The sequence below is a fragment of the Haliotis rufescens genome, unplaced genomic scaffold (assembly GCF_023055435.1).
Source record: "Haliotis rufescens isolate VD_foot unplaced genomic scaffold, xgHalRufe1.0.p SCAF_6, whole genome shotgun sequence".
NCBI lineage: Eukaryota > Metazoa > Mollusca > Gastropoda > Lepetellida > Haliotidae > Haliotis > Haliotis rufescens.
The window spans coordinates 1,834,250-1,893,194 of record NW_025964334.1 but is presented as its reverse complement, the minus strand read 5'-3'; the positions used below and the strand labels follow the sequence as shown (position 1 = coordinate 1,893,194).

Here is a 58,945-nt window from a genome sequence, read left to right as displayed (position 1 = left end):
CCAAGTCAGCGAGCCTGACCACCCGATCCCGTTAGTCGCCTCTTACGACAAGTATACAGTCGCCTTTTATGCCAAGCCACCATGGGTTGCTGAAGACCTATTCTACCCCGGATCTTCATTGGTCCAAAAGAAAAATGTTAATCTATACTATATGCATTATCAAGCTGTTTTATGAGGGGATGGAGGTGCTTCAACTACAACAATGGCCGAGTATATAATACTGGTGTACCCATTTCTGTTTTGTTTGGGTGAGTGAGTGAGTGAGTTGGGTTTCACGCCGCTTTTAACAGTAGTCCAGTTATATCGCGGCGTGTCAGCTTAATGTGGGAGGAAAGCCCGAAGTGATGCAGGTCTAAGACGTTTACCACTTCGGTGAAACCCACGAGCACGGGTATGGTGCTGACAAACTTAGAAACATAATTGGGGCGAACCGGGATTCGAACCCACAATCTTAGGTTTCTAGCATGCCGAAGGGATGAAAGGATCACTGAAAATCGGTGATGACACCAGGTGTTCTCTAAAAGGGTAAGCATGTCCTGCTCTACTGGTAGCACCCACCATTCACACTTTGCGTTATAAGAATGTGTCTGTTTGCTGCCCAATGTGAGTATACATAATTCCTCCCTCTTACTCCTGTCTTCAGGCGTTTTGAATGAGACATGATGTTTTGTCATCAACAGTAACGCTGCTTTGCGTCACCATCACCTCCACGTGGGCAGCGAACTGCATCAACGACGCCAGCTGTAACGGCCACGGCACCTGTCCCACGGCCTGCACAACTGTCTGCAGCTGCACTGGTGGCTATGGCGGGGACGACTGTGCTGTTCGTAAGTTGGTGTAAATAGTTTATGTTCACTCGAATTGCAAGCTCGCGTGACATGAGAAACTGGATTCAGGTATATCGGCAAATTTCCTACGATGCATTCAATATCTCACAATAGTGACTTTGATATGAAGACGTTTATTGGAGTTAGGTCCCGTACCCGCCAGGATTCGCTGGCAACACACACACACACACACACACACACACACACACACACACACACACAAACAATGAAACAAACACACCCATACCACACACCCACACACAAAACAATAACACACAAAACAATAACACACAAAAACAAAAACACGTGCCCAAGGGACACAATTCTGCACAGCGAATCGCGGCGCCTTAGACGACTGGGCCACCCGTGCCCCCTGTTTTGTTTGGAATGTTCAGAATAGGGCCTAGAAGCCCCCTGCGTAAATATATACACAAAGAAAAAGGTTAGGCACACCCTAATATATTTCATTACTGTTTGGTCCAAATATTTGTTACAATCATGAAAGACATATTTAAGAGGAAAATTATGTTTTCTCGAATGATGTAATCAGTCATGCGTGACGAAAGCTCACGTGCCCTGCATGGTATGCCCGTGCAGCATGCTTCCCTATCTCTAAAAGCAGTATATCCAAACGTGAAAATTGCTTTCTTAAGCTCGGTTTTAAACAGTTATTCCATGACAGTGTATGACCAGGGTACGAGGGCGATTATCAAACGCCACAAGATGGCAAATAATCGGCATGCATGCCCAGACCGCTGATGTACAGGACTGTCCCAGATCCGTCAGACCTCCCGTGACGACACATCACGAAGACAGGGACCTTCTTCGTCTCATACGCCGAGAACTCTTTTTAACAAGGACTCGTCTGGAGCAGCTGTGGTTGCCCAATCGTCGTTTCAGCACCAGAACCGTCAGGAACCGTCTGAAAGCAGCAGGACTGAGGGCTAGACGAGTCATAAAGCGTCCCTTGTTGAGAGATCACCACAAAGCTGCTCGTTTAGCATGGTGTATTGCGTGACAGAACTGGAATCTGAGAACTTAGAGACGAATCCATTGGTCAGACGAAAGTCTCTTTCTGCTCCACGTCACTGATGGAAGAACGAGAGTTTGGAGGCACCGGAACACGGCCTACACCCCCAGGAACATTAAACCGACTGTTGCATACGGCGGGGGCTCGGTAATGGTTAGGGGGTGTGTCGCTCATGATTGCAGGTTGGATTTGGTCACCATAAGGGGCAACTCAACAGTGGCTCAGTACATCCGGGACGTTTTGAGGCCAGTCGTCGTTCATCATTTTGACAACCACCCTCTTCCTACTCGACCTCAGTACATGGATGACAATGCCAGGCCTCATCGTTCGCCTGCAGTCGTGGATTACATGAGGGCCAATGCAATAACGACTTTACCCTGGCCAGCAATGAGCCCAGATTTGAACCCCCTTGAACATGTTTTGTATATTCTGGGGCGGCGCATACAGGCACGAGATCCTCCTGTACAAGATTTACGGAAGTTGGAAGCGGCATTGCATCAGGAGTGGTTGTTGGCCCATCAACAGATCCAACGTCTGACTGGAGGCATGAGACCTAGGGTGGAATGCGTCACCCGGGCACGTGGCGGATATACCCGCTACTGATCTGTTTCACGTGTCATGTTAAGTAGAGATTTTAAGGACCATTTTCACATGAAACATCAAACTTAACTCGTTTACTTAATCTTGCAGCTCCATACTTTGATGAGGTATTGTCTAAGGTAAAAAACAGTACCTGTTACCATGTCACCAATACCTTCTTTATTTGTTGTCAAATGTTTGTTCTATCCCATGACATTGGCATCGTCCAGTTTCTGTGGTTAGTCATCCAATGCCATGATTTTTGCCATTTGTCATGGTTAAGAAATAGGGGTGTGCTTAACATTTTTCTTTGTGTATAGTATTTGTTTGTTAACATCACACTCAGCAATAATACAGCCTTATGACGGCGGTCTGTAAATAATTGAGTCTGGACCGGACAATCCAGGGATTGATGTCATTAGCACCAATCTACAGAATTGGGATATGAAATGCATGAACCCAGTCAGTGAGCCTGACCACCGGATCCAGCCACTATGAGTATGGTTGTGTTCATGTGTATACACCATGTCAGAGAAGTTTAAACAAAGGAATTGATTTTGTGTGTGTGTGTGTGTTGGGTTTAACGCCGCTTTTAACAGTATTCCAGTTATATCCGGTGTGTCAGCTTAATGTGGGCGGAAAGCCCGAAGTGATGCAGGTTTCAGATGTTTACCACTTCGGTGAAACCCACGAGCACGGGTATGGTGCTGACAAACCTAGACACATAATCGGGGCGAACCGGGATTCGAACCCACAATCATAGGTTTCTGGCGTGCCAAAGGGACGCAACTCTTCAAGCGAATCGCGGCGCCTTAGACTGGGCCACCCGTGCCCCCCAAAGGGATCATGAGTTTTATTTACCTGAATATTATTTCCAGTACACCAAGGACAGTTTCCACAAACTTCAATGTTAAAACTTTGTACATTCTGTCAAGATATCACTTGTATACTGAAGAATCCAAAAATACAGTATTCCTGTGATGGTTTTTAGGGATCATCAATATTTTTGGGGATATTTTTTTGTAGTGAATACTCAACACACATTTGAATAAAAAATATCCCCAAAAATGTTCCCATCCCTTTATTAATTTTTGTGTGTGTAGAGTATACATCACAGCCTGGTATCACCAACATATGCTTCAGCCTTGTCATTCCAAGACCACAAAGATGACACAAGTCCTATGGGTTGATCATGTTTATTGCATGTAGACATGAGAGAAGAACATGTACTATAGCACAATCCATATACAAAAGTCCCTCACCATAACACACAGCCAACACAACACTGCCAATACAACACGTCAGACTACCTCAGCCTCAGAGGCAATTTGCAAAATAAGCAATTTTTGACAAACATTTCCAAACACATCATCATCATCACAAATTCCACTGATGAAGGGGCAGTCGGGTAGCTTAGTGGTTAAAGCGTTTGCTCATCATGCCAAAGGTCTGGGTTCCATTCCCCACATGGGTACAATGTGTGAAGCCCATTTTTGGTGTCCCCCGGCTGTGATATAGCTTGAGTATTGCTAAAAGCAGCATAAAACCCAACTCACTCAACTGACAAAGCCCAGAACTTAATGGGCAGGATAACACATCATATTTCCTCAAATGAGCTGGACATATCAATTTGTGAGGTTTAAAAGTACACAGTAAAAACACGTGGGGAGGGTGGGGGAGGTTGTCTTCTACATTTCGTTTTCAAAAAGGGTGATCCGGACTCCCTGGACCCCCTTGGTATCAGCCTATGGGGTCTGAGCTCTTCATAGAGGCAACACAGAAAGTGTGATTTCATTCTGAGAGACAAAAGCTGAATGATTCTGCTCCCCATAAACCTATGATGATTATTTATGTTCAGAGTACAAGAGGCAGGGATGCGGTGTTTTGGCAATGTTTGCGAGTGATCTGACAATTCGTATTTTCTAATATATATTCATGATTTTTACATGTTCATTATGAACAAATCCTATACGTCACCCATAGTATGTGTTAGAGTGAGGGACCACACAATAAACTAAACCTAACACTTGCTTGATATTTGTGAAGAATTTCATTCATCCATCCTACCAAATGTGGTAATTCCTACCCAGCAGACCCAGGGCTCATCAAGCCCAGTGGGTAGAAACCTGTTTTTCACGGTTTTTGTTACTTGTTGTCTTGTATGCCGCGATAAATTTGTACCCCTGGTTGTGGTTCAAGAAGTACAGAGTAGCAGACTTTGTCTCACCATAGAAACAGTTAAATCTCTACAATAAATACTGTCAGACTTTAGAGGCAACAAGCCTGATAAAACCGTCAGAATATGTCCTATTCCAATGCATAGAAACCCACAAGCACAACCTTTTCTCAATATCTCCGACAGGTTTTCTATCCTTTGGTTCGGGAATAATTCTTGATCTGGACATTGCTTGTCTTCATAAAATGGCAAACTGACAACGTACTTACCCTTACACAAATTGATGGAATACCAATGTCTTTTCCTTATGAAGAAAATTAATGTTGTACATGATCTGGGCAAACAACAGACAAGAATTATCCTTGTTTTCTGTTCTACCAAATACGTCGGTAGCTGAGACTGACATAATCCTGTCGCTATATATGCTGTATCAACAAAGACCCACAAAATAATGGTAAATACTTTTAAAAACATTCTATAAATCTGACCGTGAAACACATAAACCTGAACAGAGTAATCAAATGAATAACGTGCTTCACTTAAATTTTTCTGAACGTCATTCTTCACAAACTCAGAAGCAACCTTAAAGACAGGTATAAATGCATTCAAAAATATTTGCACTGTCTCCAATTAAAGTCATGATTTGCGATTTTCAATAGCCATGACAAAAACAATACAGGTTCTTACAAGATCCTTTCAAGGTCAGAATCAAACTGACAGTTGATAATAGACCAGCTATTTCTAACAGCGTTTTAGCATCTTGGTTTATTTAAATGTGAGGGTGAGATAATGAGAGAAGAACACAAACCACAAATGTCTGCTATCTCACATTATGGGGTATTAGCCACCAGCACATTCGTATCAGCCGACGCATTCCCAACTCCACCTTGAAATTATTAGTCCCATACCTTTATTCAATTGAAATTGGTAAAATCTGAACATGTCTCTAAGTTAATGATTATCTTGAAAATGGAATTAAGAATCGCATTACTTTCAAACATCTTAATTCCCATAAATAGATAAATAAGCACTGCTCCACAAGAACCATCATCGATTATGTTTACGTTTTAACACTTTCTAAAAAATATATACGATGATTTTTAAAAAATACACATTTTGAGTTTACTTCCTTGATTGTCCAGAAAGAATCCTTGGACTTTGGCTAATACCCAATAATGTACAATAAGTTACACGCCACAAACCAAGTTTCATCAGGTTATGTGCGCTCCCTAGTCTGCTTCTGTCCACAAAATCCTATCTTGAAAAGACAGCAAAAGCTGAACGTTGTGCAAAGGAATCAGGAACATTTCAGGATATCGTGTTAAAAGACTAGTTCGAATACAATAAAGGTGACTAATATCAATGTTTCATTGTTTAACATCTTATTTATTCATCCCCTGACTTGAGCCTTCCTCTGAGAGGCTGCATTTAGTTTGAACACAACACTTTACTAAGAAAAGAATGCAATATTTGTACAGAACACTTTCTCTACAGCTACACTCCACACCAACTGAGGGCATGTCACTAGAAGCAATCACACACAAAAGCCAGGGAATTAAAGAAAGTCTTGGAAGATTAAACGTCTCAGGAATGGAAGGCATGGGAAGGATGAAGAACTACCTTGGACCATGACGATATACTGGCATGTCTGTCTACTCGTACGTTACTACGAATATAGCTCAAAACAGAATAAATCTCTCACTTTTAACAGACAATTCATAAACAAATGGCAAATGTTTTCACGACTTGATAGGAATTTGTAAAAATGTCAAAACGTATCCAGACTTCATATAGGCCTCAATTTCATAGAGCAATCTTTTACAGTACACCTGTCTTAACTCCCATACTCTAACCCTGACTCCTATGATGACCCTACTGACGGCGCGAGCACCATTGTGTCTACACGTTTAGTGATGGTGAACGAAGGCTGTCTATGTTAGTAAGACTGGAATGATGATAGACCCTGACATGTGGAGTCTATACAATGCAGCGTGACACAAACTCGGTCGTCATCAGACTACGGAAGCCTTCCATTGCATTACATAAGCTGGAAGCATCTGGAACTGATGTGAAGGTTTGGCTGATAAAGCAGAGAGTTTCCTGAGCTGTGAGACTTCAGACACAGTATGGATGACAAGCTTCATATTTTTGTGTATCCCCCATCGATAAATACTTAATCAGTGGGTAATTTCCCTCGTATTAAAAGAAATGTTTAAAATCTGGGCTCTAAAAACCAAATGGGAAAATAAAGCCATGCATCTCATTTGAATGTTTGAAATTTATATCAAATTTTTCAATCATACAACTCACAAAAGACTTCAGGTTGTGATCCATCCTGAAATGTTGGAGTATTTGCCCATGTGACAAATTAATATGGCTGCAGCTGCGGCCATATTTAATTATATCTGTAAAAGCGGCACCGCCCTACAATGTGAAAAATGTGTAGCCAGATGGCCAATTGTTTGTATTTTCAGAAAGGACATATCCTCAATTAATATTCAGGTGAATTTAATGTCAGCTGATAAAAGTATTTGTCATTCAATTCCATGAAATGATAATGAATGATGTTGGTGGATCTGTCAAGGTATCGGACCACCTTCCTCCAGAAACACGGTTACTATGACGACAAGACATGCATATTTAAGTTACGAGCTGCCAGTATATGCAAGGTCCCTTTCAGTCTTCAATTCCCTCTGACCATGATGAAATTGGATGATAAACTTGCTGACTGTGTCATAACCATGAGCTGCCATTTTCACAACACGGCAAAGGATACAAATCTTTTTGTTCGACACCATGGAAAGTGTCAATGGAGACGTCAAAGAGTCCATTAAGTTACACGAGTTCACTTCCTGATGCTACTTACACGTATCAGCTTGCATGATTCAATAAGCGCTGGATGAACATCAGATGGGCATGATTGAAAACTTTTGTAAAAAACTCACACTTAAGTAGAATCCATTCATACATGAGTTGTGATTGCTGATTAGAAACGTGTGTTCAAAATCCCTATTGACCAACTGGCCTGGAATCGTTTAATGAATTACAATTCAGCGAAGAAATATCAATTCAATATTTGCGCTGCTGTTAGATAACTAAGATAAACTGCTAGAGTGAAGCAGATATAACACATCTGATGGGCTAAAAAAAGGATCTTCTTGTATGAAATATATTTTCGAAATGTTCGAAATGTGACTAAAATCAAGTTTCAAATGAAAATCCCAGGCCACTGCTATTTAAATGTTTATCCACTAAGTATGTTGCCACTTCCACAAAGAATGGGATCCTAGCCCCGTGATCATCATACGCCCTTGTTGAAGCATGGGAGTTGGGATCACCTTAGCGCTAAGATCGCTTCGTGGAACGGGACCTGTGGTAGCTAGAGTCAGGATAACTTGAACATGAATAAAGTTGTTGTGCCCAGGAGAAGCAAACAGACAAACTTCATCAACAAACTGATATGTAGCCATGCTTTCATGCCCTGGAAATGGAGGTCACGTGACCCTGCAGGTAACAATGATAGGTGATAAATCTATTTATCTCACATGTCTCACATGGTAACATGCTTTCTATAAAACAACTCCAAGTAATAATATTAACAATGATTGATTATCTAAATGAAATTGCAAGAATGTTTTTGCACAAAACTAACATACTTTCACTCCACAGTTTTCAGTCGGTCTAGTTCCACACTGGATAAAGTCTTAAACCAATCCGTTACCATGGTTACAGGAACTGATGAATTTACACTGCAGTTGTGCTGTACAGTATCTTTCTGGATGAATGGCATCAACATTGATTTATATATATATATATATTTACACACACACAGTTTCACCATGGTATACGATGTGACCAAACAGGCAATAACAGTCCATGATATTGGCAGGTTCCACGGTGACTGCCCAACAGATGCCTGTCACCCCCTCGAATACCATGTAGACTGATCACATCACAGCAATGGACGAGTCCAAGATGTCACATAGGTGAGAGGCAGTCTTATCATATGTCACCGAGCACTCACACATTTATTTGCTACACCAATATATGATACAATAATTTAATGCTATCGAGATGGTTTCCCCTTTAGTCTTTCACCATTTGCTTTTGAATCATCTTTGGATTTCTTCTTTACTTCTTTGTGTGGTTTCCGACCTTTGCGCACTTTGCTAACATATGCATCGACAAGTGCCCTGATCTTTACAGGGTTCACATCTCCACTCTTGCTATGGCACACCTGGAAGGGAAAGATAAAAATTCAACATCTGATAGATATTCTTTGTTTGTTGTTTAACGTCGCACTCAGCAATATTCCAGCTCCATGACGGTGGTCTGTAAATAATCGAGTCTGGACCAGAAAATCCAGTGACTGACATCATGAGCATCGATCCACGTTATTAGGATACAATGACCTGCATCTACCAAGTCAGTGAGTCTAACCAACAGATCCCGATAGTCGCCTCTTACGACAAGCATAGTTGCCTTTTACAGCAAGCATGGGTTGCTGAAGACCTATTCTACCCCGGATCTTTACGGGTCCTGCTGCCTACATGTATGAGGGAGGTTACAGTCCCTGTAAAGGAAGTGGTTACCTTTGGCACAGCCTTCCTGAGAATCTCCTTATATTCGTCCTTATTGATCTTCTTGCTACTGTAGAAGGGTTTAATGGCTAGCTTCACCTCGTCCACCACCCGCTCCTGGAGATGCAGTTTCTTCAAATACTACAACACATGGCAACATTGTAAGTACGAGACACACTCACCAACATCAGTGTGGCTGTACAGCAGGACTTATGTTTCATTTCCTGGTTTACAGGTTGTTTTGTGTGTTGTTTAACGCCGCACTCAGCAATATTCAAGCTATATGACAGCAGTCTGTAAATAATTGAATCTGGACCAGACAATCTAGCGACTGACATCATGAGCACTGATTTACTCAACTGGGATAGGGTGACATGCATCCACCAAGTCAGTGAGCACCTGACCACCCGATCCTGTGAGTTGCCTCTAACAACAAGCATGAGGCCAATTCTTACCCAAATCTTTTTTGTTTCAATAATTTGTGAAAGTTTTCCTTCAGGGTTAAATAACATAGGTAAGCAAAAACATCACAAACATGACAAATGGTTTCTGAAAATGTCCAAGCAGCAGCCGTCAATAATTTTCAGGAACCAACGATAATGGAGAGAACTCATCCCTGCACTGGGCCTAGACAATGCATTGGAATAAAACAGGTAGAACATCAGTCAGGTCAGGTCAAGCTTCACATCATATTTCCCTCAGTTCCACAACAAACATGATTGTATTTACTGTAGCCATGGCAACCTGAACGACCTTAATGACCAATCGTTACACTTTGATAAGTTCATGTTTATCACATTTATAACTTGTCTGAAAACTAAATTATGTTTAGAATAGGTGGGTGGCAATAGATATGTTAATCCAAGGGAGTTAACAGTTATTACCTATCCATGTGGGCAGTAACTTTCTTATGTTTGCACATGATGATTGCTGCATATTGTCTCATAGATCAGTAAATATGGCTGACAGAGATGGCATAACTTAATGAGTACATGTTACCTGAAACATGTTCCAATTATTGACTGGTTTCTGATAGATCACAGAATCTGCGATCCATTCCCACCAACCATTTAATAAATTGTAGCGATAATAAAATTGAGAATAACAATTAGAAAGTCTGAAAAAAGTTTTAAAAGCATTGTTAAAATTGTGCCATGTCAAAGTTTCCTTGTCGTGTTTGTGTTGTAAAATAACATTTAAGAGTATAAGAGAATACAGAGAAAAAATTGCCTAAATTAATGATTTTAAAAATGTGTGTTCATTATTTGATTACTTTTTAAAATCAATGACTTAAATTGTTTTTTTAAGTTATATTATTAAGCATATCCTAACCTCATTCAGTCGTACCTTGTCCTTGTTTGTGAGGTCCGCAGCTGACGACGGTTGGTCATCCTGAGTTGAAGACAGCTCCTGGACGGTTTTCTTAAAAGTTTTCAAGTCAACTGTCCTTTTCTTGGGTTTTTCATCTGGGTCGGTGTTCATGCAGTCGGGCGGGGTGGGCAGCTCCAGCTCACAGTCGTCATCTAGCGGGGACATGTCCATGTCCACAACCTCCGTGGTCTCCACCGACTCCTGCGCCTTCAGTAAAGCCCCTTTGCCAAACAGCTGTGGGGGGAGTGGCACCTTAAAGATGCCGTTCCCCTTCCCACTGGGGGAATTAAGGCCAGATTTGTCCTTTTCAAGAGCAGCAAGCTGGGCTTGAGCACTTAGTAATTTTGAGATCTCTTCCAACTGTTCCAGCTGTGATTTTGGAGCCTGTGGTCCGGGGGGTGGTCTGAGTGGGTTCGGCAGTAGAGGACGAATTTGGTTCATTTTCATCTGCACTGGAGGTGGGTGATTGTGATCTGGTGGGAGGTGCATGTTAGGTGGGAAGGGAGGACGCGAGTGGTCAGGACCCATGGGGTCGAAGCCACCGTTCATCACATTACCCCCTGGGGGCATTCCGCCAGGGCCAGGAGGCATACGAGCACCAAATCTGTTCTGCTGTAGCGGCAACATGCCGCCAGGAGGGTTCACCTGCCAGCCAAACCGAGGCATCGCCCCAGTCGGGAGACGAGGAAATCTACCTGGCTGGGTTTGTGTGAACGGAGGTGGCTGATTTAACATAACAGGGTTCATGAGAATCTGTCTTTGGGGCAAGCCTGGTTGGAGTCGGGGATGAAGCATCCCAAACGTCACAGCAGGCAGAGGAATATTTTGTGGCTGCATAACCCCTGGCTCACTTGTCAAAATAAATGCATTCTCACTTATGAAAGGTCCCTGTCCGTGAGCATTTTGCATGAGCTGTGGCGGAAGGTCGGGTGACGCACTGTTGGGCACAGCACCTTGAAAGTCCACTGAGATTCCCTTCTCGGTCTCCTGTTCCTCATCGGTCGGGTGAGCGGGGTCGTACACAGACGGCTCCTTCCCGAATATACCACCCTGCTTAATCAAATGCTCCGACACTTTCTTAGTGGCAAACGACTTCAACTGAAGACGGACATGTTTTTCACTCTCTGATTTAGGCTTTTCATTCTTACTTGCTGATTTGTCACTCTTAGCCCTTTCACTTTTGCTGTCTGACTTATCACTTTTAGCATCAGGCTTATCACCTTTGATGTCCAGATTTTCACTTTTCTTTGCCAAATCGGACTTTGCACTTCCACTTGGCCCGAAGGATGGCAGAGGTATATTTTCATGGTCCTGCTCCTCCTCATCATCACTAAGAACTATTGGGTCATCCGTGAAAGAAACAGGCACTAATTTGGGTGCACTGTGATTAACTTTCACTGAGGAATACTTGGTAGTTTCCTTTTCAGCCTCATCTCCAGATCGAATCTTCTTGTACTCACTCCTTGAATCTTCCCTGTCACTCTTTCTTTTATACGATCTTTCACTATCACGATTTTGTTTAGAATAACTGTCTCTTTCAGAATATTTTCTAGGACTGTGAGATCGAGAACGACTTCTACGACCTCTATGTTCAATGCTACGATCCCGGCTACGATCACGATCACGCCTCTTTTTCTTGTGCGATTTTTCTCTTTCATAAGATCTTTCACGAGAATATGACCGTTCTCTACGCTTTTTGCGAGATGACCTTTCACGTGATCTTGACCTTCTACGGTCATGTGACCCAGAGCTATCCTTTCTCTCTCGGGACCTACTTCTAGATCTAGTGTCTTTCCTTCGTTTATGCCGAGACGAACTTTCATATTCACCTCGTGACAGTTCTTTTCTGCTATGCTTATCACGTGATCGTTCTTCTCGATCATCACGTCTATCTTTATCCCTTCTTTCATAGTCTCTTTCCCTCTTATCATACTTAGAAGTCCTATCTTTGGAGTCAGAGTCTCTTTTACTCTTATGAACAGATTCCTTCTTTTCATATGCCCGGTGACCATGGCCTTTTTCATCTAACCGTTGCAACACTGTCCTTAAATCATCAGCAGCATCCTTATTCCTGTAACTCCTCTTCTTAGGAATACGTGGAAACTCTGAAATGGGCACCTTGTTTTCCTGTTCTCGGGTAATTTCATAGTCAGAATCATCTGTGTCCCATCCCCCTAGATGTGACCCCATTGTCCGAGCTTGAACCTCTTCCTCAATCTCACCTTCTTCATCACCCCCTGCCTCTTGCTCCTCTTCCTCCTGTTCTTCTTCTTCTTCCTCCTCCTCCTCCTCCACTTCAACCTCCTCCTCCTCCTCCACTTCTTCTTCCTCACCATCCTCGTCCTCCACCTCTTCTCCTTCCTCATTTTCAGCAACTTCCTCATTTTCAGCAACTTCCTCATTCTCAGCAACTTCTTCATTCTCAGTAACTTCTTCATTCTCGGCAACTTCCTCATTCTCGGCAACTTCTTCCTCGACTTCTTCCTCAACCTCTTCCTCCTGTCCCTCATTGGCATCTTGAGAATTTGTTTCCGTTTCTTCTACTTCCTCTTCTGCAAGAGTCTCTTCAGCTCCATCCTCTGCCTTCTGACTGTCTTCGTCTTCTCCACCTTCATCAATCTGCAGAGGTTTTTCAGAGTCCATGGAGGTATCGTCCAGGGCGTACTCCATCACTTCACTCGGAGACCCAACATCACATTCGCCCCCCTTTGCTTCAGTACACACCTTGGAATCTTCAGATGTAATCTCACTACTGGCCTCAAAAATATCACTTTGGCTCTTGATGCCTGGAATGGAGTCCGGTTCTGATGCATCTTCTTTCACACAATCGTCATCTGTTTTCTCCGACTCCTGCACCTCTTCCCCGTCCAGATTAGAACATTCATCATCTTGCTCAGTCTTATCCTCAATATCTTTCACAACAGTATCCGTCTCATTTTCACTGTCCTTGGCGCCATCTTCTCCCATATCTGCGTCCTCGTTTGTAGGAAAGGAAGGATCATACACAGTCTCAGGTTTGCTTGGCGAGTCATCTGTGGGTTCAAATGGGTCGTAGTCAAAGCCAATTGAGGCTGCTGGAGCCAGTTGGCCTTGCTTCGAGGACAGAACATCAGCTGCATCTTCATCTGTGGGATTAGACGGGTCGTACTCATCAACTTCCTTCTCCTTTGAGAATGTGTTCAACTCAAATGTGTTGCTATGTTTCAGATGAACGTCTGCCTTTGGGACTGGCTTGTTTGCAACGAGAGAACCTGAGAAGAAACAAACAAAAGAAGATTTCATCAGGGCAAATCACATGTGACTTGAAATACAGACACACTCCAGCAATATGGGATCAAATACATCTACATGATCTAGTTGTAAAGGTCTCGCCAATTAATGAGATACACTCCACCAATATGGGATCAAATACATCTAATGATCTAGTTGTAAAGGTCTCGCCAATTAATGAGATGGTTAAAGTCAACCATGAACATTATAGTTCAACATGAGATCTGTTAAGAATCTAAATTGAATAGATGAACAAGATATGAACAATAATTGGCTAGGCCAACCAAAATCTAATCCCCAGGGGGAGGTAATAAAAGTCTGTACATGTCATGACATTACTTAAAATTGCTATTTAAATATTTGTCCGTGCATCCATAATGACAGATATTGTGATCATTAATTTCTTTAAAGATAAGTCCAGAGGACTATTGTTAACTCATGGCACTAATCCTTCTGAGTTTGTAGCTAGTCCTGCTTGACTGACTAAAATCACAGCATTGAGAACTGTCCAGTATCATAGCCTCAAACTAGTCATTAGGGACTATTACTTGACCTCAGCACTAATTAGTAGTCTTGGTCTCAAGACAAGCATGAAATCCGATGGCTGGACCTACCGTCTCTCTTTATCGTGACATCCCCGCTCTTCATGTTGAGGATGCTCTGACTCTGCATGATGCAGCCGAGGATGTCGAAGGTGGAGCTGGTTGCTGCTGCTGGCTCGACCACGAGGGTGGACGGGGTTGACACTCTGGCAAAGACATCAAGATCATCAGTTGGAGAGTTAAACAAAGTTACGGTGACATTTGTTTAGACAACCCATACTGAAACAATACATATGACACCTTGTCATGATGTGAGTGAGTGAGTGAGTGGTTGAGTGGTTGAGTGGTTGAGTGAGTGAGTGAGTGAGTATAGTTTTACGCCATTTTTTATAGCAATATTCCAGCAATTTCAAGGTGGGGAACACCGGAATTGTAAATGTTCTAATAAATTTGTATATTTATATACTTATCCTATCTCAAACTATGCATTTCTTCTTAAACCTCAGGTCGCTGGGGTCGTGTTGCACGGGATTTTAGTGGTGCGTGAACCATGATCACAGTGGTGATTTGGTGATGTATGGGATGTGTTTCGGTGAGGGGTGTTTTGAAGCTGGAAACTCTGTTCTAGGACGTTTCCACACCAAGATCAAAGAATAAGAAGAAATGCATAGTGTGAGATAGGATAAGTTTAAAAATATGGGCTTTACACTTTGTTGGGAATCGAACCCAGGCATGATGAGTGGATGCTTTAACCACTAGGCTACCCCACCGCCCCCTTTGTCAAGGAGAATGGATAACTATTCATGTACCCTAGGGAGGATCTTGTTTGTTGTATTACACTGCGGTCTGCAATATTTCAGCCACATCACATTGCTTGTGAACAAAAGGGATGGCAACTAACCAAGTACATCCACCAGCCTGAATATTGACAACATACAGGAAGACTCTACTAGCCTTACAGATACCATCAACAAAACTCATCCAAGCTAGCTTATTTCCATCCCAGAATATTAATCATGTGTGCACCAAGAAAACCAGTGATTCATACAATGAGCAATATTCAACACCGTTGGAATATGATGACATGCTTTGTTTGTTTGTTTGTTGTTTAATGCCGCACTCAGCAATATTCCAGCTATATGACGGCAGTTCGTAAATAATCGAGTCTGGACCAGACAATCTAGTGACTGACATCATGAGCATCGATCCACACAATTGGGATACGACATTCATCAACAAAATCAGCGAGTGTGACCTACCGATCCGGTTAGTCGCCTCTTACTACAAGCATAGTCGCCTCTTGTGGCAAGCATGGGTTGCTGAAGACCTATTCTACCCCGGATCTTCACGGGTCTGCAATTAACTACATCACATAGTCCGACTACCTGACCCAAGTGACAAGCAATACAGTGCTGTGGACACTTACACCAAGGTCCACACAGAGTTCACTGTACAAATTAACTGAACTTACTTCGGTATTCTGACTCTGCCAACAGGACGATGTGACTTCAATGATAATACAGAATACTTGGTGAGACGGCCTGCCTTCCCACTACCACTTGGTTGAGCTTCAGGTGACACATCATCACTGCAAATAAAGACTGGACTAATGATACTGTGCCTCACGGAAATGGTTCAAAACTCCCCAAATCTTTGAAGTAATAATTTGTTAAACTACTAGTTCAGGGTGCTGTTGTCCGAAACAGCTTAGCACTACAACTGTCGTAAGACTTATGTTAAGGTATGGGAGTTATGATCACCTTAGCGCTAAGATCGCTATGTACAACGGCTCCCAGGGAGTTATTGACTCCACAGGGGTCCAACAAAATAAGACTCTTTCACAATTCGACTACCGGTGCCTCATTACTCCAGATGGCACCATTCTGAGTGAGTGAGGCAGTCATCATTGTTTAATGCTGCATCAGCGATCTTACAGCTATTAGCAGACACTGGATTAACAAACGAAACATCATAAAGGAGTAATGTTTTTTAAAAAAAGGCGATCCAGAAAGCAATTGTCTAAAAGGTGGGTGTGTCTGGATTAACGAGGTTTAACAGTGCTTACTCTTGGAAATGATCTAGATCGTCTTTATGGCCGAGTATAGAGAAGCCAACATCCTCGGCGCGGTGTTGCTCTAGCGTCTTCTCCTGGGGCAGCTTCTGCATAGGTATGGAGAGACCTGACGGAGGCTTGGACAGACCCAGGCGCCCCGCGATCCGAGACTTGACTGTGGTGGATGCGGGAGCTGCTGTACGAGGACTGCCTCTCTTTAGCTGCAACAGTTGCACAGTCAATACAGCTCTTGAAATTCACGCTACTCTGCTAGCCTGAGACTACTAATTGTACTGACGACAAGAACAGACCCAAAGATGGTAGTCCTCATGGACTAGTAGCAGTTGAGAGCAATAGTTCTGAACCAGGTCTCAATTTTGCTACAAATGAATATAACAGAGGGGAGGTGAAATGCGGTTTAACGTCGCGTAGAAGATTATTGCACTTATATAGCGACGTGCATGTACATGTGCGTGTTTCGCTGCTTGTACTAGTCCGGACTGATGCCGATTTATAGTGCTAGCACACTCAGATACCATGCTGCAGTTTACCATGACTACACCACTAGACACAGTATACTGACTCCGAGCCGACCAGTCCTTGTTTTAGCCCCATAATACTGAGCGCCAGACAGGATAACAACAAGTACCATCTTTAACATCTTTTGGTATTAACTGAATAAAGCTGACGAAAAATGTAAACATGGTACACATGACACACATTTTTGTCTCGTTACCAACTCTGAGGACTCATTAAACACTATTTCAACAAGTCTTAAAAAACACTCCTAATGTCCAAGGATGTCAATTTGAGTGAGTGAGTGAGTGAGTGAGTGAGTGAGTGAGTGAGTGAGTGAGTGAGTGAGTGAGTATGCCGTTTTTATCAATATTCCATATAGGGATTCGAAGCCAGGTCTTCGACGAGACGAGTGAACGCTTTATCCACTGAGCTACCCCACCACCCCATCAATGTGAACGTGGGTGTATGTGTATCATGGTGGGGCAGGGTCCTGTTGAAGTTGCAGAGCTTTTAAAAGTAAGTGTTCTTTAACGCTTCAGTAAGATATATTTAAACTGTATCATGTCAGTCTGTAAATAATCAAGTCTGGACCAGGCAAACCAGTGCCGGAAAAATGAGCACCAGAGGACGATGACATTCCATCAACCAGTTTCTGTGGCTTTGACTACCCATTCCAACTTTGTCACATCTGACCTGCAATGGGTACTTGGTACATATTTGTTCTTCACAATGTTCAGTTCTAATGACAATTAATTAATTATTCAGGTAGACGTTGATCTGATTACAAACACAAGACATCATCCCACCTTTCGCTTCTTTCCTCCCTTTCTCTTCCTCCTCCGTTTGCCAGCCGTTTTCTTTTTTGTTTTCGAGCCTGGGGATTTAGTTTTCCGCTTCTTTGGACTCTTGCGTTTACGGGTTTTCCGCCTTGTGGTCTTCTTTCGTCGTTTGACAGGAGATTTCTTTTTCAAAGGGGATGCAGATGTTTGACTTGAAGAAGCAGCAGACACGCCTTCTTCCTGTAGTTGTGAAGTTGTGAGATTGAGAGTTAACTGTATAGGCAGACTTTCAGTCACCTGAGACAACATTCTTGCCTTATCTGCACAATGAAAGATTCAGGTACGACTGGGATGAGTCCAAATTTACTACCCGGGTAACTGAAGGCCTAAAACCCGACTCTACCCTACCCTACCCTACCCAGGTACCTGCTGTAGGCCTCAAATTGGGTACAAAATGTCCGATTGGAAATTGTTTCACAGGAGCCCTATGAAACTATTTAGATACACGTATAGTACATTCTGATCATGCATACACTGAAGTTGACTGAAGCTTTATCTTTACCCAAACACATAAACATCAGAAGGAAAGCATACACAGTCAGAAAGAAATGCGAACATTAGTGACTCCCTATGTCACCATGGAGCTTTATTGTCACTGTCACTAAAAAATATATCATGTGACTAACAGATACTGGTCGTCCTGTGGGTACCTGGGTCCTACTAAGGACCCATCCGACCTCAGTACCCGAGCTACTTGTCCCAGCTCTAGATTCAACACAAAAACATTAAATTCCAGGGCTCAACAATTAATTTCTGCCACTTGATATCATTTGTATATCAGCAGTTGTGTCCAAAACATGACATCACTGAATTGTCAGGTTTGCTGCAACACTAAAACTACCAAGAAAATAGTTTATTGATCGAACATGTATGAAGAACATGACTTCAATCTCGTTCTTACCTCAGATGAGGAAACGAGTTCGGGTGGCAGCCGTAATGCCCTCTCGACACGGGTCTGCCTGATCCGCGTCCGCACTCTTTCACTAACTAGAGTACGAGCAATGAGACGGCGTCGGGGGCGGATGTCAATATCTTCCTCTTCACTTTCTTCAACTGCACCTACACCATCAACAAAACAGTCAGAGTGTGTGTGTGTGTGCGTGTGTAATGTCCTGCTTAGCAAGCGTCCAGTGATATGGCAATGATCTGTTAACAGGCAAGTATGGATCAGACAAACCAGTGATTAGCATTGATCCATCAGAGCTCCAGATAAGCTTTTGGTGTTGTGGGTATTTTACCCATGCATTTTAAAATCAATGGGTATCAGTAATTCTATCTGCGTATTCAAATTTCTGTTACCCACTAGTTTTTACACATGTGGGTATTTAAGTTAAATATTTAAAAACACTATTCATCTAGTCCCTGCAAACTGGAGTCGTGTGGGTTCGAGAGCTTTATAGGACTCAAAAATACCACGATACTTCCACACGAAAGTGTGATGGCAAATGATCATGATGTGACTGTCATCGTGGAGTTTGGCAAGGTTGACGGAATGCCCGTTTATAATTTCAAAATAAGTTGCTGATTTGCTGATCGAATACGCAGGGTTACTTCACAATATTTTGATGATACACACAAATTTTATTTTTGTAGCGTATCTGTAATGTTCGTTGCGTATTTGATACACTTGGATTATATTTTACTGCGTAGATCTGCATTTCTGATGCGTATTTCACACAGATACGCAGCTTATCTGGAGCTCTGTCCAGGCAATTGGGAAATGATACGCAATCAACAAAGTCACTGAGTGTGACTTCTCGATCCACTGACTCGCCTCTTATGACAAGCAGCGGCTAGTATATTGTCTAGAAGACTACAACACATCATGGATGTAGTTAAGTCAGGATAAGACAAACGCATGGTTGACAGTAAGAGCTACACACACACATACACTCACCAGTCACACTTTTTAACCTCACGTTAGTTGACCATGTACAGTGAACGTGAGGCACTGTTATCTCATGTCATCCATTTATCTCGTTCATGCCTGCCAATCTGGATTACTAACAGGCTAATAAAAAATATATACCATTTTCATAAGGTAAAATATATCCTTCCTCAATAAATGAAAATGACCAATCAGAAACAGCTAGGTGACCTTTACCTTCCTTGTTGGCTGCGGCACAGTCGGAACAGAACCACTCCTCTACAGGGATGTCGGCCAGAGGTGGCGACAGACACTCACAGTGAAACCTGCAACACAATAACCACTTCAATAAACACAAGTCGGCGAGTCCAAGGCTATTACAATTCTGGAACTATTACAATTCTGGAACTAGTGACATTTTCTTCCACTTCCAGTTTTACCCCACCAGTGATTCCCCACAGGATGTGAGACACCACCCACCCAACCCCACCAGTGAACCCCTACAGGATGTGAGCCACCACCCACCCACCCCACCAGTGACCCCCTACAGGATGTGAGACACCACCCACCCCACCAGTGACCCCCTACAGGATGTGAGACACCACCCACCCCACCAGTGACCCCCCACAGGATGTGAGACACCACCCAACCCCACCAGTGACCCCCTACAGGATGTGAGACACCACCCACCCCACCCCACCAGTGATCCCCCACAGGATGTGAGCCAGCACCACCCCACCAGTGACCCCTACAGGATGTGAGCCAGCACCCACCCCACCAGTGACCCCCCTACAGGATTTGAGCCAGCACCACCCCACCAGTGACGCCCTACAGGATGTGAGACACCACCCACCCCACCCCACCAGTGACCCCCCACAGGATGTGAGACACCACCCACCCCACCCCACCCCACCAGTGATCCCCCACAGGATGTGAGACACCACCCACCCCACCAGTGACCCCCCACAGGATGTGAGCCAGCACCACCCCACCAGTGACCCCTACAGGATGTGAGCCAGCACCCACCCAACCAGTGACCCCCCTACAGGATGTGAGCCAGCACCACCCCATCAGTGACGCCCTACAGGATGTGAGCCAGCACCCACCCCACCAGTGACGCCCTACAGGATGTGAGCCAGCACCCACCCCACGAGTGACGCCCTACAGGATGTGAGCCAGCACCCACCCCACCAGTGACGCCCTACAGGATGTGAGCCAGCACCACCCCACCAGTGACGCCCCATCAGGATGTGAGCCAGCACCCACCCCACCAGTGACGCCCTACAGGATGTGAGCCAGCACCCACCCCACCAGTGACCCCCATCAGGATGTGAGCCAGCACCCACCCCACCAGTGACGCCCTACAGGATGTGAGCCAGCACCCACCCAACCAGTGACGCCCTACAGGATGTGAGCCAGCACCCACCCCAGATCACAGCCATCACACAGCAGTAGTCTGTCCTCCCGGTCACAACGGCCGCACACCTCGCAGTACGTTGGCTCTTCCTCAACCTCTTCCTCCTGAGCATTCTTATCTTCAACAGGGATCTACAAACATGAACACCATGAAAAACCTCCACTTAAACATCACAAAAATGTGTGATTAATGAGAAATATTCACTTTGGCTCTTCATCACCTTTGCTTCATCTGTAATGCACGGTTCATACAGATATGGAACATGAAAATTCAAGGCCTTTTCATGTGTCATTTTCAAGACTTTTAGTTGGGTTATTAGCCTCAGTCTGCCAATATTTTTGTAATCCAGCATACTACCTATTAATTATAATACTCAAAAAGCAGTATGCACAAATTCTCAAACAAGATTGATTTCCAATAAATAAAATGAAAATCTTATCATGAATTCTTCAAGGTGTTTAGCCAAGTGTCAAATCTATCACTGTGATAAACCACACTGAAACATCCTTGGTACATTACTATTAGATTTGTGTGTTTTAATTCCTTTATTGACAAGTTTGTCATTTTGTACAAATTCAGGGCTTTTCAAGCTATTTTGGTGATTTTCAAGGCTTTCAAGTTTAAATTACAAATCAAGGCTTTTCAAGAGGGACCTTAATATTCAAGGCCTTTTCAAGCCTGTACAAACATTGTTACATCAATACTAACCTTGTATCAAACAAATTTTAAAACGGTTGCGACTAACATTTTCTTGCATAACTAATGACAACACCCAGACATTATTAGTTCCTTTGCCCAAATGGCACGAGTAGTGATTATTCTGATAAGCTATATGGAAATATACATACAATAGATCAGGACTAGCATGCCTTGGTAAGTGAGTGTGAATATTGGTGAATACCAGACACATCAGCCAATTTACAGTTTCTAGAATGTTAAGTTCCATCATAATTTCCATGGATACACTCACCTTCTCATAAACCTTGTCCTCACTGGGATGTCTGGCAAGAATCAGGCGGAACACCTGTCTATCAACGGGGCAGGTATTCACATTCTGTCAATCAACACATAATTACGTTAAATAATGACTCATTGTACACTACAATGCATTTGTACACTCTGACTAAGGTACTATGTGAAAACCAGTTCTTGTGAAGATACCATAGAAGATATATTGAAAGAAGAATTTTCAGAATTTCGTACATTTGCCCACTCCTGAATACACTCAAGACAGAAGTTGTGGTCACAGGCCTCGGGAGTGCCGACATCTTGATCCTTGAAGCGATTAAGACAGATTGGACAATTGTCAGCGTTCTCGTCGTCGGATTCGCTCTCAACAACTAAGCCTTCAGCCTGAGCTTCTTCCTCCTCTTCCTCAGACTCCCACTCTAGAACAGTAACAACCAATCATGGAATATACACCTACTTACGTCTTAATGAACTATATCCAGTAGAGATGAAATGATACTGCAAGGTCACAATACATAACGAATCACGATACAAAGGTCAAGATATGAGACGTAAGATGTGGAAATATGGAAATGTCTTGACTACAAATATTTCAGAGCAGATGGAAAAGGAAAAGCTAGCTAACGTTTGTTACAGCTATTTTAGTAGTGAACTTAATTACAACACATTTTGTTATTTTTGACTGACAAAAATACCGGGGGTGGGGGCATTAAACAAGCAGACATGTATTTTAGCAAGCAAACCGTCTTGTATCGCTACAGAAAAAAATGTATCGTGTATCGTATTTGTGCAGGAAAACTCACGATGCACTGATGTATTGTTTCACCTCTAATATCCAGTAACCATGGTAACACATTGTTCCAAATAAAGGGGATTCCAGGTTTAATGCTACAGCATAAGAATCCCTTAACCATGTTAAATCTATTATGAATTATTAAACTAAGGTTATAAGGCCATTCAGGGTCCATTTCAAACAGTCACCAGGCAACTGTGCAGTGCAGGGATTATCCTGGAAATGTTTTACCTGTGAGAGAAAATCACCCCTGATCCAAAAGAAATGAGATTTTTTGGCGTGTGATAAGATTTTGCTAATTTTCAGAGATATTTCATCTTCACACGGTGGGGAAACTGTATTTGATTTTTAGCACTTGTGCCTCAAATAGTGTTGCAAGTAATATAACCAGATTAAATAGATATATCCTTGGATATCCCATTTTCGAACATTAATTAGATAATAAGATTTTTGTGTGCTACCAAAGTGTTTAGTTTGTAAAAACAAAACTTGTTTTGTCAATCGGGGATAAAAAAAATTGTTGCACACTTCAACCATTGTCAGCTGATGCAAAGCTCCATGCAGTGATATAGGAATTGGTTATGCACAGTAAGAGATAGCATGCAATGCTGCGAGTATGCAAATCGCTGTTTCGATTGACAACTTTTGACGATTGAATAAACTAGCGTGTAAATTTTTTATTGACATTTTTAAGTACCGCAGATAAATTTATTCAAGCAATATGCCATTTTTTGTAGGTGAAAATGAGCGTGTTAATGCAGATAAAACTATTGAAAGATCTATGCGATTTTCAATCGCGCTGATTGAATGTTGGTGCGCTATCACGAAAAATATGCGAGAATATCCCTGAATCACGGCCTAAGACAATCCCTGGCACTGTCACAAGGTTCATAAGGGGTGGGATGATCCATAACATGATACACCAAATATATTGTAAGAACTGTCTTAAGCAACATGTGGATGATGTTTGTTTGTTGTTTAACGACGCACTCAGCAATATTCCAGCTACATGACGGCGATCTGTAAATAATCAAGTCTAGACCAGACAATCCAGTGATTGACATGAGCATCGATCCACTCAATTGGGATATGATGACATGCATCAACCAAGTCAGCGAGCCTGACCACCTGATCCCATTAGTTGCCTCTTTCGACAAGCATAGTTGCCTTTTATGGCAAGCATGGGTCGCTGAAGACCTATTCTTCGGGTAACATATGGATAACGGACAAAACCTATGTAAAAGCTTTCATTCCAGAAATGAAATATGATCAGTAGATGGTTTTCTTATTATGCATACCAATGAACTTTCAAACAGTCATCATTGACATGAAGTTCTCATTAACATAATTCAGGTGGTGAAAGAAATTAACCTTCATCAGAATCTTCCTCCCCTTCAACCTCATCCACTTCCTCACCGTCTTCGCCATCCTCGTCGTCATCATCCTCATCATCGTCGTCTTCATCATCTTCTTCGTCACCATCATCATCATCATCATCACTGCCTTCCTCTTCCTCCTCTTTTAGTTCTGTATCCTCTGCTGTCTGCGGTCCCCCTGATGATGATGCTGCGGATTCGTCTATTTGCATTCTGTCTTCATCCGACGAATCAGAATCACCTCCCATCATCCCTTCCATCTCAAAGTTAACCTTACTCATGGTTGTGTATGATTAATCTCTTTCACATCAATGTTGTAGAAATTACATTCTGCTTGTAAAAAGTCAAATGTATTCCTGTAAAATGTATCTGTAAAATGTTGATATGGATCTGAAAAAGTATCAGAACAATCACAATAAAAAAAGAAGTCACATTATCTTGCCATCTGATGCAATAAAGTAGAAGTTTCGTCGATGGATCACACCCCAACCAAATAAAGTTAAAGTTACGAATTCCAAATGACCAGGATAAGTAAAACCTGATAACTATTGGAAGAAAAACCATTGTGATATTTTATGATTTTGGTTAGGAGTTCAATTACAATTAATGCTGATATGGCTAGCTGACAACTTGGTAACTAATCGCAAGTCATAACTATTGACTTTAAACAAATGGAAAATAATTAATGACGAATCAACTTAAATATTATTTAAACACACCAAATAGATTTTTTTCAATGTAAAATAGTGCAAATCGTGCAAAAAATGACAAATTGTGACACCCCTAATGTGATCTTTCCAATGCCCTGTATTTCTAAGTTTCATCTCTACATATACGGTAACATATGATGCAACATGTATGAAAAAAATGTCATTTCATAAACAAAACATTGGGAATTAATTGACATTCAAATGCTGTTGCTGTTGGTGGTTTTTCAATACAGTTGCCATAGTAACCATATCACAAATCAGATTCATATCGAAAAATGTCATCATAGGTTGGAACAAGCTTCATGGGCCATGTGTTTTCTGGGAGGTGATTTTTACAGTGCGAGAAAATTAATTTTGAGAAAATTTAGGATCATGTTGCTGTAGTGCAAAGGTAAAAATCAAGTTCAAATTTCAAAATACCGGAGAAAAACTAAACATATGTGTTGAACCCAGGAGAAATTTCAATACAATAAGAACCAAAATTGCGGAGAAATGGACAGAAATAAGATTTTCAACATGACTGCTGTGGCGGCCATGTAAACATGGTTAAAGATCCGATTGAAACCTCTTCAACAAACTGGAGTGTTATCCTTCAGTAGTGGTAACATGTATGTTAAAACTTCATAGATGCAGGCCATTCTAAGGAGATGTTAATGAAGGACAAATAGGGTGTGACATAAGCATGATAAGCTCACTTGACTTTCAGTGAGGTAATCTAAACATAACATTTATAACAAATGCCCTTTTACTATTGGTTACACAGTCACAAAGTTACTTTGAACTTTGGTTAGAGACTACTGCTTAACATTGAAAGAAATAACCAACAACACATTAAGATATCTGCATATCATATTAAACCTGCAATAGTCTCATCTACAATCATGAGGATTATACAAAATTAATCATGGCATACATTTACCAAGCATTTTAGCATGAATGATTATTTTCCTTTGAGACGTGAGAAAATTTTGATTCTATGGAATTCAAAGTGTAACAATTTAGTAACATAAAGCAATGTGCATGTAATGATGTTGCATGGGATGGATACATGGAAAATTGAAATAAAGAGTTACCTCCCATATTAAAATGATGCCAGTTGGCCAAATTCATGCCATATAAAGGACCTATAAACAATTAACCTTGAATTCCTCTTTCCAACACCCCTTGATGTTAAATATTTAAGAGCTTAAGTTTGATGCCAAAACAAACAAGCATTCAAAAGCCATACCTGTACAAAGCATGACCATTTTGGCTTTTGAATCTTGGCATGAGTGTTTATCTGTGATAAGTACTGATTGCTGTCTTTTGAGAATATCATCTAAACATCAGCAATATACTAAACACAGAAACATCATTTTATGGTATTACTCTAATTGTCTGTCTAACCTCAAGCAAATAACTTCATGAATCATATTCTTGTCTATTAGAGGCTATATGTGAACTCGTAACAAAGACTTTGCAGACACAAACCTCATCTCAGTCATCAAAGTAATATTGTTTCATAAACTGAAAATCATGCTAAACAGTATTATTTTCTCCACGAACGATTTGTCTTTAACTTCGACTCATGATGAAGTTGGTTTGGTTTTGCCAAAATATCATGAATAGAAAGCGAACCGTGATTGTATATTCGGTTTGACAGTAGATAACTGAATCGGGACAGGCACCGCCATTTTACTCCATTCCGTGAGCCTAACGATCATAAAATACCTCATGTCCTTGTAAACATATTTCAAGAAACAAATTCAACATAACTTGAATCATACTGCACATTCATTTTGGATACTTTAAACGCCGATAACAGGATAGAGCAATCACCGACTGAACAAATATCACTTCTCCACACCCCTTCCCTTTGATTGTAAATACAAAACTGGGGTAAATAACTCATAAACCAATACTGCACTTAGTTGCACAGACACAAGGAAAGATCAGTGATTACCCGTACTATGTCCGTAATCAAGATATAAGTAAAATATCCGCTACTTTTATCCAAAAGCTTGGCACATTCTTGGCAAGTTTTGCCATGTTGCAGAATCCGCCATCTTAGTGCAGGTGCCCGGATGAAGCCATCCAATTGAAATAAGTTTCGAATCAAAATGTGCGTTAAAACGTAGTTTGATAATATTAAAATTAACTAAAATCATAACAAACACGAACGCCTGCAATGAATTATAACGCCAGTGTTTTCGTTATATGCTATTTGCACTTGTGTAAAGTTCCATTTGCACACGTCTCGAAAGGGGCGGGGAAAGCGTCGCGTGCTCTTTAGTGCTACTAAACCAAGCTACAGTGACAGTGTTGGGGAAGCGAAAGCAGATTTTGCGAATTTTAACGACATGGATAAATTATTTGAGTAAGTATGTAAGACATGCAACTTTTATCAATAGACAACTTTTGTGTCAACTAGTATGGCTGCTTGTAAATAATTCGTTGATAATGTATTTCTCCAAACGTGGCCTATCTAAGACTTGGTGTCGCGTACTACATGCAGCAGGCACTACAACTGTTGGTTTCAGAGAATGGTATCGCGTATGTTCGTAACATGACATTGGGTTAAAACGAAAGATGATTTTCAACGATTATGATTGTGACTGAATTGTGAGTCACTGTATATACTGAAACTTATTTCTGACTGAAACTCTTCGTGTCTACATAAGTATGACTAACCACTAAGTGTACAATTATTGGACAAGATCTAGATCTATGTATAGGTGTGTCATGACGAGTTTGTTCCATAAAGTTTAAGTAAATTCATAATTTCATAACAAAATGGATAATTTTGTCAAATGCACATTTCCACAGGAATTTGTAGCATGGTTATAATGTACCGTATTCGACATAATAAGCGCCCAGGGCATATTATACATGAATACATAAGTTTTGTGTACATTGATCAATCAGAAGGGTGCTATTTGGAACTGCTCACTAGCCAGTATATATATATGCAAACATTGCCGTGGGCGCTTATTAGAGAGGGGCACTGATTATGTCGAATACGGTAATAGGTGTTGTAAGTTTGAGTAGTTACATTTAACACCCTTGAAGATGTGGGTTAGAATAGGTCTTCAGCAACCTATGCTTGCCATAAAGGGCGACTAATGGGATCGAGCAGTCCTGTTAGCTGACTTGCTTAGTTGCATCATGAAATCAACATCCTGTTCATAAATTGCTGTGCAGATTTTGGTCAATTGCAGGATTTGTGTAAAACAGATATTTTCAAAATCTTTTCATGTTTTTATTCAAGGTGCTCACATGAATTTCGCGAATTAAGACCCGTTTTATTACAATATAGATCTTGATTATTGATCAGATCGTCTTCAATGTGCGACCGCAATTTGATATGAGAGGTGAATGTGATTGGTCAATAGGAGGGCTGTAGAAGGGACATGACTCGTAATAAGTCACTGACGGCACTACGATCGAGCCCAGAAATTCCAGCCAAGTTTGGCAAGGGTGGAAACTGGACTTTCACAATCATTTAACACCCTTGCCTTGGGAGGATGAGGAAAGGAATGTTGCATGTAGGTCAGAATTAGGGAACCGATGGTATCGGCCTGTGTCTGACTTTGGTTTTCAGTTGTAGAAATTAGCTCTTGTAGCCTGACCGAGGAGCAACCTATGACTGGTTGGAGTTGCATGTTGTTGACAAGTTTTTATCAGGGTTGTCTGATTTCAATATGAAAATGCACATCTTGTTTGTACTCCCCAAACTATGGAAGAAGCCCTTGCATAGGGCATCAAGCTGAAGCTGTGGATGGGAAGAAAGGGAAAAAGCCTGATGATGGAGTGTTGGTGTTATCACTGTGTCCTCACAATGTGATGGTTGGAGTTTGGAAATAGTTGCCAAGTTGATAGCCACAAGTCTAGAAAAGTTTACTGGGACAAGCAGGAAGCCCAGAACACAAGGATCCATGCCATTCAAGGGATAAGTAAGGCTAAAATCTGGTCTCTGAAATGAACATATTTTACAGAAATAACAGTTGTTCAATTGTCTTAATAAAATATATTAAAAAGGAGCCCAGAGACTATTTGATACTGCAGCAATCAAGACTTGCCCACTATAGACTTGCATGGGCTGTATTGGATATTTTTGTTTCAGGGTCTGTACGACAGACTAGGGATAAGTGTCCATATCTTGCTAAATTAGGTTCCCCGAATACCTCTGGTGCTAAGTTTAGTTCGGGAAACTGAGGCAGGCTGGATTCAAGGCCGGGATTTTAGCCACTAGTGATGTTAGTCTCCTCCCTAAGACCACACAATACCATCTGAAAGAATACAACACAAAAGGCTGCGAGTCAACAGTGGGTTCAAACTTTATACACCACAAGGCTTGTGAACTACGCCATCACAGGGCCGCCTCATGCGAGGCACACCTATTACAGTAATATCAATTTTCAAATTCCTTCCTCTCAACCTGAATTGAGAAAAGCTTCATTAAAGATGTTTTGGGTCTGGAGAATTTATTTAATATACCATCTTTATTTGACTTCAACGAAAACAACCCAAAAAACGTTTGATTCGATGCATGAACACAGCGGCAAACTCTTTGTTTGTCAGATTATATTAAAACAAAAACAAAATTTGCCCGAAATATTTAATCAACACACAGCATGTACAATATTGGTTTCAATTCATTTTCAATGACATGTTTTATGCAATTGAAAATAAAGTTATTCAAATTGTTATATGAATCACAGACAAATTTAGAAGCCAAAAATAATATTCGTTCGAATGCATTATTGTTTACCAGTTCCTCTTTTGTATGTTTTACTATTGTTTTGTCACATATATGGCTACCTCTCGTACTTACTTCGTTGGAACCCTGAAGAATAAGCTCCAACACATTTTATTAATTTTATTGGGGTTTCGTTAAAAATAAAGCGGAACAACTAACAACAATGTGTAAAAGGCATGTGCAAAAAATGAATTGTCAGACATTTTTAGGCAGAATAAGAAATGGATGCATTACGTATTCAATCACCCACATACCCCCTGTCCCCGCAGACTTTTAACTGAACTATTACAAACACCACAGTGGCATGGCATGACTCATTGCAGCAAAGTTGGGTAGCCAAGAGTTAAAGTGGTCGCTCGTAACGCCGAAGATCTAGGTTCGATTCTCCACATGGGAGCCTTGTGTAAAGCCCATTTCTGGTGTTCCCTGCCGTGATATTGCTGGAATATTGCTAAATGCGGCGTAAAACTCATCCCACCGCTCACTCAGCAAAGTCAATGTAGCTAATGTCATGGGTCATCGTCCTTTCAGCTGTTAGCACTGAACTATTAACTCTTAATGCTCTAAAACTATCGATGATGTCAATATCATTTTCATGGAACATGTATTCAAAAGCCCTAGCTACCAAATAAAATAATTTTCAAAAGTTTGAAATATTCTGTGCCACGTTACATTTTTGTGAACAGTCTTCTCTACAACCTCATCTTAAAACTAAAAAAACATTGGACATATTGCTAGAGATGTTTGGAATGTATTTTCAACATTCTCCTTTACAAGGAGTATGTATTTTGAAAATTACCAGCAATGAGCTTTATACATTGTACCCATGTGTGGAATGGAACTGAAGCCTACAGCATGACGAGCGACCACTCTAACTACTGGGCTACCCCACCAGGTTATCCCACCAGGCTACCCAACCAGGCTGCCCAACCAGGCTGCCCAACCAGGCTGCCCCACCAGGCTAATCCACCAGGCTGCCCCACCAGGCTACCCAACCAGGCTACCCCACCAGGCTGCCCCACCAGGCTACCCCACCAGGCTACTCCACCAGGCTAACCCACCAGGCTACCCCACCAGGCTACCCCACCAGGCTACCCCACCAGGCTACTCCACCATGCTAATCCACCAGGCTGCCCAACCAGGCTACCCCACCAGGCTAACCCACCAGGCTACCCAACCTGGCTACCCCACCAGGCTGCCCCACCAGGCTACCCCACCAGGCTACCCCACCAGGCTACCCCACCAGGCTACTCCACCATGCTAACCCAGCAGGCTGCCCAACCAGGCTACCCCACCAGGCTAACCCACCAGGCTACCCAACCTGGCTACCCCACCAGGCTGCCCCACCAGGCTACCCCACCAGGCTGCCCCACCAGGCTACCCCACCAGGCTGCCCAACCTGGCTACCCCACCAGGCTACCCCACCAGGCTGCCCCAACAGGCTACTCCACCAGGCAAACCCACCAGGCTACCACACCAGGCTACCACACCAGGCAAACCCACCAGGCTACCACACCAGGCTACTCCACCAGGCTAACCCACCAGGCTAACCCACCAGGCTGCCCAACCAGGCTACTCCACCAGGCTACCCCACCAGGCTACTCCACCAGGCAAACCCACCAGGCTACCACACCAGGCTACCCCACCAGGCTACTCCACCAGGCAAACCCACCAGGCTACCACACCAGGCTAACCCACCAGGCTAACCCACCAGGCTAACCCACCAGGCTACCCCACCAGGCTACTCCACCAGGCTGCCCAACAAGGCTAACCCACCAGGCTACTCCACCAGGCTACCCCACCAGGCTACTCCACCAGGCTACCCCACCAGGCTACCCCACCAGGCTACTCCACCAGGCTACTCCATCAGGCTACTCCACCAGGCTGCCCCACCAGGCTGCCCCACCAGGCTGCCCAACCAGGCTAACCCACCAGGCTACTCCACCAGGCTACTCCACCAGGCTGCCCCACCAGGCTACTCCACCAGGCTGCCCCACCAGGCTAACCCACCAGGCTACTCCACCAGGCTACTCCACCAGGCTAACCCACCAGGCTACTCCACCAGGCTACCCCACCAGGCTGCCCCACCAGGCTGCCCAACCAGGCTAACCCACCAGGCTACTCCACCAGGCTACCCCACCAGGCTGCCCCACCAGGCTGCCCAACCAGGCTAACCCACCAGGCTACTCCACCAGGCTACTCCACCAGGCTGCCCAACCAGGCTAATCCACCAGGCTACTCCACCAGGCTACCCCACCAGGCTACTCCACCAGGCAAACCCACCAGGCTACCACACCAGGCTAACCCACCAGGCAAACCCACCAGGCTAACCCACCAGGCTACTCCACCAGGCTACTCCACCAGGCTACTCCACCAGGCAACCCCACCAGGCTGCCCAACCAGGCTACCCCACCAGGCTGCCCAACCAGGCTACCCCACCAGGCTACCCCACCAGGCTAACCAACCAGGCAAACACACCAGGCTACCCCACCAGGCTACCCCACCAGGCTACCCCACCAGGCTAACCCACCAGGCAAACACACCAGGCTAACCCACCAGGCTAACCCACCAGGCTAACCCACCAGGCTGCCACACCAGGCTAACCCACCAGGCTAACCCACCAGGCTACCACACCAGGCAACCACACCAGGCAAACCCACCAGGCAAACCCACCAGGCTAACACACCAGGCTACCCCACCAGGCTACCCCACCAGGCTAACACACAGGCTAACCCACCAGGCTAACCCACCAGGCTACCACACCAGGCTAACCCACCAGGCTACCCCACCAGGCTAACCCACCAGGCTGCCCCACCAGGCTAACCCACCAGGCTACCCCACCAGGCTACCCCACCAGGCTACCCCACCAGGCTACTCCACCAGGCTAACCCACCAGGCTACCACACCAGGCTACCCCACCAGGCTACTCCACCAGGCTAACCCACCAGGCTGCCCCACCAGGCTAACCCACCAGGCTACCCCACCAGGCTACTCCACCAGGCTAACCCACCAGGCTGCCCCACCAGGCTAACCCACCAGGCTACCCCACCAGGCTACTCCACCAGGCTAACACACCAGGCTAACCCACCAGGCTGCCCCACCAGGCTACCACACCAGGCTAACCCACCAGGCTACTCCACCAGGCTAACACACCAGGCTAACCCACCAGGCTGCCCCACCAGGCTAACACACCAGGCTACTCCACCAGGCTACCCCACCAGGCTACCACACCAGGCTAACACACCAGGCTACCCCACCAGGCTAATCCACTAGGCTAACCCACCAGGCTACCCCACCAGGCTAACACACCAGGCTACCCCACCAGGCTAATCCACCAGGCTAACCCACCAGGCTAACCCACCAGGCTAACACACCAGGCTACCACACCAGGCTACCACACCAGGCTAACACACCAGGCTACCCCACCAGGCTACTCCACCAGGCTAACCCACCAGGCTAACTCACGAGGCAAACCAACCAGGCTAACTCCACAAGGCTACTCCACAAGGCTAACCCACCAGGCAACAACACCAGGCTACCACACCAGGCTACCACACCAGGCTACCCCACCAGGCTAACCCACCAGGCTACCCCACCAGGCAACAACACCAGGCTACCACACCAGGCTACTCCACCAGGCTACCCCACCAGGCTAACCCACCAGGCTACCCCACCAGGCTACTCCACAAGGCTAACCCACCAGGCAACAACACCAGGCTACCCCACCAGGCTACCCCACCAGGCAACAACACCAGGCTACCACACCAGGCTGCCCCACCAGGCTGCCCCACCAGGCTACCCCACCAGGCTACCCCACCAGGCTACCCCACCAGGCTACTCCACCAGGCTACTCCACCAGGCTACTCCACCAGGCTAACCCACCAGGCTACTCCACCAGGCTACTCCACCAGGCTACTCCACCAGGCTACCCCACCAGGCTACCCCACCAGGCTACTCCACCAGGCTAACCCACCAGGCTACTCCACCAGGCTAACCCACCAGGCTAACCCACCAGGCTAACCCACCAGGCTACTCCACCAGGCTACTCCACCAGGCTACTCCACCAGGCTAACCCACCAGGCTACTCCACCAGGCTACCCCACCAGGCTAACCCACCAGGCTACTCCACCAGGCTACTCCACCAGGCTAACCCACCAGGCTAACCCACCAGGCTACTCCACCAGGCTACCCCACCAGGCTAACCCACCAGGCTAACCCACCAGGCTACTCCACCAGGCTACTCCACCAGGCTACTCCACCAGGCTACCCCACCAGGCTAACCCACCAGGCTAACCCACCAGGCTACTCCACCAGGCTACTCCACCAGGCTACTCCACCAGGCTACCCCACCAGGCTACTCCACCAGGCTACTCCACCAGGCTACTCCACCAGGCTACTCCACCAGGCTACCCCACCAGGCTACTCCACCAGGCTACTCCACCAGGCTACTCCACCAGGCTAACCCACCAGGCTACTCCACCAGGCTACCCCACCAGGCTACTCCACCAGGCTACTCCACCAGGCTAACCCACCAGGCTACTCCACCAGGCTACCCCACCAGGCTAATCCACCAGGCTAACCCACCAGGCTACTCCACCAGGCTAACCCACCAGGCTACTCCACCAGGCTACCCCACCAGGCTACCCCACCAGGCTACCCCACCAGGCTAACCCACCAGGCTACTCCACCAGGCTACTCCACCAGGCTACTCCACCAGGCTACTCCACCAGGCTAACCCACCAGGCTACTCCACCAGGCTACTCCACCAGGCTAACCCACCAGGCTACTCCACCAGGCTAACCCACCAGGCTACTCCACCAGGCTACTCCACCAGGCTAACCCACCAGGCTACTCCACCAGGCTAACCCACCAGGCTAACCCACCAGGCTACCCCACCAGGCTAACCCACCAGGCTACTCCACCAGGCTACTCCACCAGGCTACCCCACCAGACTGCCCCACCAGGCTACTCCACCAGGCTACTCCACCAGGCTACCCCACCAGGCTACCCCACCAGGCTACTCCACCAGGCTACTCCACCAGGCTACCCCACCAGGCTACCCCACCAGGCTACTCCACCAGGCTACTCCACCAGGCTACCCCACCAGGCTACTCCACCAGGCTACTCCACCAGGCTACTCCACCAGGCTACCCCACCAGGCTACTCCACCAGGCTACTCCACCAGGCTACCCCACCAGGCTACTCCACCAGGCTACTCCACCAGGCTACCCCACCAGGCTACCCCACCAGGCTACTCCACCAGGCTACTCCACCAGGCTACCCCACCAGGCTACTCCACCAGGCTACTCCACCAGGCTAACCCACCAGGCTACTCCACCAGGCTAACCCACCAGACTGCCCAACCAGGCTAACCCACCAGGCTACTCCACCAGGCTAACCCACCAGGCTGCCCCACCAGGCTAACCCACCAGGCTGCCCCACCAGGCTACCCCACCAGGCTACTCCACCAGGCTAACCCACCAGGCTGCCCCACCAGGCTGCCCCACCAGGCTACTCCACCAGGCTACCCCACCAGGCTACCCCACCAGGCTACTCCACCAGGCTACTCCACCAGGCTACTCCACCAGGCTACTCCACCAGGCTACCCCACCAGGCTACCCCACCAGGCTACTCCACCAGGCTACTCCACCAGGCTACTCCACCAGGCTACCCCACCAGGCTACCCCACCAGGCTACTCCACCAGGCTACTCCACCAGGCTACCCCACCAGGCTACTCCACCAGGCTACTCCACCAGGCTAACCCACCAGGCTACTCCACCAGGCTAACCCACCAGACTGCCCAACCAGGCTAACCCACCAGGCTACTCCACCAGGCTAACCCACCAGGCTGCCCCACCAGGCTAACCCACCAGGCTGCCCCACCAGGCTACCCCACCAGGCTACTCCACCAGGCTAACCCACCAGGCTGCCCCACCAGGCTGCCCCACCAGGCTACTCCACCAGGCTACCCCACCAGGCTACCCCACCAGGCTACTCCACCAGGCTACTCCACCAGGCTACTCCACCAGGCTACTCCACCAGGCTACCCCACCAGGCTACCCCACCAGGCTACTCCACCAGGCTACTCCACCAGGCTACTCCACCAGGCTACCCCACCAGGCTACCCCACCAGGCTACTCCACCAGGCTACTCCACCAGGCTGCCCCACCAGGCTACTCCACCAGGCTACCACACCAAACTGCTTTCAACACTCTCATTCATGAAAATGCAGGATGTACTAGTGCTTTGGATTATGTGTTTACCGAGGTTCAACTGCTTCATAGTATGAATGCTATATATATATATATATAGATCCTTTTGAATTTTGTTTTTTAACTCTTTGTAATGCAAATCATATGCTTTCAAAGGCACATTCACCGATCGATCTGGGCAACATTACCTTGATATTATGTAAGTGCTATACATGAAAACATTTTATTATTCCCTGACCTGAAACGGGGAATATAGTTATTCCAAGGAATTCTGAGGACATTTTTTGTGTGCCCTGTAACTTGAAAACTACTGCGTAGATTCTTTTCAAACTTGGTCAACACTTCTTTTACCCCTAGGAGAGGTGCAGTGCCAAGTTGGATTACAATAGTTGGATTACAATAGTTGGATTTTCTGAAAAACATTCAGCTATTTTTTTTTTTTTTTCTTAGAATTGTTTTACTGAAACATTTTTGGGCCTGTAACTAGAAACGACTTCATTGATCCTTTTCAGATTTAGGGAACAGTTTCCATACCAATAGAAGAGGTGCAGGGCGAAGTTTCATTTTGATATGTGTATTTTCTGATCAAAATATAATCATATATTTTGAAATTATAATATTATTTTTTACTGCAACTTTTGTGCAAACTATCACTTATAAACTACTTCATGGAAACTTTTTCAATTGATGGTACAGTATTTTATCAATCAATCAATCAATCAATCAGTTTATTCCTATATAACTGTAAGGCCACAGGCCCATAGTACAGAATACATGACAATATGGAAGCGGTTAGGAATGTTACAAGGATTCATTTCTTAATAACATGGCATGATATATAAATAGAGATAGATTTCGTATAGCCGTTTTGCTCACATGTGATATTAAAGAGATAAACCGGTATTTATTTGGATGTACATAGTATTTTTGTTCAATATAAGTTTTCCTTAAATTATCATATCTACAACATACAAGTAAAAAGTGAAATTCATCTTCGACAACATTTAAAGAACATTGTTTACATAATCTTAAACATTTGGGTATTTTGTTGTGCCTGCCAACTTCAACCATTAACCCGTGTGAGCTGCATCTAAATTGTGTTAATGATATTCTGCATTTTCTTATATTTACATCAGTTAAATATTTTTCTGCGCATATTTGCATTTTAAAATATCTATAATATTCGTATTTGCTAGAAACATCTACAGTAGATCTCCATGTTTGATAGTACATGTCAAAAAGCGTCTGCCTTATTTTCGATATGAACATGGCATGATTCTCTAAGAAACATTGGTTTTCCCAGATGTAACCATACCCACATTTATACAGTAGACATTTAACATTGTATGCCCAATTTTGATCTCCATTCTTTTCATACAATAGCATCATATTATAACATTTTTTTGGCAATCTACTTACTGGCATTTTTGGTAATTTTAACCAGTATCTTATGATTTTTAAGTAGTGATATATATACAAGGGTATGCGACCACATTCACCATAAACCATTATGTTAGACGTACTATGTTTAACACCAAGAAATCTTTTGCATGCGTATAAATGTACGGATTCAATTTCTTTAGCCTCTGCAAAACTCCATATTTCTGAACCATAGGAAAGAATAGGAGCTATTTTTGTGTCAAAGATTTTGAAGAAAGATTTATAAGCACACTCGCTAAATGTTCAAACGTTTGTAAAATGCCCAATAGCATCTTTTTAGCTTGGATTGCTGCATTACATATATGTCGGTTCCATGATAATTTACTTGAAAATATTACACCAAGATATTTATGTGAGGTTTCAGTTTGGAGTAATTGTCCCCGAAAGTACCACTTTTAATTTTTTGACAGCGTATTTCCTTTGCTAAATACAACAATTTTTGTCTTATCTAGATTAACATTAAGTTTCCACGTATCACAGTACAATTCTAGCTGATTTATCAAAGTTTGTAAACCTTTTACAGTACTCGAGAACATGATTATATCATCTGCAAATAGTAACATAAATATTTTTATAAGTTCAGGATGTAATTGTATACCATCATCATAATTTCTTTTGATTTGGGCTGCAAGCTCATTAATAAAAAAACAGAACAAAAAAGGGCTTAATACACATCCTTGGCGTACACCAGTATGACATATAAAAGAATCTGAATACATGCCATTTTGTTTAACACATGATTTAACTTCCTTATAAATACCACATTACAATTTACCCATTTTATTACTGACACCATGTGAATTAAATAGATACCATAACTTATCTCTACAGACTGAATCAAATGCTTTCGAAAAATCTACAATATAGCATACAATTTTCCACGTTTACGTTGAATATACTTATCTATAAGAGCCCGGAGAATAAACATATTATCAGTGGTTGAGTAACCTTGTCGAAAACCTGCTTGCACTTCCTCAATCTTATCAAGTGCTTCCGACCACAATACCAAGCGTTTATTAATAATGCTAAGAAATATCTTACTGAATATACTGGTAAGTGTAATCCCCCTATAATTTTCAACATCAGTCACTGAGCCTTTTTGTGAATTGGAACGATAGTTCCAAGTGTCCAACCTTTTGGAAAGTAAGAGGTATCCATTATTGTATTGAATAATATTTCCAAATACGACAGGGTATTATCAAGAGAGTATTTAAAGAATTCTGTTATAAGTTTATCAAATCACGGGCTTTTCAAGTTTTTCAGATTTTGAATAACAGATTTAATTTCTTCTTTTGAGATTGGGGAATCTAATATTTCCGTTGCAAAATTGGTTTCATCATTATCAAAAGAGTTCAACTGGAAGTTATTTGTGGAATCATCACCGCTGAAAAGAATTTTGAAGTAATTAAACCACTCATGCATTTCTATGTTACTTTTAGTTTCCTTCTTTTTGCTGATGTTTTTCAAGGTCGTCCAAAACTGTTTTGATGAGCTGATACTTTCTTCTAGTTTTTCTCTGCTTCTAGCCATGAAATTTTGTTTCTTTTTTCTGCAAGTAACTTTATACTTATTTTTCGAATCAGTGTACTTAGCAAGTGAGTCTTTATCCTTTAATTTTCTGAAATGGTTTAAAAGAGTGCATCTTTCCTTCTTTAACAACTCACATTCCCAGTCAAACCACTGTTTACTTTCTCTGTTAGGGGTTACAGTATTTATACCAATTGGTGAGGTGCAGTGCAAAGTTAAATTCTGTTAAGTGGATTTTCTAAAATAAATATGACTTTTTTACATGTTTTGAACTTAGAAATATGTTGGCTTCAAAGTTGGGGCTATTAGTGAGCCCTGCTCACTTTGTGTCTTTTTTTTTATTGTAACTTTTTAAAATTATTTAACATATGGTAATCCTGTTTCCTGATGTAATTGTCTTTTGAAGTAAATGTGTCCCATTTCAGAACGTAACCTAACAACATGTCTCCATTGCTCGCATTTTGGTAAACCCTACACTAACACCTGGATCCTTTCCCGTGGTTCTTGCAATCTCAAATTACCCCCTCTTAAGTTCCATTTGCCAATTTGATCGGCTACGCTTCTAGGTCTAAGGTACCAATCAGAATGGGAGTTACAAACCAGCCTCAATGCTGTTTGGTCAGTTCCATTGATTATGATCGAGGTTGTGAGAAATTCAGCATGGAAAAACTAACAGACACACAAAAGAAAGCACTAAAAATCTTTTTCATGGAAAGGATGTTCATGTCCAATGAAACTGGCAGTGGTTTTGGTTACCAGGTAATAGGAGTAACCTCCCTTAATTTTTCCCTTTCCCTAATGTCGATGTTTGATTGGTCAGTAAATTGTACATGATAATCAGGGGCGGGTAATTTTTGTGATTACAAGAACCAAAGGAATGGATCCAGGCGATGATGTAGGTCTACCCAAATGCAAGCCCTGGAGATATAGAGGATGCAATGAATACAAAATGTACACAATCTTATTGATAGTCCTACCCACATTGTCGTCTACTGGGAGCACATATTGAGCACATTTCCAGCTATGCCAGAATTTATGTGATCGTACATTCAGCTCGTGAGATCTCTTTCTTGGCCTTCTGTGGTTGTATTGGCTTTGTACTGATCTTAAAAGCAGGTTTATTTTAACAATTCAACATGAAAAAAATCAGAGAATATCACTTGACACACCGACACATCTACCCTTAATGTACTAAGTTATCAAACACAGGGCCACTGCTGGCCATTGTGAACACAGTTCAATACACACAGCTACGTGCAGCAAAACACAAACATGTTGATAACAACTTGTCACATTGTATATACCATGCAGAAATAATAAAGGGAACAAACTCAAAGGGACCACTCATTTTAGTTTGTTATATCCGTGGTTTGTTATAAACATTTCGACTGTCAGACCTCTTGGATCCAGTCATGTGACCACATCATGTGACCACATCATGTCACCTGATAGATAACAAAAACGTGCATTGTATATGTATTATGCTTATTCATTTCATAAATGGCTTGCTGACTTGGTTGATGCATGGCATCGTATCCTAATTGCGTGGATCAGTGCTGATGTCAATCACTGGATTGTCTGGTCTAGACTCGATTATTTACAGATGTCGTCATATAGCCGGAATATTGCTGAGTGCGGCTTTAAACAACAAACAAACAAACAAAAATGCCATAAAATACACGACATAAGTAAGTGCATGTTAGTACTGATACAGTTTCATTGACATACAGATGCACACCTTCACATCAACACATATATACACCACACACACATAGACCAAGCAGTGTTCTAAACAAAGCATGAAAGTCAAGGGGCCTTTCCATAACCCTAATGTTAAAAGTTGTAGATTTAGGGGGACCTTGTCGTGTTGTTAAAGATTTACGATCCCTAGATTCAGTACCACAGGAGAAGACCTCGAGGATCCTGACTCCACACTTAATGTCAAACGCTGTCATACATACCCCACACATGCCCCACCAGACAATTTATTATGTTTTCAGATTCTATCATAATGAGGGTCCTAATGGGGTGTGCTGTTTGTCATAAAACAACTAAAAGAACTGTTAACATAAGAGGAGTCATGTATATCATAAAAGATTAATGTAATATGTCCATTAAAAAAATAATAAAGTTTTGATTTAACTGGACAACTTGTCTGCTATTTGTGCTTTCTTTTGGACTGGACTTGCCACAATTTCTTTCATGATGATTATGCACTTTGTCCTCTAATTCTTGAGAGATGGCAATAAATTAAAGTTAATGCATTCGCTCGTCATGCCGAAGACCTGTGTTTGATTCCCCACATGGGTACAATGTGTGAAGCCCATTTCTAGTGTTCCCTGCCGTAATATTACTGGGATATTGCTAGAAGCGGCTTAAAACCAAACTCACTCACTCACTCATTAAAATAATCAAAAAGTTCTTCCATTTCTGTTGATCATTACGACAATAGAAAAATAAAAAAATGATAATCCGTAAGATTAGAGTTATCCTCTTTCATCTTATTTTAATGACTGTTGTCACTCTAACAAATGTGTTTTTATTGGTTGTAATTTGAAGTTTAACCAATCACAAGCTGTGTTACTTAACAAACTTTGACTATCCATTACCATTGTGGAACAAAAAAATAAGCTGTCGCAACAACCATAGTCACCATATGTGGCAAGCATGGGTTGCTGCAGACCTATTCTATCCCGTATCTTCACGGGTCGGACGTTAATCAGGGTTAGAAATTGGCACTAGTCCTATAGTCCTTGCCAAACTGCCCAATAGTAAAGGTATCCTAAGGACTAGTAGAAATTTGCCATTTTTAAAGGTTTTGCTATATGTTATCATTATAAGGACTAGTGGACTGAAACTGTTAGTTTCTACCGCTGTTAATGATATGCATCTACACAAAATTATTGGTATAAATACTCATGAATTTGTTTTGCCTGTTCCAGATTCATTGACAAGAACCAGGACAAGTATGTCCAGAGACTGAAGGATGTGGTCGCCATTCAAAGTGTTTCCGCCTGGCCCGAGAAACGAGGGGAGATCCGCAAAATGGTGGAATGGACAAAAACTGTGAGTTCTTACAAAACATTTGTGGAAATTATGCCAAATTACTTACCGTATTAGACGTATTAAGTGCCCACGGCGATATTTGCTAATATATTGGCTTTTAAAAAATACCATTTAGCACCCCTTCCGATTGATCAATGTACACAAGACTTATATATTCGCGTATAATACGCACTCGTGTGTTATATGCATTCTTAATTATGGGCAATTAAATTCTGGAAAAATATATCTGTCGCATATAAACATATCAGTCTGTCAGCATAAACCACAAAATTTATCTTTCAACTCTGTTTTTTCCACCAAAATAATATTCTAATAAGAGCCCCCTATTTCTAATTTTGAGAGCACCCTGGGTGCTTACTACGTCAAATACGGTATTTTCTGAACCATGGTTTTACCTGGACTTATGAAAGTGGGGGTCCAGGGACCCAAAAAGTAATTCTAAGGGTCCTTGCAGTCAATATGAGGGTCCTGTAAAGTAATGAAATGATGTGGTGTCCTGTACAGTTTAGATAATTACTTTTGAGCCTGGAATGAGTCCATGATCATGTGGACAGTGGTCATGATTGATGAGTGAAATAACTGACACCCATATCGGCCCGCTGTAGGTACAGTGAATGTGATTGTGTTTCCCTTGGGAGGCATGCTTGCTGTAAGAGGCGACGTAACCCAATCGTGTGGATCGATGCTCACTGGATTGTCTGGTCCAGACTCGATTATTTACAGGCCACTGTCATGTAGCTGGCAATATGCTGAGTGTGGCGTTAAACAACAAACAAACAAACAAACGAAAAGCTAATGTTATGGCTTGTACAGCTGACTTGTATTTCACAGACCAGTTGGACGATAATAATGATATGTTCCCAAAATTGCAGAGTTTGGACTCCTGGCTAAATGCTAGTACGAGCTGCCTTTGTGGGGATTTGTTGGTCACACTGATGGCATATCACTCACTCACTCACTCACTCAACCACTCAACCACTCACTCACTCACTCACTCACTCACTCACTCACTCACTCACTCACTCACTCACTCACTCACTCACTCACTCACTCACTCACTCACTCATATTCCTGGTCTGTGATTGTTTTGTTCAGTATATATTTAGCCATTTACACAAGGTACAATATCCTGAAAATTTGTTCATTATGAAATCAATCCTTGTCGTAGCTGTATCTTTTATTACCATAAAGTGGAGAGTGTTAAAGAGGCAATAAATCAATGCGATGAGCTCGGGATCACGGTGTGAATAACCAATCAAATAAGGTCACCTGAACCACTTTCAGGAGACGAAAGTTTACTCGACCAGGAGTTCATTATTTTGCATTAGTTATACATTATTATAAGCTCCGGGGCTCCAGGGCTCCGGGGCTCCGGGGCTCCAGGGCTCCAGGGCTCCAGATGATGCTGTGAGCCATTGAGTATTTACTCACAAGTTCTCATTCCCACTGGGTATTGATAGGTTTCTTTGGGTGTTCAGTATTGTTTTTCTCCCTTGGATCAAGTACTTGGGTATTTTTACACCAAGGAGTAGACATTTGTTTTATTTGCTTAAATGCTGTTTCAGGTATCTAATTTGTGTCTGTTCATGGGTATGACATCGTCTGAACACACAACAGTGATGTACACTCCAATTGACAATAAGTGAGACCTAGCGCCTTGTTTATGCATTATTCACTGCAGAAGAGTTGTTATATCTGTTGATGATTACATTCAATTAGTAACTAAGGACTTGTAAAGACATACAGGCGCACAGGTTGATTAGTCGATGCATTGGTTATATACAGTGTCTTCAAATTAATTGGGTCATTGTGATTTGTTGTGCATATTCGCAGCTTATCTGGTGCTCAGAAGTTGAGGTTACCTCTGGCAAATATTTAATATCGCCGCCATGAAGTCGAAGGGGGATATTGGAATGGAGGCTGTCCTTCTGTCTTTCCCTCTGTCACGTTACGTTTTTGGAGCAGAACTCAAAAACCTGAGAGATCTCTTAACCAAACTTGGCACACACATAGGTCTAGTGGTGAACTGGTGCCTTTGGGGATTTTTGAAAAAATATTTTTCGAGCTTCTATGGCAACGACTGTGATTAGACTGGAAATGGTGGTAGTGCTCCTTTCCGGATCAGATCTTGAAAACCGTACAATAATTCTACACCGAACTTGGCACACAGATAGCTCTAGTGGTAAACTGGTGCCTTTTGGGAGTTTTGAAAACAATATTTTTTCGAGTTTCCACAGCAATGACTTTGACTTGCGGTAGTGCTTGTTTCCGGGGGGCTCATGCACACAACCGTACATTGGCAAGGGGTTATAAGTATTTCATGTTTGTTTCTTCTTAGTGTGGAGCAAGGTCATTGTTGTTCACAATCTTCGCTCATCCATATGTGTATTGAGGTGGTGGGTTTAGATTCAAGGTCTGCCCCACAAAGTTTGTAGGTAGTCCTTGTACTGAGTTGAAAAATGTCTTTTTGTTGTCAGCTATAATGTTTTCTTTCATTTTTTATATTAAAAATATATGTCTTTGGACTGTCATATTCCCAGCATTAAAGTCAACAAAATGGCTCAACGGATTTTTATCCTTTCATAAAAATGATTGTTATTCTGAATATGTCTTTTTGGCCAACTGCCAACATTATGGTTGCCTGCAGGAGCTAGAGAAACTTGGTGCCAAGTGTGAGTTGGAGGAACTTGGCGACCAGACCCTGCCTGACGGCTCAAAGATCCCGCTCCCCCCTGTCCTACTGGGGCAACTTGGTGAAGATCCTGCCAAGAAAACTATCCTGGTGTACGGCCATCTTGATGTCCAACCTGCAGAGAAGGTTCGTTTGTCTTCTTAATTACATGTCGACATGTCGGCCATCTTGATGTCCAACCTGCAGAGAAGGTTCGTTTTGTCTCCTTAATTACATGTCGACTGTGAAAACAAGATAGCATATGGTCCCCAGTGACATGTACCAAAAAAATACTACCTTGCGACATGTGAAATACAGAAGTCTTGCCATCTCCATAACACAGTCTCTCTCTCTCTCTCTCTCTCTCTCTCTTCCCTCTCTCCCTCTCCTCTCCCTCTCTCTCTTCTCTTCCCTCTCTCTCTTTTCTCTCTCTCTTCCCTCTCTCTCTCTCTCTCTTCCCTCTCCTCTCTCTCTTTTCTCTCTCTCTTCCCTCTCTCTCTCTCTCTTCCCTCTCTCTCTCTTCCTCTCTCTCTTTCTCTCTTCCCTCTCTCCCTCTCCTCTCTCTCTCTCTTCCCTCTCTCTCTTCCCTCTCCTCTCTCTCCCCCTCCCCTCGCTCTCGCTCGCTCTCTCTGTCTCTCTCTCTCTCTCTCTCTCCCTCTCTCTCTCTCTCTCCCCCTCCCCTCGCTCTCGCTCGCTCTATCTCTCTCTCTCTCTCTCTCTCTCTCTCTCTCTCTGTCTCTGTCTGTCTCTCTCTCTCTCTCTCCCCCTTGTGTGTTGATTGTAATGGAATGTGGAGGGCTGTGCTGCACTCAAATGCATTTTACATCTGACACAAGAGGCGGGTTAGTTTTTAGCCCTTACAGAAAATTTACTTCTTTAAGATGTTTTGACCAATCATTGTTGATTCATGTCTGTATGCAGGAAGATGGGTGGGACACAGAGCCCTTCGTCCTCACCGAGAAGGATGGCAAGCTGTACGGCAGGGGATCGACTGACGACAAGGTGAGGGGGGAGGGGGTCTACAGAGGGGTGTGGCATCACACAGACATTGTAAATACTCAGATGATGGCTCATGCTGTAACGAGGGGTGTGGCGTCACACGGACATTGCAAATATGGTGATGGTTTGTTTTTAAGGAGAAATTGTCTTTTGTAGATGAATGAGACGTTTTATAGTTGTTCATGTGATTAGAGAGAATGTACAAATGTTTCTTATGCGTCCAAAAACCTACTACATGGGTATATGTCTCCCTAGGGCCCCGTGCTGGACTGGCTCAACTGTATCGAGGCCATGCAGGAGCTCAAGATGGAGGTCCCGGTCAACATGAAGGTGAGGATACGCCAGGTCCGCAGTGATGGGATGGGATGGATGATACTGCTTGTCACTGAATCATCCAATCATCCGTGCTTGTGATCCGAGATGACAAATGGATTGTCAGTTTGTGATATGGATGATTTATCTCGGATTGCATGGCAGGCCAATTTGAAAAATATACATGATTTTGTGAAAAATTGGAATTTATTATAAAGATATTTTTTTTAAGATTCACAGATATTAAACAAAGCCTGGAATTCAATAATGTAATTAAATAATTAAAACTTAGCATTATAGCGATGCCCTCTTTATTGATCCTGTTGTCAGGAAAGTACGAGACTCGTGAAGATCCGGGGTAGAATAGGTCTTCAGCAACCTATGCTTGCTGTAAAAGGCGACTATGCTTGTCGTAAGAGGCGACTGACAGGATCGGCTGGTCAGGCTCACTGACTTGGTTGATGCATGTCATCGTATCCCAATTGCGCGGAATGATGTCATGGTGTCAATCACTGGATTGTCCGGTCCAGACTTGATTCTTTACAGATTGCCATCATATTGCTGGAATATTGCTGTGTACGGCGTTAAACAACAAACAAACAAACAAAACAAACAGTGAAGTACGAGTCACTTCTACTGTATAAGCATGAAACTTTTAGTACCAGTACTAATTTGCGAATATTTATGTTGCTTCGGACTTTTGAGGGGAGGGGGCTGAATATTTGCAGATCTAGATAAATCCATAGTCATCCTTTGGAGTAAGTGTAAGAGTGAACATTATCCAACACTATTTTGTAGTGTCAGGATGATTCTCCCTAGTGAATTTGAACCCACACGAGTGTGTTTAATCCTATCCTATACTATACTCTAGAGTAAAACTTGCCCTGGGATAATAGTTAGGTAGGATATAATCCTTGCCTCATAAGTACTACACAAATGTAGAGATGTAATAGAGGTAGTATTCTCAGAATTATTAACAATGATAACTATTGTTTGATATCTAGTGATTTATATAGGAATTCTGAAAGTGTAACAGGCAAATTGGAATAACATCATTTTGTCTGAAATTTGTATTTTTGTGGACTTTGCATACACTTCTTCAGTTTGCAGTTATTTTAAGGTTAGCAATTTTCTCATGATCAGTGAAATACATGACATCTTTGTGAAGCCAAAATGTTTGTTACCGTTATAAAAAGTTGGTAAACTTCACTGATGCGATTGTTCCTTTATGTTTGATCTTTCTCGTGTCAGTTCTGTTTTGAGGGGATGGAAGAGTCTGGTTCCGAGGGTTTGGACGAGCTCGTCTTCTCGAAGAAGGATACATTCCTCAAGGTAGGATCAGCAGGGGGACTTACAGAACATGGGGAAATTAATTTCAGATGTTTTTATGGTTTTGAAACTGTTTGTTGAGCAAAAATGTAAGACCAACTAATCTAAAAACTGAAATGAAAATGATATTAAGGAATATCCAAAATAACAAACAAACAAAAACCAATGAAAATTCAGCCTGTTATGCACAATAACACAGCACAACATGCACAATCTACTGTTCCGTCACACATTTGACACGTGCAGGTTGCACAATGAACTACAAACAATGCTTACAAACATTCAGTTATTGTACAATATAATATCACCCTGTTATGGCAACCTTGACCGGAATACTGTTAAAAGCAGCGTTAAACCCAACTCACTCACTCACCATCCAGGGTCCTTCACCAAGCTTCGTCCCCAGTCCATCCCTAACTCACTTTGTCCCTGTTCCTCAAAATGAATATCGGAACTCCCATGCTTTAACATAGGCTTATGGTGGTCGTAGCGCTAAGATTATCGTAACTACCATACTTTAACATAGGCTTATGGTGGTTGTAGCGCTTAGATGATCGTAACTCCCATACTTTAACATAGGCTTATGGTGGTCGTAGCGCTAAGATGATTGAACTACCATACTTTAACATAGGCTTATGGTGGTTGTAGCGCTAAGATGATCGCAACTACCATACTTTAACATAGGCTCATGGTGGTCATAATGCTAAGACGATTGAACTACCATACTTTAACATAGGCTCATGGTGGTCATAGCACAAAGATGATCGTAACTACCATACTTTAACATAGGCTCATGGTGGTCATAGCGCAAAGATGTTTGAACTACCATACTTTAACATAGGCTCATGGTGGTCATAGCGCAAAGAGGATTGAACTACCATACTTTAACATAGGCTCATGGTGGTCATAGCACAAAGATGATCGTAACTACCATACTTTAACATAGGCTCATGGTGGTCATAGCACAAAGATGATCGTAACTACCATACTTTAACATAGGCTCATGGTGGTCATAGCACAAAGATGATCGTAACTACCATACTTTAACATAGGCTCATGGTGGTCATAGCACAAAGATGATCGTAACTACCATACTTTAACATAGGCTCATGGTGGTCATAGCACAAAGATGATTGAACTACCATACTTTAACATAGGCTCATGGTGGTCATAGCGCAAAGATGATTGAACTACCATACTTTAACATAGGCTCATGGTGGTCATAGCGCAAAGATGATCGTAACTACCATACTTTAACATAGGCTCATGGTGGTCATAGCGCAAAGATGTTTGAACTACCATACTTTAACATAGGCTCATGGTGGTCATAGCGCAAAGAGGATTGAACTACCATACTTTAACATAGGCTCATGGTGGTCATAGCACAAAGATGATCGTAACTACCATACTTTAACATAGGCTCATGGTGGTCATAGCACAAAGATGATCGTAACTACCATACTTTAACATAGGCTCATGGTGGTCATAGCGCAAAGATGATCGTAACTACCATACTTTAACATAGGCTCATGGTGGTCATAGCACAAAGATGATTGAACTACCATACTTTAACATAGGCTCATGGTGGTCATAGCACAAAGATGATCGTAACTACCATACTTTAACATAGGCTCATGGTGGTCATAGCACAAAGATGATTGAACTACCATACTTTAACATAGGCTCATGGTGGTCATAGCGCAAAGATGATCGTAACTACCATACTTTAACATAGGCTCATGGTGGTCATAGCGCAAAGATGTTTGAACTACCATACTTTAACATAGGCTCATGGTGGTCATAGCACAAAGATGATTGAACTACCATACTTTAACATAGGCCTACAACAGTCGTAGTGCTGAGATGATTGTAACTCCCATACCTACAACAGTCGTAGTGCCGAGATGATCGTAACTACCATACCTTAACATAGGCCTACAACAGTCGTAGTGCCGAGATGATCGTAACTACCATACCTTAACATAGGCCTACAACAGTCGTAGTGCCGAGATGATCGTAACTACCATACCTTAACATAGGCCTACAACAGTCGTAGTGCCGAGATGATCGTAACTACCATACCTTAACATAGGCCTACAACAGTCGTAGTGCCGAGATGATCGTAACTACCATACCTTAACATAGGCCTACAACAGTCGTAGTGCCGAGATGATCGTAACTCCCATACCTTAACATAGGCCTACAACAGTCGTGGTGCCGAGATGATCGTAACTCCCATACCTTAACATAGGCCTACAACAGTCGTAGTGCCGAGATGATCGTAACTCCCATATCTTAACATAGGCCTACAACAGTCGTAGTGCCGAGATGATTGTAACTCCCATACCTTAACATCCTAGTGTTAGATATCTTGGAACCGGACCCTGGTGATGTTTCGTCTCAAAACTGCGTTACATCTCACTCACTCATTCCTCATTCTTCTTTACAGGGCACCGACTACGTGTGTATCTCGGACAACTACTGGCTGGGGAAGACGAGGCCGTGCATCACATACGGTCTCAGGTCAGTGTCGGCCCACATCAAAACTTCCCGATACTTTAATACCATCCCAGTAACAGTCATAAGTCCCACATGTGGCCTGGGGATAACAACTTCTTTATGTACTGTAAAGTGACCTTTCAGTATAGATCCTTATACCGTTGTCAAGCAAGACAGTCTTGCTTGACATGCTGAAAATGCTGGGGTCAATTGTTCTACCCACTCGGGTCAAACTAGGCATCATTGACCACTCCAATCAGTGAACTGTTGTTGGTTTAGTTATTTTATTGCCTTTGAACTTCCTTAAAGCCAGTCAACAGAATAAACATATAAGCTGTATGTTGTGTTTAGGAAAACACTGTTTATTGTTTTTACGGAAGTGCTCTACTAAGTGCCAGTAAGTACTGTTGGATTGGATTAAGGTAAGGTTATGTATCATTCCACTGGGGATGGGCTGGGGGAGTCGCATTGATTTTGAGTCGCATTTTTGGCTAGGGGTCAGCAGTCGTATTAATTTGGAGACCCATTTATTTCAAGATTTACAGTATATGTAACTATGCTTTCCTGAGCTCACAGAACTGTATGTGTATTGGCTGAAAAGATTACACCTTAAAAAGTAACGGTATGACTCTTCAGTGGTAGAAACTGACAGTTTTTGTCCACTAGTCCTTATCATGAATACTTAGAAAAACCCTTAAAAATGGCAAATTTCTACTAGTCCTGATGATACCTTAACTATTGGGCAGTTTGACAAGGACTCCAGGACTGGTGCCAATTTCTACAGCTGCTCTAACAGTATGACTCATGCCTAATGGTGACTTTTGGTGTTTTTGTTGGTCTGAACAGCAGATTTCAAGATGGTTATTTGAATGTTTCTTCTTTAATGTTCCCAGAGGTATCTGTTATTTCTTCCTGGAGGTGGAGTGTGCGTCCAAGGATCTCCATTCTGGTGTCTTCGGAGGAACAGTGTAAGTTATTATGTGTTGATTTAGACAGAGGATGAAGATATGGTTTAAAGTCGTTGCTGTGAAATCAAAATCCAATGGTCATGATGACTGTTTAAAGATGTAAGGAGCAGATAAGACCAACTTTCAGCCATGATTTGGGGTTTGCTCACACATGAGTAAAGTGTCGCTGCTGATCTCTCAGACTCTCTCGTGATTGGTCAACAGGTCACGGATCATACAGGCCTTAAATAGATCTGACTGAAAATGTCCTGAAATTTAGGTTCTGGCTTGAACAGGCTTTGAAAATGGATCATGTGCCTTGAAAAGCCCTTACACTCTCCTAATCGCCATCTAAAGTGAATTGCCTGGAATAATTTTATCTTGCTTTGAAATTTGTACCCCGATGGTGTGGATTGCTGTTCGCAATACATGTCTCAAGCAAACAAGAATTCTTAGTTTGAAATATTTTTCCCAGGAGAAATATTGTACAACTTTCTAAGAATATAATTTGCAAGTTAGTAACCACAGAGTTATTCCCTTCCTATGATTTGCTGCTTCAGCTGTGAGTGAGTGAGTGAGTGAGTGAGTGAGTGAGTATGGTTTTACGCCGCCTTTCACACATTTGACCCATATCGGGAATCAGACCAGGTTTGTGAGCATCATTCCCATGTTGGCGTGCTGTAGTGGTCTGATGATCATGGGTTTGAATCCCAGACTTGTCTTGATTATGACCCTTGGTTTGTGAGCATAATTCCCATGTTGGCGTGCTGTAGTGGTCTGATGATCATGGGTTTGAATCCCAGACTTGTCTTGATTATGACCCTTGGTTTGTGAGCACAATTCCCATGTTGGTGTGCTCTAGTGGTCTGATGATCATGGGTTTGAATCCCAGAATTGTCTTGATTATGACCCTTGGCTTGTAAGCACCATTCCCATGCTGGTGTGCTGTAGTGGTCTGATGATCATGGGTTTGAATCCAAGACTTGTCTTGATTATGACCCTTGGTTTGTGAGCATCATTCCCATGTTGGCGTGCTGTAGTGGCAGACCTCTAAGACCTGTGCCACTTTGGGTTTTCATCCCACAGGAGGCTGGTATATCTGTCATTATAGCTAAAATGGATAGAATTATCATTAAACCGCCCGCATGTTATCAGAAATCGGCGGGCCACTGTAACTTGATAATGCCCTCATATTACTTTACGACGGGCCATTATCATGCCCGTTGTTAGGTGACGTCATAGGGTAGGGGTAGTGAAGTCACGTTTAATAGTGACGTCATCTAGTTTGTTCTATGACGTTTCCATGTTTGTAAAAGTGGGTCAGTGACATTCGTGTTGATTGCAGTAAATGTTTCAAAACCTATATTGTTGTTTCCTTTTATTTGATGACAAATTCCATCCATTTTAGCTATAATAACGGTAACGCTATTTTATAGGGCATTATCATTTGCAGAAGCCCCCGGCCTTTTCAACTGCCCTCCTTCGTCGGGCAGTTAATGGAAAACCTCGGGCTTCTGCAAATGATAATGCCCTGAAAAATAGCGTTACCCTTATATTGTGTTCAGCCAAACTGGCTCACAGACAAAAATTAGAACCTTTGCTCGCTCACTTACAAACAACAGAAGCCCATTTGTTCACTGGTCAGCACTGCCATTTTGGACATTGTATTGTTCCTGGGTTACAGACACGAGGCCATGGTGGACCTGGTCAAACTCCTGGGGACGCTGGTCAACAACAAGGGCGAGATCCTCATCCCCGGGATCAACGAGGGCGTGGCCCCGGTCACGGACGAGGAGAGGCAGCTGTATGAACCAATCGACTTTGATCAGGTATTTACAGTATTGTGACTCGTATCAACATACCTATGACTGTCCTCACTACATACTGTTACACCTTGTCTTAAATCAGTAGTCAATAATTACAACAAAGATGACTAGTTCAAAACCTAGTATCTTTACTAAATCCTCAGTCACACTGACCCCTCAGTCGAAACGGGTATTGCAATGACACATGGATATGGCATCACAAACATATGTACATTCCGTAAATAAGGATACATGATCATACAGTCTACACTGTGTGAGATGGAACAAACTATCTGTTTACAAAGGGGCATAACTCTTGTAGCCCTTCTTGCATACCACTAATAATATAGTACCCTGGTAACAATACGTATGACTGTTCTGACTCCTATACAGAAACAATGCCCTTACTCACTTACTTATTGAAGCATATTGAGTTGTAGGAATGTAGAAGTGTTGAGTGAGCCTCTTACACTTCCTAATTGCAGGAAGACTACAGGAAGGACATTGGCGCCCCCAAGTTGATTCACGCCAAGAAGGACCAAGTGCTCATGGCCAGATGGCGCTTCCCTTCCCTCTCCGTACATGGTAATATGTAGTGTTATCTCCCTCTCTGTACATGGTAATATGTAGTGTTATCTCCCTCTCTGTACATGGTAATATGTAGTGTTATCTCCCTCTCCGTACATGGTAATATGTAGTGTTGTCTCCCTCTCTGTACATGGTAATATGTAGTGTTATCTCCCTCTCCGTACATGGTAATATGTAGTGTTATCTCCCTCTCCGTACATGGTAATATGTAGTGTTATCTCCCTCTCCGTACATGGTAATATGTAGTGTTATCTCCCTCTCCGTACATGGTAATATGTAGTGTTGTCTCCCTCTCCGTACATGGTAATATGTAGTGTTATCTCCCTCTCTGTACATGGTAATATGTAGTGTTATCTCCCTCTCCGTACATGGTAATATGTAGTGTTATATCCCTCTCTGTACATGGTAATATGTAGTGTTATCTCCGTCTCTGTACATGGTAATATGTAGTGTAATCTCCCTCTCTGTACATGGTAATATGTAGTGTTATCTCCCTCTCTGTACATGGTAATATGTAGTGTTATCTCCCTCTCCGTACATGGTAATATGTAGTGTTATCTCCCTCTCTGTACATGGTAATATGTAGTGTTGTCTCCCTCTCGGTACATGGTAATATGTAGTGTAATCTCCCTCTCTGTACATGGTAATATGTAGTGTTATCTCCCTCTCCGTACATGGTAATATGTAGTGTTATCTCCCTCTCCGTACATGGTAATATGTAGTGTTATCTCCCTCTCTGTACATGGTAATATGTAGTGTTGTCTCCCTCTCCGTACATGGTAATATGTAGTGTTATCTCCCTCTCTGTACATGGTAATATGTAGTGTTATACTTTCCCCAGTCTCACCTGTACATCTATCATCTCACCTGTACATCTGTCATCTCACCTGTACATCTATCATCTCACCTGTACATCTGTCATCTCACCTGTACATCTATCATCTCACCTGTACATCTGTCATCTCACCTGTACATCTATCATCTCACCTGTACATCTGTCATCTCACCTGTACATCTGTCATCTCACCTGTACATCTATCATCTCATCTGTACATCTGTCATCTCACCCGTACATCTATCATCTCACCTGTACATCTGTCATCTCACCTGTACATCTTTCATCTCACCTGTACATCTGTCATCTCACCTGTACATCTATCATCTCATCTGTACATCTGTCATCTCACCTGTACATCTGTCATCTCACCTGTAATTTATCATCTCACCTTTTCATCTATCATCTCACCTGTACATCTATTATCTCACCTGTACATCTGTCATCTCACCTGTACATCTATCATCTCACCTGTACATCTATCATCTCACCTGTACATCTTTCATCTCACCTGTACATCTGTCATCTCACCTGTACATCTATCATCTCACCTGTACATCTATCATCTCACCTGTACATCTGTCATCTCACCTGTACATCCATCATCTCACCTGTACATCTGTCATCTCACCTGTACATCTATCATCTCACCTGTACATCTGTCATCTCACCTGTACAGGTGTGGAGGGAGCATTCAGTGCAACAGGAGCTAAGACTGTCATTCCGAAGAAGGTCATCGGAAAGTTCTCCGTCCGTATTGTGCCCAACCTGGAGCCCGAGCAGGTGGAGAAGCTGGTCGTAGCTCACCTGGAGAAGGCCCACAAGGAGAGCGGCAGCCCCAACACCATGAAGTAAGGGGGGAAGTGGGGGAGTCGATGTGGACATGGAATACAACTTTTGGAAAAAGAGGAATACTCTTTGTGACTTGTCAATTCTTGTCATTTTTGTTGATCACATGTTACTGAATGAGTAGTGTCTTGTTTTCGGTGCACATTTCCTTAAAAAAACTACAGTTGTGTAGAGGGGGTTTGTGTGTTTGTTTGTTTGTTTGTTTGTTTGTTTGTTTGTTTGTTGATTAATGCTGCACTCAGCAATATTCAAGCTATATCATGGCGGTCTGAAAAATAATCGAGTCTGGACCAGACAATCCAGTGATTGACATCATGAGCATCGATCCATGCAGGATCGATACGATGACATGTGTCAACCAAGTCAGCAAGCATGGGTTGCTGAAGACCTATTCTATCTCCGATCTTCACAGTTGGGGGTTGTGCACAATACAAGCACACAATGAGCTTCGGTTATTTTTACCTAAGACTAAAGACAGATGTTCTACCTGATCACCTATAACACTTCAGGGCATTAGAAGTCTGGTATCACAAGATAATAAATATGCAAATGAGGTTACCTAGAAGGGACTAGTTTAGTAAGGTCCATCGATTACTCACTAGATAATCTACTGCCCAACTAGTTGATATAGGGGTTGACCAACACGTCTGTGCTTCTGTGAACTAACATGTCTGCTAATCATGGCGGTTCAATCAGGCAGTGTATTTATGTGCAGAATAAAAGTTTCTTCATTGAGTGAAACCAGATCTTTAACTTGGATTGTTTTAAGAATAGTTAAAGAAGATTACTTGTGTGTTTCTGTGTCATAAATATCATATTTTACGAATAGAAAAGTACAATTCTTATTAAATTATGATACCGAAACCCTCGGCTACTAACCTATACACATCCGATTCTTGACTTGTCTGGTATTTGTGAGAAGAATCAGTCCCTATGACGTAATGCTTCTTGTGAAAAACGACTTATTAAGATCATGTGATCACAGCGTCATCGTATGGTTGTTGTTCACTCTATCAACCACTTGTCCACTGTGATAAATCATCCCTCATTAAGTCGGTTGGGATAAACGTAAAAACTGGCTAATTAAGATCATGTGATCACAGTGTCATCGTAAAGGTTGTTGTTCATTCTGTCAACCACTTGTCCACTGTGATCAGACAAGGGCCTCTGTGATAAATCATCTCACTCATGGCATACTTTTGGGGTTGACGGCCATGTTGCAGTGTATTGTATGTAAGACCTATATATATCTCCCTTGTTTATTCAGAGTGTCCATGGGCCATGGCGGCAGATACTGGCTCAGCGACTTCAGCCATCCCCACTACATGGCCGGCAGGAAGGCCATGACCAAGGGTAGGTAACTCTAAGTGGCTAATGAATGTTCTCATGATCAGCACATGCTCACGGAACAATTTTCTTTCATAGACTAAATATACTAGTTGAACCCCAAGACTCACATCGCTTGTCTGGGATTCTGGGGTAGAACTGCACCTGGTGTGAGCTGATAAGGATTGATTGTTTGTTTGTTGTTTCAAGCCGCACTCAGCAATATTTTAGCTATATGACGGTGGTCTGTAAATAATCAAGTCTGGCCAAGACAATCCAGTGATTGACATCATGAGCACGGATCTATGCAATTGAGAGTGATAACATGCATCAACCAAGTCAGCGAGCCTGACCACCCGATCCCGTTAGTCGCCTTTTACCACAGGCATGGAGGGCTTAAAACGGATTGAGTGGACATGTTTGGGGACTGTGTGAGATTCGCTTAGCCTGGATGGTGAAGATCTTAGTCATGCTTTCAGTTGCTGGTTTGCCTGCTCCAGACTTCATCACTGACAGGCGCTGAGATCAAGCTGACATTCCTGTGCTCCGGATGAGTTTCCAATGTTCCATTTGGTTGTAGTGTTTGGCGTCGAACCTGACATGACTCGTGAAGGAGGTAGCATTCCTGTGACCTTGACCTTCCAAGAAGCGACCGGCAAGAATGTGATGTTGTTGCCGATCGGTGCGTGTGATGATGGAGCTCACTCCCAGAACGAGAAGATTGACAGACGGAACTACATCAACGGGGTCAGTGGTCAAAGTAGCCGTAGTGTAGATATCCTTGCTGAGGACAAGTTTGTAGTGCAATCATTCTGCCCCTTGTCTGAATGTAATATCCCTGCTCTTTGAGTGATCTTTTCTATTTTTCTATTTTTAATGATGAAATACTGTATGTATGAGTGACTTAATTGTGAAGGTGGGCAGTGAGGTGCCTTGGTGCCTCAAATGTGTGATAGTTGTACAAAATCTGTTCTCTTTATTATTGTATTCGCATATTGAGTGCCGAGCTCCAACAACCAACCACCCCCTGACCAACTTCGGGACCGATCTGCAACTAATCTCTTTGCACCCCAAACTAAGACTGAAACAAAAAGACACATGTTCACTGGAGAGTCCCAGATGCATTTACTATGGCAACAAACATAATGAGTACAGTATTTGCCATGGCAACAAACATAATGAGTACAGTATTTGCCGTAAAAAGCGCAAAGGAATTAACAAATGGGGGGGCTTATTAAAACTATACATGACCGTCAATATTTTCGTTTTAAATATTTATTATATATTTCATATTATGGATTTTTCATAGAAAAACTATTATTAACAAGTTTTAGCTTCATCGCTTGAACTAAGGGTGTTCATGACTTCTCGATCTTTGAAAAAACATTAAACAACACTTTAATATTTGTGTATGGTGTTTGTTACTGTATGCTGCCATGCCATAGGAAAATCCTACCTTAAATACATCTAGGAACCAAGAGCAGATCCAGCATTTGTAAAAGGGAGGGTTCCAATATAAGAAAATCCTCTCTCATATAATATTACTGCCTACAACATACTAGGTTGCCCCCCCCCCCCCCCCCCCCCCCCCTCTGGATCCCCCTATCAGAAGCCACCATGGATACAAGTCTTACATATACAACTCAAAAGAAGTTAAAGAACACTTGATTCTTACATATTACTATTACTTCTCTTGAGGAGCATATAGCCACTGGAATGTTAATGATTTGATGGTATTGGCATGATTGTATTTCACTCCTTATTAACTGGCTTTCCTTATTTCTGCACCAGGTGAAAGTTCTTGGAGCCTACATGGACGAAGTGTCCAAACTGAAGTGATGAAACACTGGACTGCTACAACATCTTGGGGATCAGCATTACAGGGAGGGTGGGGGTCGGGGGTAGGCTGACGAACATTGGGAGCCCTAGCAATTTGATTCAAGTTGTTGAAACACCACTTTGCTTTTCCAGAGGGTCAGTTACTGGGTATATCAATATAACAGTTAATGATTTTCGCAATTACATAAAGGCAATGCTATCATCTCGACCTGGCATGAAAATGATCAACAGTCTGTGGAGCATCATTCTATAATTCTAACAATGTGGTACTGGTCATGATCTCTAGTATTGGCACCAGAAGGACGTGGGCGATCTCAGTGCTGATACATCAACATCAGCTACATCAACATCAGCGATGCCAACATCAGCTACATCAACATCAGCTACATCAACATCAGCGAGGCCAACATCAGCTACATCAACATCAACATCAGCTACATCAACATCAGCTACATCAACATCAGCGATGCCAACATCAGCTACATCAACATCAGGGATGCCAACATCAGCTACATCAACATCAGCGATGCCAATCCAGCTCAACCATCAGTCTGGATGATTAGCAACAGTTTGATTGTTGAGGACTGTAACATAGCTCATGTGTTGATATGTATTTTGTTGTTTATATTTTATGTCAATCATATAATGTCTCTATTGTTTAAAATAGTCAAGTATATCTGATTTATATGACAAAATCAAAATCAAGATACATTCAAATTGACTAGGTATTATTAGGATAGTTGTGTTTAATCAGAACTCGATGACAGTATTTGCACTGTGAAGTCTGACAATAGATATGTGGATACAAGTTATGTTTTATTCAGGAAAGCCAGGGTCATGCTTGCCATTGCTTACCGTGCTATGATAGTATGAAACCAGTATGTGAGGTATGCAACATGGATGGATTCTACAGACTATTTCATTACATGTTCATTTTGTCAAGTTTCTGTGATAACCAATCCGATCAAATTTTGCTGCTCATTTTTGAAAATTTATTTCAGCTTTTAATGCTTTATAAATTAAATTGTGGATACATGTACATCT

General features: G+C 42.9%; 2 protein-coding genes across 6 annotated transcripts; one reads left to right on the top strand and one right to left on the bottom strand.

Annotated features, from left to right (window-relative positions):
* Window positions 1-3,618: 3,618 nt before the first annotated feature.
* LOC124149787 (PHD and RING finger domain-containing protein 1-like) lies at window positions 3,619-27,034 on the bottom strand. 4 transcript variants are annotated; one of them, XM_046521561.2, is made up of 14 exons: window positions 26,905-27,034; window positions 24,204-24,598; window positions 22,274-22,458; window positions 22,041-22,124; window positions 21,080-21,201; window positions 19,891-19,979; window positions 18,688-18,845; window positions 17,754-17,966; window positions 16,441-16,649; window positions 15,847-15,963; window positions 14,448-14,581; window positions 10,525-13,814; window positions 9,205-9,333; window positions 3,619-8,849 (listed from the first exon to the last, which is right to left on the bottom strand). In XM_046521561.2, exons 2-14 carry the CDS (start codon window positions 24,487-24,489, stop codon window positions 8,679-8,681), a joined length of 5,187 nt encoding a protein of 1,728 aa, XP_046377517.2. In that variant the 5' UTR covers window positions 24,490-24,598; window positions 26,905-27,034; the 3' UTR covers window positions 3,619-8,678. The 4 variants fall into 4 exon arrangements, with proteins under 4 accessions (XP_046377517.2, XP_046377515.2, XP_046377518.2 ...); XM_046521559.2 differs by having other exon boundaries at window positions 26,861-26,999; XM_046521562.2 differs by having other exon boundaries at window positions 10,540-13,814; window positions 26,861-26,999.
* A 97-nt stretch (window positions 27,035-27,131) lies between these two features.
* On the top strand, window positions 27,132-58,325 carry LOC124149788 (cytosolic non-specific dipeptidase-like). Of its 2 annotated transcripts, XM_046521563.2 has the most exons (14): window positions 27,132-27,274; window positions 41,779-41,902; window positions 44,550-44,720; window positions 45,495-45,575; window positions 45,828-45,902; window positions 47,136-47,216; window positions 49,663-49,736; window positions 50,606-50,680; window positions 52,344-52,488; window positions 52,950-53,049; window positions 54,567-54,738; window positions 56,004-56,089; window positions 56,643-56,809; window positions 57,854-58,324. In XM_046521563.2, the coding sequence occupies exons 1-14, from the start codon at window positions 27,258-27,260 to the stop codon at window positions 57,899-57,901; spliced, it is 1,416 nt and encodes a 471-aa protein (XP_046377519.2). In that variant the 5' UTR covers window positions 27,132-27,257; the 3' UTR covers window positions 57,902-58,324. The 2 variants fall into 2 exon arrangements, with proteins under 2 accessions (XP_046377519.2, XP_046377520.1); XM_046521564.2 differs by lacking the exons at window positions 27,132-27,274; window positions 41,779-41,902; window positions 44,550-44,720 and adding an exon at window positions 44,727-44,785 and having other exon boundaries at window positions 57,854-58,325.
* Window positions 58,326-58,945: the final 620 nt, after the last annotated feature.

Coding starts and splice junctions, on each gene's coding strand:
- LOC124149788 (XM_046521563.2), top strand. Junction 44,721..45,494: donor ATGTCCAACCTGCAGAGAAG/GTTCGTTTGTCT, acceptor GTCTGTATGCAG/GAAGATGGGTGGGACACAGA. Junction 56,090..56,642: donor CAGGAAGGCCATGACCAAGG/GTAGGTAACTCT, acceptor ATTTGGTTGTAG/TGTTTGGCGTCGAACCTGAC.
- LOC124149787 (XM_046521561.2), bottom strand. CDS start 24,489: ATGAGTAAGGTTAACTTTGAGATGGAAGGGATGATGGGAGGTGATTCT. Junction 22,125..22,273: donor GTATTCAGGAGTGGGCAAAT/GTACGAAATTCT, acceptor GTTGATTGACAG/AATGTGAATACCTGCCCCGT. Junction 15,964..16,440: donor GATCTAGATCATTTCCAAGA/GTAAGCACTGTT, acceptor CTTTATTTGCAG/TGATGATGTGTCACCTGAAG.